Below are 72,089 nucleotides of genomic sequence, written 5' to 3'. Positions count from 1 at the left end.
CTACAAAATTTCACACACCTATTACCCAGTTTAAAACATAAATAAGCACTACTCCTTTTAACAACAACATGCAATCAACAATCCAAACAAAGTATTACATTGTAATATGGCTGCCTATTCAGTCACACATTTCTGCAACTGTAAAATTGATTTAAAAAAAGTGGTGTGCCATACTACACTAATATAATTTCTACTGTCACATTATTCATATATCTCATGTATATGTTGTTGCCTGTTTATGGTATTGCATTTACACAATACCATATAAGTAACATTCATACACACTGGCCACCACATTTTCCCAATTTATTTGTAATTAATGGTCACTGAATTTGGTATGTTCACAATGTAACGTTTATTCTTTGTAATATAAATACTTAGAATGTTACCTTGATTCCTTGGGAAAAAATTCATTTTCAAATTAAAGCAATGTACATAATGTAATACAAGAACTTCTTTGGCACTGTGTTACACGAAAATGTAGCTACCTGCTTAGTCACACTTCATTGCAACTATACTTGATTCAAAATTTCAGTGTGCCATATGATGTTTACATAATTGTTAGTGTCATATTAATTTTATCTCACCTCTATGTCGTTTCCTGTATATAGCACAGTATTTACATAATACCATATAAGTAGCATTCACACAAGCTGGTTACTACATCTGTCAGCTTCATCTGTAATATTATATGCTCATAATGTTAGGTTTATCTTTGTGTTTTAATTTTCATTATGTTATGTCTATTCTTTAAAAACAGTCATACTGTGAAATCAAAGCAATCTGTATATTGCAATATCTCTGAGAGAAAACATCACTGGCACTACTGTTTTTGTAAAACTGCAATCTTTGTGACAACTTAACATGTGGCAAATACTTTTTGTTGTGTGTGTGTGTGTGTGTGTTTGGTGGTATGCACAATATGGTGATGTGCAAATCATATATTTTTGAATATTTGAAAAATACAATCCTGCAACCTTGCAAGAAAATTGCGCGGAATTTTCGATGTAAGTACCATAACCACTTACCTCACATATTTGTTTGCTCTGTATTTAAACGTTTTGAGGTTAGTTATGTTCACATAGGGCGCTTCTAACACTGTTTTCTACCGTAGGGCACCAACACACCAAGAATATTTCGCCACAGTGGAAGAATAAAAATGAGAAACTGACGATAATGCAAAGTGCATCTTGTGAATCTTGTGAACAGCCGTTTGATGACGAACTTGTCAGTTCGAAACCGGTTACAATAAATAGCACTATTAATAGTGTCTGGTTGCTATCTTCATCTTTGTAAGAATCAACCTACATTAACTGTACTCAGCCACGGTCTCATCATGTCAGTTTTAGACTTTTTTTGTTTTTGTTTTGCCGGTTAGTTTCTTTACAATCGTTTGAGAAAGTCTGCAGGGTGTGCGCCTCGATTCTGTGAGCAGAGCGTGCAGCCAACCGGTGCACCAGAAGTGGACAAAGAATGTCTCGCTCATTCTGGCTCGCCGCGCCTGTCGGCGCCGCTACCCGGCTGCCTCATTACATAACAGGGGGACCTCTTGTGTGCTGGGTCGCGCCCCCCTGCACCCCCCTGCTTCCAACCTCAGCCTAAGCTGCCGCAGCGTCGCTGTGTCTTGCCCGCACACGCACCTGCACGTGGCCCTCTGAGGTGAGTGGGTGGCCGTCGAGCAGCCACGACACGGAGGGCAGTGGGGAGCCCGACGCCTCGCATTGGCGCCGTCCAGGCGTCGCCGGGGCGCACCACGGCGCTGCGGAACGTCGACAACAGGACGGGCGCCGCGTCTGCAACACAGCTTAGGCCCACCTCACGAACTAAACCTCCCCGACTTTTCTTTCTGCTTACAGCATTTGAAGGTCACTACCTGCACATAAGTTCAATTTCCTAAAGCAGTACAACTATGATGTATCATGCAGCGTAACTTGCTGTGACAGTGCGAGAGAGAGTGAGAGAGAGAGAGACAAATATATTGTTTATTACTCTGTGGCGGTCAGCGCTCACATAATTATTCTTAGGATATAGAGCTTTTGTTCTTCTTAAGAGTAAATTTTACCAGAGGAGAGCCATTCTTGTGATGTAACAATCGAAGCCATTGCGAGTTTTTGATTCACATTGTAAAATATATGTATATATGGAAGGAAATCAGTTGATAGAACAATAAAATATTGTTCATTTCAAGAAGGTACGTGTTATTATACACCCAGCATATACTTCTATTGTGATTTAATAATAAATACTAGCTTGAGAACAGTTCCGACGGGAGCGTTCAGTTCTAGTGAAATAGTTCGATGTTTTCTTCGGAAAAGAAGTCACTTCAGGGATCATTCAAATCCACAACAGTACCTGGACATTTCTCAGAACTGAAAGCAAACTGATTGCTATGCAACAGAAACCCGAAGAATATTTCTCCGTACTTTGGTTACCACTTTCAGCTCAACACGGTACCTGCAGCATCTGGAGCAGATTTCTACAACAGCGGAAGCGTGTAATCGCTATCAGTTTCACACATCGCCCTGTGTACGTTGTATGTATTTACCCACAACAGTGAACATACAGTTACTCACACACATAGAAAGACAATAAAAGGTGGTGTGGGAAACATTTCAGTATAAAGCTCCTGTAGCGCTAAACAGTAATTGCCTAGTAGTAGTAGTGGTAAACAAAAAAAATTTCTTTTTTTTCAAAGGAGCCTTGATACAACACAATTCTTAAAATAAAAAAATCAAAGGATTGCCAGTAGTTGAGTCTATAGCATTTGATTCTTGTATTTGAAGGTCTTTGACCACAGTAGCAATTAATTTCTACTTTTATTTATTAATATAGGTTATATGCAACCCACAACCCGTCCAAAATCCACCTAGGAGATTTTCATATTCTCACATTCCATATGGGCAAAACTTTTAGCCCTACAGCAAAAATGAACAGCACTTTTTTCTAGAAATTTTAATGTAGCTAAATTTTGTACTGTGCTGTGTTTTCACTGGGGTCACAATTTTCGATTTATTTCAGAAAAACACGTTTGAATGTCACCTTTGTACGTTTTTTTTTTTTGAATAATTCGAAAACTATGACCTCTAGCGAAAACGTATACGTGCACAAAATTTAACTACATTATATTTCCTACAAAAATGATCTGTTCAGCTTTTCTATAGGACTAACAGTTTGTATGTAGTGACTGAATGAATATGAAAGTCTTGCGCGTGGTATTTGAAGGCGTTGTAAGTGCCATAAAACTCTTGGCTATGGGCAGCTCAGTCACCCTGTATACGTATTATCAAATGGGAATGTTAAATGACAAATATTATATCGTGTAGTGGAGATGCTGAGTTGCAGATAGGCACGATGAAAAGACTGTCAGTAGGTAAGCTTTTGGCCGAAACCGCCTTCACCGTACACACACACCGACAAACACACAGACACACACACACACACACACACACACACACACACGCACACACACTTGTGCAAACGCAATTCACACACACATAGCCGCAGTTCAAAAAAATGGTTCAAATGGTTCTGAGCAATATGGGACTTAACATCTGAGGCCATCAGTCCCCTAGAACTTAGAACTACTTAAACCTAACTGACCTAAGGACATCACAAACATCCACGCTCGAGTCAGGATTCGAACCTGCGACCGTAGCAGCAGCACGGTTCCGGACTGAAGCGCCTAGAACCGCTCGGCCACTCAGGACGGCCCATGGTCGTAGTCTCTGGCTGCTGAGGCCAGCTGGCCTTGGTAGACCAGAGACTGTGTCCAAGTGTGTGTGAGTTCCGATTGCGTGAGTGAGTGTGTGTACGTTGTCTAATTCAAATGAAGGCCTTCGTTGCTGAAAGCGTACCTACTAGAAATCTTTTGTTCTGCCTATCTGTCACGCAGCATCTCCGCTAAATGGTGAGTAGCAATTATCCTTTTCATAATATGTTATTATTCCATCCTGGATTTTCCATTGCATAAATATTAAATCGTAACTTTTTAATAGAAATTTAATCTTTCTAACTTAAACTACTAATTACAGCAAAGAATGAGTAATAAAAGAAAATAAAAATTTGGTACAAAAATGTGAAACAGCGAAAGGAAAATAACTTTTTTCTAGAGATTGAACAATATTATTTATTTACATAATTCAACGATTTAATAATCGCTAATTAATTTATCACAGAGTGATAAAATAGTTACACACTGACTGAAGGAGGCCATGGAGGAGTTGAAACACAACAACTGTGAATAGGAACTTATGGTCTTTGAAGTAATCGTGAGGCAGCGAAGGCTTTGGAATGTCAGCATCAAGGATAATCAATGTAAACGCTACTTTCATTTCATCAAAGATAGTGTACTGTTCAGTCAAAATTGTTGTACATTGCAGAGGGTGTTCAAGATGACGACCTCCATGGCATAACATCTTTGTAGAAAATTCTATTGCATTCCACCAAGTACATGAGATATGGGGCGAACCTCGTCAGATGCTGCTTGTCTCTGGCCAACAAACGCTTCTGCTGTCACATACATGGGAAGTTTGACATGCTCTCACACACACAAAAAAAAGCGTCAAATGAAGGGAGTGAAGTTGCCCATGCATTTGGACCTCCTCTCCGATCGATCACCTGGGATATTTGGCACTGAGTATGTTATGTACTCGAACAGAAAATAATCCATCTGCTCCATCCACATCTGACGACACATGTCAAGCGCCACGCCCATTCCCAGATCAGTTCACAACACTTGCAGCGCCTGATGATGCTCGTGCAATGCCTTGTGTACTTGTTAAAGTGCATCCGAATTTTCTATCAAGATATTATGCCTGTATTAAATGTGGTGGTCGTCATTTTGAACACCTTCTGCATTGCACAACATTGCTGAATAAACAGTATACTACCTTTCCTGACTCAGACCATGTGTGCATTCGTAGTTCTTGTTGTTGTTGTTGACAACGCAAAGCTTTCACTTCCAAGACAATAAATTCCTGTTCCAAAGTTGTACTTCGACTACTTATCAGCTGCTTCAATTAGTGTGGAATCTTATGGATCGCCTGGTGAAATCATAATTAACAGTTATTAAACCGTGATTTTAGTAAAAATAACATATTTTCACTTTTAATCACTAATAGCGAGGAAATAAATAGCAATTTCAAATAGATATACGAAAGGCCTTACTCTTAAGTCAAAAAATCATGTTTATCAACAATATTGTTCAGTCAATAGAGAAATATTTTATTTTGTATTAAATGTTTCGCATCTCTACACCAAATTTTTATTTATTTTAAATATTCATGCTTTCATCTAATCAGTAATTAAAATTAAAAAGATTAAATTTCTGTTAAAATATGACTCAGTTATAATAAATTTATGATCGCTAAATAGATGTAGAAAAACAATCTGACAGAGAGAATCGAAACTAAGACATCCAAACACAAGACTGACATGCTACACATGCAGCTACCAGCTTTGGTTTTAATATTTTGCAAATGTTTTCACTCAATACTCTCAGAGAGCTAATTTTTAAAAATAATTTTTTCAACTTGTTTGAGAATTTACGTATTGCCTTAGCAAACTGATCTCTAGGCATTAACACCGACATCCTTTACGTAAGACAAAGATTGAAGAGGGCATAGCAGTCCATAGCGTATCATTGTAGGTTGATAAATTGTGAACTGTGATATGGTGCACGTTTGTATTGTTTTCATATACCTATTATACTGTGTCTAACATACACATTTAATAATTAAAACAAATTCATGAAAAATTACATGCAGCAATTTCACAAAACGCAAACAGGAACTTTCTTGAGTAGTGAACAAAGCAATGTTTGCAAGTGCTCAACAACAAGTACAGAGCATTATGGAATGTATCACAAGTAGTGTACTGTATTCCCACGACGCAGCCATATCTAACAGAGGAGAAACGCGAGTATTCCATATAACTCGACTATTCCATACTATACAAATCTCCTCTACGTTTAACTCATATAGTTTCGATGTATTAGCATGTAATCTTCGTGATAAGAGTTGGTCTTGTGTCGAGATGAACTATCGATAATGGGGAGCTGGTGTTCGGTGCACATGCGTGGCCGTAGCATAGTGTGCCTGGCCATGGGTTTATGTGTGGCGCGATCCTGACGAGATGTGAAGAACTTGAGTGAATTGAACTAATGCGTACAATGGGTTGACGCCGACCCATAGTAAACTGTGAATGTACCGCGACATTTAAAGAGATGAGCATTTTTGGCCAGTGCTATAGACACGAAATGATTACTTGCAGTTGAAAAATGCAAGCGCGATATTAACACGAGTATTTTCAATACCCGGTACTGTGCTGTGCTGGACAAGTAATCTAACATTTTCATTTTGTATGACTTGTTCAACATGAACACAGATACCCATTTATATACAGTAAGCCAATACACTTGTATGTGAGACATATTTGGTGCACACATGTTGAACAAGTCATCCACTATGCTGTCGGTACACGCACTCACGGACTCAAGCACATATACATATAGTTGGGTAATAGAGCGGCAGCCACCGAGCCGAGGGCACGCGCAGCAGAGCAGCAGCAGCACTTGTGTGATAAACTGTAAATTAATTTAGCTTTTGTTTTTTGTTCATGTGCTTCTGCAATGAAGTGAACTGTACGTGTGTATTTTACTGCTGGAGTTTTCCAAGTCCACGGAGCGCACAATGGACATGAATGGAAGCAAGTGATCAGACTGGATGCGTACGTACGTGTCACCTGTCAGAGTCGTATCTAGATGTATCAGGGTCCCATATCACTCAAGCTGCACACGCCCCACGGCATTACAGGGCCTCCACCAGCTTGAACAGTCCCCTGGTGACATGCAGGGTCCATGGATTCATGAGGTTGTCTCCATACCCGCACACGTCCATCCGATCGATACAATTTGAAACGAGACTCGTCCGACCAGCCAACATGTTTCCAGTCAGGCGAGGCGTAAAGCTTTGTTTTATGCAGCCATATCGATGATGTTTCGTTGAATGGTTCACTCGCTGACACTTGTTGATGACCCAGCATTGAAATCTGCAGCAATTTGTAGAAGGATTGCTACTCTGTCATGCTGAATGATTCTCTACAGTTATCGTTGCTCCCGTTCTTGCAGGATCTTTTTCCGGCCACAGCGTCGCATATTCGATGTTTTACCTGATTCCTGATTTCTCGTGAAATGGTTGTACATGAAAATCCCCACTTCATCGTTGCCTCGGAGATGCTGTCTCCCATCGTTCGTGCGCCAACTATAACACGACGTTCAAACTCACTTAAATCTTGATAACCTGCCATTGTAGCAGCTGCAACCGATCTAACAACTCCGTCAGACACTTGTTGTCTGCCATAGGCGTTGCCGACCGCAGTGCCGTATTCTGCCTGTTTACATATATCTGTGTTGGAATACGCGTGCCTATACCAGTTTCTTTGACGGTTCAGTGTAGTATAAACTGTATAGATAGAGTGTTGTAGTGTACATGGCCCTATTTTTATAGCTCTTGTGACTTCAACGGCTTGTTCAGGAATTTTATGATTAGAAATGGTTCAAATGGCTCTAAGCACTATGGGACTTAACATCTGAGGTCATCAGTCCCCTAGACTTAGAACTATTTAATCCTAACTAATCTATAGACATCACACACATCCACGCCCGAGGCAGGATTCGCCTGCGACCGCAACAGCAGTGCGGTTCCAGACTCAAGCACCTAGAACCTCTCGGCGATTCGCGGCCGGCTTATGATTAGAATGATTGACTATATTATATAGCAAGTTTATTTTTATTGTATCTCATAGCGAGTTGCAGGATTACGCTATTTATTTCTGTGGCCTTTTGGTACGTATTTTTCACACCAAGACTTCGAAAATCTTTTAATACCTAAAGATCGAGCTACATGATGATCGCGAAAATATTGTGAGTTGTATAAAGCGAACTAAGTGATTTCATTGTATGGTTGCTGTACTTGCAATGACATGTTAGTGGTAGTTATAGGTGGAACACCTGATGTTCTGTTCGTAGTTCCTTCATGTGTAGTTACTTATAGCATGGTATCAAACAACTGTGTATGGTTGTTGAGGCTTTTTGCTGCCTGCATATTGTAACATGCATATTTTTATTGTATTTGTTTTTATAATACGAATATGCCATATGACTGGCTTCACTGCTTGTGTATTAAACGATATATTCAAGGTAAAGTGTTTCGTGTTACATTTTTTAAGGTGGCTTTAAATTTTATATAAATTAATTTAAAATTATTATAACGAAATAAGTGTAATGTATTCTGATTTGGATTATTTATTGTATGTCTACACTGTAACATCTTTGAATCGTTGGCTTGTCTTTATGCTTTATATGAGACGGCGTATTTTTGTTTGCAACTGTTACAACAGTGCAACCTGTAGGCTGGTTGTAACATGTATGATGTTAACTTGGGAATCTCAGTCTTCTTTCTGCTAATGTACGAACATGAGCTTGTACAATCAAAGCAGTATGTACGTTGTTTTGTATAATAGTTATTTTATGTTTGAATTGCCGATATACTACCGTCCTCTTGTTCACGAAGCATCGTTCCAAGATATGGCATGGTATAATATGCATTTGATGAAGATTGAGTAAAATGTATGTTATATTCGATGCTATATTTCACGTTTATGTAAAATTGTATTACGACCCTTTACATCTGATCACAGTGTGCTTGAATATGTTGATCCATGCTTTGCAGATCTGATGATGGCAAAGATTTTTACTGAAATCGGTCATCAAAATAAATGCTGCACAAAAGCGATCTTGGCTGTTTGGAGTTGTACTTCTGTTTTTTCATTCTATTCAGAACTATGTAATTTGGAGCATTATGTCTATCGAAAACTGGACGCACTTTACGGATCGTAGGAACCAAACTTGGATTATTTTGATAGTAATGTTTAACAAAACGGACGTGTTGTATCGTGGAACGCTCCGTGTTACTAACTCCTTTGCCCCATCGACCTGTCAAAATTATCGACTTACCTAATCGTGATAGCCAGAATGACGCGCAGCTCAGACCTCAACTGCACGGGTCTGCTGCCGACGGACACTCACCGCCCAGACTGACCTCGGCGGTGCCCTGGGCCGTCTCCTCGTTGTTGGACACGACGCACTGGTACATGCGCAGGTCCGACCGCTCCACCTGCTCTATGCGCAGCGTCTGCAACAAGCACAGCGTCAAAAGTTCACAGGCACCAAAAAAGGTCTTCGTACTACTGAATTTCTATCGTAAGTCACTAATATTTTCTATTACATGATTTAACTTTGCATAAATACGAAGGCAAGAAGCTTATGTGCTAAGTCGAAAGCTTACTCTACATGTCACCGATAAAGACAATGTGGTGGACAATTAGTTAGTTTTCCCCTGCCCGGATGACCAGACTAATGGCTGAACGAGAAGACGATGTGTAAAGATCTGCATACAAACTTCAAAAATTCTCACCAACTGCAATATGAAAATTTCAGGAACTAAAACGAAGGCAGAAACTAGAAAAATTGTGGTATCGATAGCTACGATGCCACAATGTAGGTCCGCTGTGCTAGGTTGGCACTATGAGACACCGACGACAGCACCCTCTAGCCGGCGCTGTCGAGGTCTACGAGCTCCGCAACTGCTTCAGCCCATTTCATCAGGTGCAGACAGCCAGGGCATTTCGCTTCAGCTTCGCACCACATTGCAAGTTATGTAATATGTCTGCATATGTTATCCGCTAGTAAAGGTGCCATAATTGTATCTGCAGTACCGAGAGATTAGTACCTTTCCCTGTACCTGTTCCTTACCCACGCGCCGCTTCCCAGGCGGGATACAAAAAATAAATAAATAAATCTTTATAACTGAAACTTTCAAACAGTAATAAAATAACGGGACAGGTAAAAAATTTTATGTACATTGCCTGACAAAAGCACCTAGAATTTCGGGGGGAAACGAAATGAAATCTAACTGGTTTTGGGAGAATTCCACTTTATTTCTGTAACTACAATATCGAGTCAAATTTGGTAAGAACTTAGCAGTGTGAATTTAGTTATCAGTATGACGTTGGACCCCTCTCTGGACAGGATGGACAGCTGAGGCACGCTCTCGAACACCTGTTGAAACTGGTCCTAGATATCCTGGGTGCTAGCACCGACGTGTAGATGACGTCCGAGCTGGTCCCACACGTGGTCCACCGGGGACCGGTCCGGGGATCTTCCTGGCCACAGGACTACCTCAGAGTCTCACAGACAGAACAAAGAGGAGCGCGCCATGTCTGGACGAGCACGGTCCTGTTGAAAAATGGAACCACAATACTGTCGCATGAGAGTTAACACACGAGGACGCAGCATGTCGGTGACGCACCGTTGTGCGTACAGAGCTCCTAGCAGTTGTGGCCGTAAGTCACAGCTGACTGCTCCCCACACCGTGACACACAGCTGCCCTTACTAAAACTTTGGGATAATGGGATCTCCCTCCAGGCTGCCGCAAGATCATCCGCGGTAGTGCAAAGCCGCTGAACATGATGCAACGACCTTCATCAGCTGTCCACGCTCCCGTGCCACGTCACAACTGCACACGCAGCCGTCCCTGTTGTGGTTTTAACGGAAACCTACGCATGGGACGGTAATTCGCTTGTCCAGCTGCTGCTAGTCTCTGAGCAGCGGTGCAGCATGACACAGAATGTTGATGAAACTCCGTCAGGTGTTCTCGGATGGCAGCCGCAGATGTGAATGGATTTACGATTTGCCCGGTGCAAATACCACGACGATCCCCCATTTTTGGTGGTCAAGTGTGGTCCACTGAAACATTGACAACGAACATGAGTTATTTACATTCATGCTCATAAATTAAGGATAATGCTGATACATGGTGAAACAACGATGTGGTGGATGGTTTGCGGGTTTAAATCACTTGTGGGTACGACCATGCGGTGCATTTGACCTGCGGTCGTACCACGGTGGCGCTGACAGCAGTCCACATACATAGAAGTGTGTTGGTGCATGTCAAGAGTACGGTGCAGCGAGTAAGTGTGCAGACGTTTTCAGACGTGCTAATGGTTACTGTCTGTTGAAAATGGCTCAAGGAACATATATTGATGACGTTATGAGGAGTAGAATACTAGGGCGACTGGAGGCTGCTCAAACACAGCAGGTCGTAGCACGGGTAACCCGTGTGCCACAAAGTGTGATCTCAAGATTATGACAACGATTCCAGCAGATGTGTCCAGGCGCTACAATACGGGACGTCCACAGTGTACAACACCACAAGAAGACCGATATTTCACCATCAGTGCCTGCAGACAGCCACGGAGTACTGCAGGTAGCCTTGCACGGAATCTCACCGCAGCCACTGAAACAGTTGTCTCCAGGCACACACATTCTACACACGACTGAACAGACATGGTTTATTCGCCCGGGAATCTGCAAGGTGCATTCCACTGACCCTGGTCACAGGAGAGCCAGTAAAGCCTGGTGTCAGGAACACAGTATATGGTCATTGGAACAGTGGTCCCAGGATATGTTCACGGACGACTCCAGGTATATTAATTTTAATATTAACAATCAACAGCCTCAGTTGCACCGTTTACCTAGAATTTACCTAGATTTCAGTCGGGATTACCCAACATTCTTCAGAATAGCAGTAACTACTGTTATTCTGAAGGAGGTTGGGTTATCCCGACTGAAACACAGATAAATTCTAGGTAAACGGTGCAGCTGAGGCTGCTGATTACTAAAATTAATATTTATGCAGTTGGTGACGGGGCCGCGAAATGTTGAAGATATTTGAGTCCAGGTATAATCTGAACAACTCCTTAATGTCCTTGAAACGGACCTGTATAGAGGTCGTGGTTTGATGGAGTGGGGTTGTATTGTGATTGGTGCACGTACACCTCTGCATGTCTTTGAGAGAGGAACTGTAACAGGTCAGGTGTATCGGGACGTCATTTTGCACCAGTATGTCCGCCTTTTCAGGGGTGCAGTGGGTACCACCTTTCTCCTGATGGATGATAACGCACGGCACCATCGAGCTGCCATCGAGGAGAAGTACCTTTAAACAGAAGATGTCAGGCGAATGGAGTGGCCTCCCTGTTCTCCAGACCTAAACCCCATCGAGCCCGTCTGGGATGCTCTCGGTCGGCATATCGCTGCACGTCTTCAAACCCCTAGGACACTTCAGGGCCTCCGACAGGCACTGGTGCAAGTATGGGAGGCTATACCACAGCAGCTGCTCGACCACCTTATCCAGAGTATGCCAACCTGTTGTGCGGCCTGTGTACGTGTGCATGGAGATCATATCCCGTATTGATGTCAGGGTACATGCGCAGGAAACAGTAGCGTTTTGTAGCACATGTGTTTCGGGACGGTTTTCTCAACTTATCACCAATACCGTGGACTTACAGATCTGTGTCCTGTGTGTTACCTCTGTGCCTATGCTATTAGTGCCAGTTTTGTGTAGTGCCAAGTTGTGTGGCGCCACATTCTGCAATTGTCCTTAATTTATGAGCATGAGTGTACATCAGGCCTATGTCGCATCCGAGTGCTCTGTAAATCTATTTGACTGACGAACCAAACGGAGACCAACACTGAATCCCCTTTCAAACAATCAGGTGCTGATAACACTGTCTCACACGATTATGCTGCATCTCCGTTTCCTTCATAGTGATCACTCAAAATCTGACGCTGTTCACGCCCCTTATATACACTACTACAATATAAAATACGTCCACAGATTGCGAATACATTTTACTAGAGACAAATGAAAATTTGTGCTGGACCAGGAGTCTAACCCGGATTTCGTGTTTATCGTTAGCGACCGCCTTAACCGCTTCGGCTATCCGAGCATGCTTCCGTGCCTATAGTGATGGCACATTACGCGATTCCCTCAACAGGGAGAGACAATGTTTTGCTCGTCAGTTTGCCTTGCTGTAGCATGAAACACCGCTATTGTAGTGTCTGTATTGTTCGATGCAAATGTCCTCGACATGCTGAAGGACACTTGGATCGAACTATACAGACAGTGTAAAATACAGACATTGCAACAACTACACTCTGGTCGCCATTCTGTCTGCCACGGAGAATTGCAACTCCTACCATTTACACATCCGCCAATGATGTTTGCGTGAATGAAGGCACATTGACATTCGAAAATCTCTTCCAGATAATTTCCTTGTTTTGTTAGAGAGTGTAGATGGTTGTTGAGCTGATGTTGTAAACCAGTGAAACGTTTCCCACAAGGCATTGTTATAAAATTACGAAAGATGGCAGATGTGGAGAAATTTGGAATCTATCGTACTATTAGTCGCGCTTGAACACTGTTGTCCAGACTAATAGAAAAGGAAATAGAAGGCGTATCAGTTCCTGGTCGTGGCCGTCAGCTAGTGGTGGTAGCTATTGTGCACTCTGGCGTCTGTTTCCTGGTTTCTGGAGGATCAAGACTGTTCTCCAGCCTGGAGATCGATCGGGCGTAACTTAACCACAGAAGAAAGAGTATACAGAATGGAAACTCGGCTGCAGCCCATGCGCCAAATTTTAGTGCGCATACACGAAGTCTGCCATATTGACACCGAGTAAACAGCTGTTTCTAACGCCAAAAGCGAACGGATGCATTTTGTTAACTTTATCAATTGCCCGTTTTAGCTGCTGAAGTTACCTGTAAACGTTTGTTTCATGTACCGTTAAAGTTAGAAGTATATAATGAACAGTAGTAAGAGAAAAGACCACACTAGGAAGTAACGAGCAGTTATCACAAAGCAGCTGATAGCAAGAAAACAACGAATTTTCCGATTTTCTTGGTGGAATCAATAAAACCTCGTAGAACTGTAAAAATGCTGCATGTAAATGAAGCAAAACTAGATCAAATATTGGAGTTAGTTTTTATGTAGAAGTTCTCTTTTTCCTTTAAAACGTTAAAAACGACTTGCTTCGAATCTGCGCTGTTTCTCACTACTGTATGTAATACCTCGGATCCCATTGTGAGGAAATTGATTGCCGTAGAAAATTGAGCCCTTTCGTGTCATATAGTTTCATATCACAGCTCGATGACGAAGTATTTATTCTTTCGGTATTGATCATAGTTACTGTGCGTAAAATTTGATAGGTTTGTGGTGAAAAATGTGCTCACTGGCTACTTTACATTTGGTTCATTTTAAGTGATATGTTGCTGTGTACTAAAAGTAGTCAAAATATCGATTTTTTAATTTTTTTTAGTTTGATGAAAGCCACATTTCACAACAGTATGAAGAAAATAGAAGTTCGAGTATTTTATTTGAGCGCACTACCCATGGCCCCAGGTGAAATTAGCCTGCAGCTCAGTGGTACATAATTCCTGGAAGTAAATGCACATTTCTCAAATTAATGATCGTAGTTTATTTTCTGCTTACTGCTGGAAGAAAATGATGAAGGAGACACTCCACAGCAACACTTCATGATGGAACGGCTGAAACACATCCCATATTTAGGACAAAGCTTGACAAAAGTTACTTTGTAACACTCATCAGTCATAATTTATTATTCATATTGAGAAGCACCCACATGCCTTGCTCATACTGTGGCATCAAGCAATCAGGCCTGCAAGATGAGTGGTCTGCCAAACGAGTGGATTCATTCTTATTTGCCGAGTAACATGAACTCTCGTACTCACAATTAAGTTACAAATTATCCTCCTACATGAATAATACACAACGGAAACGCAAACCGACTATCAGTAATTTGTAGAACTCTGACTGTTCACTATGCACTGGCAATACCACATTTTCTTTTTTTTTTTTATTTAACGGCTTTTATCAACACGTGGCCATCGCACTGAATATGAGTGGCGCACACATTATGAATTCTGGATATCATGACAACATACAATTCGAAGGAAAAGGCCACCAATCTTTTCCTTTTCACTATCTTATTTATTTCGATAAATTCTATAACCTATACACACAAATTCTATAACCTACAACAATAACACATGAGAAATTCCGCCCAGTGGGCATGGCTTTACATTGGTGATCCTCTATTTTATGGTCTCGTAATTATTTAACGCTACCGTACACTTTCTGAATAGGATGGTGGATCTTTTTTTTATATCTCACACTTCTACTCTCACAATCATCATCACGAAACTTTCCTCCAGACCGAGCGGTACAGAAGGAACAAGCATAACCCACTACCTCTGAAACTACCTTGCTACTCTCCCATGCAAACCATACATACTTAAATTACATGACATACACCACACTACAACATACAACACAAGGAATAGTCACAACATTATAACTTTCAGCTTTCCCACTTCAACTAGTTTTTATCCCAGTTTTACACGACACTGCCCCACTTCGTAATTCTTCTTTCCTACTATGAACACTGGAGATATATGCACGTCTTCCTGTGCAATGCAAGCCAAGTGGCGTTGCTGGATAGACTGCTGACTCTCCATGCTTCTCCCTCAGAGTATTGTAGTTTGAATGAAGCGACACACAGAAACATAACATGCAAAGTAATATTAAGAACATATTCATCACACAAGCGAGTCCTCAACTGATACCATGGACGAGTACTTCTCTTTATCCTTTGTCTCATACACCGATTGAGACTCACACAGTACTCACCACGTGGAAGAACTCGGCTCTAATTTCAAGTCCTGCACACGCCATCTCTTAAATATTTCGACTCATAGTACACATGCTAGTAATTCAGCTTAACTTAAGCACACGGAAGTATTTCAACTTATTGCTACACATGGTGTCACTGTGACCGTTGGTCACTTCCGAAGATTACTACGATCCCATTAGTATTACCTGCCTGACATTTAATTCTCCCCACAAAAGTTCCTGAAATAGAGAAATTATTATTTCAAACTACTCTTAAATATTCCACATGCATACCATGTCTCCACTCTTTTGTCTTAACGGAACACACCTAAGACAGGTCTTAACATCACAAGATCCAGCGGCAGAGTGCTGAAACATGGCCGTTCTTCAGGTTCTCTCGCACCTCTGCCGAAGTGGGGGAGCACCGTGCTACCGTATTGGTCAGCCACATTTCAGGCGCTCAAATCTCAGGTAAATTTCATCTCTTTGGTCCCACCAAAGGTGGCCAAAGGATCGTCTCAAAGATGATCATATATTCACATTCACTATCTGTGGTTAGCAAACGACCATACATTCATTCATTTCACAGATCTCACTAAACTGGATGTAGGGATTTATTTTGTGGGAGTGCACATGTGATCAATTAAATAAGTAAATTGTCATTCTTTCCCACACTGGTATCCGGCTTCGCTGTATTAATTGAAATTGAGTTATTTTACAAAAAAAAAAGTGTTGTTCTGACAAAAATAATGAAGTACGTTGTACCTATTTTCAATGTCGGGCGGTACTGTACCCTTGCACCACCGGCTATCCATGCACAAAAAAATGGCAAGGTACTATCCTTGCAATGTGAGGGTAGTTCCGAACATTTTTTTCAAGAAAGCTGTATTAGAACAAACGTAGCAAGTCATCAAAATAACCAGGAGGAGACCTTAGCCCCTGGTGACCTCAAATAGACGACCAAATGCTGTTACTTTACCAAATTATTGACACAGTTGTTGTATTATTGTACTCTCCACAATCCGGAGTAACATACACATACAAATTTACAACAATCCACATGGCATATAAAACATTACATCATACAAATAAAAAATAATGTGGAGATATAAATTTGCTTAGTTACTGGGATCTTTGTTATTTTTATGAGTAATCCAAACTTCACTAATTCTATGACAAATAAAAAAAATACTAATTGTACTCATGAAATTTTAAATAGCTCACCGTCCAAACACAGAACAAGTAATCTGACATTCATAAATTGCGTTGTAATTATCTTTACACAGCAAAGTCTAAATACAAAACAAAATCAACAAAATAAAAAATTGCATACACTAGTTACATGTAGAATATCAGGCTCCATACCATTGCTCTAAAATGTACATCAAACCTACAGAGAAATAAAACTGAGAAGAAAAACAATGAAATACACCACAAGTTACATACTGGTTACGTAATATAGTTCATCTAAGACATCATGTCATACCTCATTAACTATCATCACTTGAGCAATAGCCACCACTACTCCACCGTGACTTTAACCTTATCCTTGTCCACCAGTACAAATACCTGCTGCTCAGCTAGTCAGTCCATCAACTTTGATCAATATACGCAGTAAATAGGTAGCAAGAAGTGCTTGAATCCACCAGTAGCTCTCGTATCTCACTCTACTGCTCATTTCTCTATTGTTACACATTTAGATGACAAGAACTTGCATTTCGACTAGCCTTCATTACACTTTAATGTGAAATATCACCACTGTGATAATGCAAATAAGTGGCTTCAGTCAACACACCAACAAGATCATTACTGTTCACGACATCAAAATGCATGTTAATTCCGATATTTGTTGTGCAATGCAAACTCTTCTCCCCTGTGACAACCTTACTTACAATGCAACAAGAGCTGCTACGTTAGTATTACGCCACTGGCTAATAATTAAAGCATCATAGTACCAAATATTCTAATAAACATGCTACGTGAACTGGTAACCCAGAACAAACAAAAAAAAACACTAACTATTCTAAACACAAATGTTAATAAAATACAATTACACTTGCTGTCCCTTCAGGAATGAAACATATAAAAAAAAATTTACACAATTACAAGTACAAATACATTATTACCTATCTTGTGAGTCACACGGAATCATTTCATTCTGTGATTTTCTTGGGATCAAAAAAGTTTCTGACAGGTTCCCTAGAAAAACTGTCTCGGTGCCAAAGCTCTCCCATGGTTACTCGGACGAAAGTTTTTAAGTCACTCAAATCGGCATTTTGAACATGCACTGAACAGTAAACTGTATCTCACATTAAACACGAATGTCATAGTCACTCTCAGAGTACCATCCACGCGAATCTGGTCGTCCAGAAATGGCCCTACAATTACTATTACCCACGGTTCTGTCCTTTCAGTTCATGGTGTAATTAAAAGTCGTAAGTTCCAACAAACAGCACTTATTCCCACACCAATTAAAGAAATGTCTCCTACTACAAACGCAAATGTCAATGTCCCACTTTAGTTTCTTGCGTTCGTTCAATAATTAGTCACCAACCGACAACTGTCCTCTTTAAGTATACCAAGCGTCCCACATGTAATTCACAAAGCACACTTAACAAGTCACTGCCAAAAGTTTATGGATCCCACCGTTCAGTGGTCAAGACAAAACAAAACAATCGTCCTGTCTGCTAAAGACAAAATCTTTTTCACCACTCACAACGTGGGAACACCAGTCCTTCACTTTCCACCTTATGGAGACATACGAGCAGTCATCTTGTTTCACAGCTCCACAGTCCAGTACTAGTTAATAGTTGCTGGTAAAAAATGCCCGCCGGACTCTGCCGCGCGTCGTTCATTCTGCCGTGGCGCCGCTGTTGAGCAGAAGAAACCACCCGCTGTTGCCTCCGTCGGATACTTTTCCCAGTCGTAAGGGTGGCGGACCTTATGAATGGCCAGTGGTAGGTGCGTGTCGCCCCAGGCCGTTGACCTGCTGCAGCGGGCGCGTGGAGTGTACCTCGACCGGCAGTGGAGGGGGGAGTGCCGTGGCTCTGTCGCCTTTCCCATGGCGACGTCAGCTTGGCCCCGCTAGTGGTATGGGCGCGTTCTGCGTAGTACCTCAGCGCTACGACACCCAATCAGTCAGACCCTTCCGTGCATCTCGCAACATTACAGACAAAAGGATATTCTTACATTATTTAAATACTCATTGATTACATGTATGATCTATTAGATACATTGGTAATAGCAGAATCTTTGTTCTAAAAGACATAAAATTATACACCCTAGATTTCTACACATACAACATCAACACTAATCCCTTTTCTATATACAGTCCCCACTAGTGCTATTGATTGTACCTGTCGTCCCTCACACAAAACATGAAAGTGTAATAAAAAAAAAAGGAATAAGAAGCAATCTATACAGCTCATAATTACAATATTAAATAGTAGATTACTCTAACATCCTATCACAGTGAAAATATTAGGAACTGTTGATCCTAGAACTGCAATATACAATGAACCTTTGTGCTTGTGACAAACTGAAATTAATACCCCTTGAAAGTGTTTTAACAAAAAATAAGAAATAATCTACACAGCTCACAATTACCCACCACATGTCGTTAAATAGTAAACTACTTTAACATCCTAACACAATAAACATTTTAGAAACTGATGACTCTAAATCTGCAACGTACAATGCACCTTTGTGCTTGTGACAGACTGAAATTAGTATCTTTTTATATATTTTACCTTTTTATTATGTATAACAACATTTCTAGGACATGTATGAACCATCCACATGATGTCAGATCGTGACCTGCCATCGAGGTTCATCCAAATCAAACAATAACACAACAATGTTTTAGTTATGGATTGGTAGCATCCCCTTTACAGGAGTGTGCTCATTGATCACACTACTCTACGACTCTCACTCACCAGACATCACATTTTCCTTCTCATTCAATCCATCAATACACTAACAGAATAGGTCTAGAAGTCAGCTAACCTTAACACCACCACAGTCACGCTAACATACCATACCTTTGCTCCCTTATACTCAACCACATAACACATGAAGCTGTTTCAGAGATAGCATTCCAGTCTCCGAATTCGTCCTTTCACTCTGGCACCTCTCTCCATCGGCTTACCTCTGCATTCACTTTACCGATTATTCATCCTGCTAAATATCAACTGAGAATTGCGACATTTCATCTAAGAACAAAAAATACACAAATTTTTCATCCTGCAAAATAACTGTACACATTCTTGGTACCGTTTTGATTAGTTATACTGGTACCAGGCTTCAACAACAACAACACAAATTATTTTTTCTCATATTGAAAATGTTATGGTAAGAATTAGATTTACACTTATATTACATCTTACGTCAGTATTCCACAACGTTCACCATCTGCATCTCATACTCCCTTCATGTCCCTTCACGTTGTGCAGTTGTCCTCATCTCGTCATTCGTATTTCGGCTCTCCGTCCGTCCACTACTTCATCATTTCCTGGTCTTCCTTCGCCATTGGCATCAATCTCTATTGCAGCATACACAGGTCTCTCTGTAACATACATCTAAGACATCTCCACATTATTAATTCTACTCACCTTTATGAACCACTGTTTCATCACATCGAATCTCTCTTTATTAATCACACTGCTTCACGTCGCTTCTCTCCTTAAATATCACCTTTCTCAACTACTATTTATCACGTCGCTTCTCTCACTATCTACCATATTTATCCTCTCATTACTCATCACGTCATTTCTGCTTGATCCTTATTCATATGACAAAAAATACATACATACCCCACTCTGTCGACTCCTGTTCATGACTCCTTCGACCAGTCTATTCCGTCATACTTCCTGACATCCCGCCTGAAAATTCTTATGTTCGATTTGACCCTGCACAACGTTACACACCACAAATAAATACACTAACTATCTACCATAACTTGCCTACTTTCGATCTACCCTTACCTTTTCCATAATTTGATGTTAGAAATGTCACGAAGCCCACACGATTGTTTTCCCTTGATCGTCTCAATCAGTACAGCATTTTCCTGGACAATCCGCCTCACTCTGAATGGTCCACTATACACAGTAAAGAATTTGCTAGTTAGGAATCTGAGCTTACATGAAAATTAAATGTGTGCAGAGAGTATACAAGCTGGGAGAGATGGGACAGCCCAAGTGTTAGAAACTTTGGTGCTAGTGGTCTCTTTCCCTAACACCAGATTCCGAACAACCATACGCAGCACCTCATTATAACTGTCACTATGACAATGACTTACTATAGATCAGATGGCATCTAATTTAAAAACTTCGATCACAATGTTGACTTTTTACATTACGTGTTAAGTACCTACAATAGTCAAATCACACTAATTAAACTGGACTCATTGGCACTATTACATAACTTTTTTTTTTTTTTTAGCAACTGGTTTGTTTTGAGGAAACAGTCCTTTTACTTTAGTGTTCGAAATAAAAATTTGCAAATTTTGCTCTGAGAGACCAGCCTAACAGATGCCATTACTGGTGTTTTACTCTCTGATCAGAAGTATGGTATTTGCATTCCTACATATCAGTTGAGTATGTCTCCTACATAGACAATTTTCAGTGCCAGCGGCAAGTGTTTTAAGGCAACATGCTAAAGGCTGATATGTTGGATTAGTTTCTCCTATCCTTCAATCTATTACGAAAAGAAAGAAATGCCAGGATTCCATGCTCTCCTGTCATTCTGATAGTTTCTGCTGTTCCTATCCTCGACTCTGTCTGACCTATGAGTCGTATCTCCGTTTACGATGTTGCTCTCATTACCAAGTTCCTGTAACAAGTGCTGAAATGACGAAGAATCGTCTAAGCCTCTGCCTGCTATCACTATATCTCTGCGCAATCTCACTGGTAACTTCGTTATACAAATCCTAATGAGCTCCCCAGTTTCGTATGGCACATCCAAATACCTATTTCGTCTCAGCATTTCCTGATAGCACGCCACTGGATCTCTCATACCACCTTCGTTACAATTTGGCATCTTCAGTATGCTTTGCGTAACCTGGTCCTGCTTACTTTTCGACCAGAATTCATTTAAATAGCTACTACAGTCTTTAATAACTTCCTGCATTTTCGCTTTAGCCTCGTCCCTCAAATGGTTACACTCAATCTTCATTTTGAGGAGCAGTCCCCACGATGAAGGTAATGAATTTTGAAGTTGAGACAGCCTTGGACTATACCCAGTTGGGTTTGCCACCTGTTCTATCCGACACAACCGTTCTTCCAACTCTCTGAGTTCGTCTTCCTCTTCCTGCCTCTTTTCGTTTTTTGAATTTATCTCACTCTCCCTCTGCAATCTACCTGGTGGTGTGTCACCTTCGCTACTGCACGCTAATTGCAACTGTGCTAGTTCTTCCCTATGTTTCCTACTTATTTCTAATTGCGCCACTTTAAGCTGTAATAATGATTGTATCTCCCCCTGGTTGGCATAAACCTCTCGCTGCGTACTGTCAGAGCCTGTCTCGCCTCTTTTACTGATCTTTTCTACATCTGCACTAATCGTATTCATTCTGACCACTACCTCTTTGATTCGCTCATCCGGCATCTGTAGTATCACTCTCTACTGCAATTATTCGCACCTCCAAAATGAAGCAAAACTAGATCAAATATTGGAGTTAGTTTTTATGTAGAAGTTCTCTTTTTCCTTTAAAACGTTAAAAACGACTTGCTTCGAATCTGCGCTGGTTCTCACTACTGTATGTAATACCTCGGATCCCATTGTGAGGAAATTGATTGCCGTAGAAAATTGAGCCCTTTCGTGTCATATAGTTTCATATCACACCTCGATGACGAAGTATTTATTCTTTCGGTATTGATCATAGTTACTGTGCGTAAAATTTGATAGGTTTGTGGTGAAAAATGTGCTCACTGGCTACTTTACATTTGGTTCATTTTAAGTGATATGTTGCTGTGTACTAAATGTAGCCAAAATATCGATTTTTTAAATTTTTCTCTAAGTTTGATGAAAGCCACATTTCACAATAGTATGAAGAAAATAGAAGTTCGAGTATTTTATTTGAGCGCACTACCCATGGCCCCAGGTGAAATTAGCCTGCAGCTCAGTGGTACATAATTCCTGGAAGTAAATGCACATTTCTCAAATTAATGATCGTAGTTTATTTTCTGCTTACTGCTGGAAGAAAATGATGAAGGAGACACTCCACAGCAACACTTCATGATGGAACAGCTGAAACACATCCCATATTTAGGACAAAGCTTGACAAAAGTTGCTTTGTAACACTAATCAGTCATCATTTATTATACATATTGAGAGGCACCCACATGCCTTGCTCATACTGTGGCATCAAGCAATCAGGCCTGCAAGATGAGTGGTCTGCCAAGCGAGTGGATTCATTCTTATTTGTCGAGTAACATGAACTCTCGTACTCACAATTAAGTTACAAATTATCCTCCTATATGAATAATACGCAACGGAAACGCACTTCTGACTATCAGTAATTTATAGAACTCTGACTGTTCACTACGCACTGGCAATACCACATTTTCTTTTTTTTTTTTTTTATTTGACGGCCTTTATCAACACGTGGCCATCGCGCTGAATATGAGTGGCGCACGCATTATAAATTCTGGATATCATGACAACATACAATTCGAAGGAAAAGGCCACCAATCTTTTCCTTTTCACTATCTTATTTATTCCGATAAATTCTATAACCTATACACACAAATTCTATAACCTACAACAATAACACATGAGAAATTCCGCCCAGTGGGCATGGCTTTACATTGGTGATCCTCTATTTTATGGTCTCGTAATTATTTAACGCTACCGTGCACTTTCTGGATAGGATGGTGGATCTTTTTTTTATATCTCACACTTCTACTCTCACAATCATCATCACGAAACTTCCCTCCAGACCGAGCGGTACAGAAGGAACAAGCATAACCCACTACCTCTGCAACTACCTTGCTACTCTCCCATGCAAACCACACATACTTAAATTACATGACATACACCACACTACAACATACAACACAAGGAATAGTCAGAACATTATCACTTTCAGCTTTCCCACTTCAATTAGTATTCATCCCAGTTTTACATGACACTGCCCCACTTCGTAATTCTTCTATCCTACTATGAACACTGGAGATATATGCACGTCTTCCTGTGCAATGCAAGCCAAGTGGCGTTGCTGGATAGACGGCTGACACACCTTGCTTCTCCCTCAGACTATTATAGTTTGAATGAAGCGTCACACGGAAACATAACACGCAGAGTAATATTAAGAACATATTCATCACACACGCGAGTCCTCAACTGATACCATGGACGAGTACTTCTCTTTATCCTTTGTCTCATACAAAGATTGAGACTCACACAGTACTCACCACGTGAAAGTACTCGTCTCTAATTTCAAGTCCTGCACACGCCATCTCTTAAATATTTCAACTTATGGTACACACGCTAGTAATTCAGATCAATTTAAGCACACAGAAGTATTTCAACTTATTGCTACACGTGGTTTCATTGTGACCGTTGGTCACTTCCGAAGATTACTACGATCCCATTAGTATTACCTGCCTGACATTTAATTCTCCCCACAAAAGTTCCTGAAATAGAGAAATTATTATTTCAAACTACTCTTAAATATTCCACATGCATACCATGTCTCCACTCTTTTGTCTTTATGGAACACACCTAAGACAGGTCTTAACAGCACAAGATCCAGCGGCAGGGTGCTGAAACATGGCCATTCTTCAGGTTCTCTCGCACCTCTGCCAAAGAGGGGGAGCACCGTGCTACCGTATTGGTCAGCCACATTTCAGGCGCTCAAAGCTCAGGTAAATTTCGTCTCTTTGGTCCCACCAAAGGTGGTCAAAGGATCGTCTCAAAGATGATCATATATTCACATTCACTATCTGCGGTTAGCAGACGACCATACATTCATTCATTTCACAGATCTCACTAAACTGAATGTAGGGATTTATTTTGTGGGAGTGCACATGTGATTAATTAAATAAATAAATTGCCATTCTTTCCGGCTTCGCTGTATTAATTGAAATTGAGTTATTTTACAATAAAATGTGTTGTCCTGACAAAAATAATGAAGTACGTTGTACCTATTTTCAATGTCGGGCGGTACTGTACCGTTTCAATATATGGTTGATATTACACAATAAGTTCGAGGTCTGGGCCTAATTCAAACCATTCGTACAAATCAAATTTTAATGCCGCATGCTGTCTTCATTAAAGTAATAGCGACGTTAATTTGAAATAAATTCGCTGACTGCGAATGCCATCAGCTGTGTTAGCCACAGATATGCTACCTATTAGTGACGTACGAAAATTTGTTCCAGTCCGGGACCCGAACACGGATTTCCCGCTTATTGCGAGCAGTCGCCTTAACCACCTCTGCTACCCGTGAACGCCAATTTATTTCGAATAAATTTCGGACTTCTGTCAATCGTCATTAATGACTATTCATCCGGAAATGCTAATAAATGACATCTATGTTCCTCTTTCAGGTTGAAAACATGAATGAAAATTCCGGCACTGATTCAAACACTGAAACGCTTCAAGAGCGTCCCATTACAGTCGGTTGAGTTGGAAGTGAAGTTGATTTATCAGCTCAAAGTCCCAGAAAAGGAGTGTTAAGAAGCAAACTAAAATTTCTGGAAGGAAAAAAACGATATTTAAGGAGAAAAGTAGTTACACTGTCGTCTGAAGCTAAAAGCAGTGACAGCTCACAGCTTACCAATACGAATAGTAATGAATTGGTAACCTTATGTGACAAGTTCTTAACTAAAGATTTATTGCAGCTTGTTTTAAGAGCGCTTCATTTCGTAAAAGTTTTCGTTTCTTCGGTTAACTACTTCCGTTTCGTAAGTGTGCCCATTTCGAGCCGTAGTAATAAGAAACTATCATTTCTCCTTTACTCCGTTCAATATGTCGTTGAGCGCAACGCTTGACTTCATAAAAATCAAAGGAGCCGCCTTTACTTTCCTTTCTTTAAACTGTCTGTTCTGTGGCTTAATCCTGATAAATTGTGGTGGTCTAGACCGACCCTGCAAGATGGCGTGTATCTGGTAATGTCCTTTGGAAAAGAAACTTCTCAGAGGGGTGGCAGAAAGCAACGCCTTACAGCAAGTACTACGTGCGTTACCACAAAATGGCCAATTGAAATACCGAAATTCTGTTCTGAAGGCTGATTTGCTGAAAATCTGCCGGCAGTTCTGGACTGGGTGGGGCGGGAGTCGTGCGCACTGTGGGGCGGAACTCGGGTGTTTATAAAGTCGACGGTGTTTGAGTCTCGGTTGTGAGAAGGGGAGCGAACCTGTGCCAAGTCGGCTGATGTCTCATATTAGAAAGTGGGATATGAGGTAACGTTTGAAGGCAACGAGGCGGATTTGGTGAGAACTTATGGAAGACAATAAATTCCATCTGTTCCTCTGGAAACCTGTGCTGTTTTTGTGTGTGTCCTTCTCGCTTTTTTACTTTACGTTCTTCTCCAGTTTTGCTCGTAGAGGAGATATAACAAATTAGTGGAGACGGTGTAGTGAGTGTATATTGTGCCCGTTTACCAGTCCAGTGGTCGGGTCTGAGAGCTTCTCGAAGGTAGGTGGATTGCTACAGGCCAGTGATTAGTGGTATGGAAGAAGTGGGTATCTGAACCCTGTCTTGCGGGTTAGGGCGACACTGGCGACCATGTTTAGCACGATAGTATACGTGCAGCAGTGCTGCGATTTAAGGAGGGTGAGCCAGCGAACGTTACGGAGCAAGTCTGCCGGGCGATGCACCGCGCCGTTTCACCTCGCGCTCTGCACGCCGCTAGGGTCCCTTTCACACGAGCGACTTCCTTGCTTAGTTGACTGCCCGTGGCTAAGTGCAATGTGAGTCAACAGCAGCACTCCTGGCTATTTGTTCCTTCACTGAGTCTTGCCTATCACGAGCACTCGTCAGCGTCATAACTGGATGTGTTAGGAGAGCTGCCTGTTGTGCGCCTTGGCATTGGAACTGTGAGAGTGACGTTCTCAGACAACATCCGTTTCACTAAAATGCCGAAATATAGTAACAGAATGCAGGAACAAGCAATGTTAATAGCGTTTATTAATGAAACAGGAAAAATTCATAGCGAATGTTCTTGACAGTGGTCGTATAGCAAATTCTTCACACTCTTGGAAACTGAAAGAATAAGAACTGTCGTCCAAAGGTTTCAAAGCATCTAGATTTAATCGCTCGAGGAAGTATATACTTACGAGAGGCTGCAGAAAATGACGCCTTCGAATTCTTTATGTGAACGCTCTTAAAATTTTCGTATAAAACAAACTTTATTAACGTTCTACATCTCTATTCTTTATGTCTACATATTTGAGGCGTGCGTGACTCGTGTTCGTGATATACGAGTATCTCATTTGACATCCTGTTTTTCCTTTACTACCACCTCGTTATGTTAATTTCCCTTACTGGTGTAACTGAGTTGCCGCCTTGCCTGCCCGTGAGCGGTAGCAGCTGCGCTTATCGATATAAGCACTGGCGTATTATCTTTGCTGGCTGCCATTACTTCCCGGTTGTCGTGTGTTTGGGGTGAGTTCAGATCTGCCAGCGAGTTGGGAGGCGCTGGCAGTGCAGTTCGGATCTGACAGTGTTTGGCTTAGGATACGGCGAAGTTCAGTCGGGGCGCGGCTGCAGGAAGGTCCGAACAGTCACGACTCGCCCGACCGTTGCCGATACATGTCACTTGAGTGCGGACCACCTTGGTTGGTCATCGGTCAGTCGTCTTGTCTGACGACGTGTATGTCGGCCGGCGATCGCTTATGGGTTGCCTGCGTGCGCCGAATCGTGATTCGTCCTTGTTATTGGACAGTCGCTGCCTGCTGTCTCTGTGCTGATGTGTGGCAGTCGGTCGGTTGGCGTGGAACAGCGAGGAAATCTCTGTGGGGCGTAGTTTGGCCAGGCCCACTGGCGGTCTCTATGCAGTGTCGAATTGTGTTGGGCTGTTCTCATTGCTACAATGTCCGTGGCTCACCGAGCCTGGACACGAAAGTTGTGTTTGGATTTAATTTACCACCAAGTCAAGAGTGTTCACATTGTGCCGTTTGGTTCTTGTTGTTGGCTGTTGGGACATTCCCGCGAGCAACAACAAGTGTGTTCGAGTTGGCGAAGGTTTAGCCACTGTCCGGTGGAGTCTAACTGTATTTGGATACTTGCAATTGAAGTACACCAGCGGAATTTTCTGCCTTGTGGCCGTTAACGTTCCGGTTACCTGCCCTGGCCGTTGACGTAAATTTAGGCAGTGTCCTTTCCTCACCGCGTTGTCGCTGTCCAGCACGGTGTGTAGTTCGACAGCTTAATGGATGCTTGGTTGAGGGCGTCCATGCCTTTTACGTTTGCATTGAACTCCCAGGTGTGTGCTGGTCGAGTGGAGTGCAAGTTACCTTGTCGGTGGGCCCGTTGACTGTCTGTTGGTTGGGTTGTCGTCGGATCGAGAATGGTAGGGCCGAATGCCTGTTTCAAAGTGTGCGTCAGTATTTGAAGTGCTGGCCGACCCCCGAAACTTCTGAGCGCTGTCAACAGCACTGCCTTTTCTTATTTTTTGTTGTGTGCATTTGTATGGCTCATAGCCAATGGTTTTGAATTAAAATTGAATTTTTTTTAGTGGTGTGTTAAGTTATGGCCCTTCAGCAGCTTTAAAATTAAAATTCCTTGCCTGTCAAGTGTTAGGTTGTTTGGCCCGTCAGCCTGATTAAAATATTGTTTGTAGATAAAGCACTGGGCCTTCTACCTACTAATAATAATTTTAGTTATGTTTTGACTCATGGGCTTTCAGCTGTTTTAAAATTAAAGTTCCTTGCTTGTCAAGTGTTAGGTTGTTTGGGTCTTCAGCCTGATTAATATATTGTTTATAGATAAAGCCTTGGGACTTCTGCCAACTAAAAATTATTTTAGTAGTGTTTTAAGTCATGGGTCTTCAGCTGTTTTAAAATTAAAGTTCCTTGCTTGCCAAGTATTAGATTGCCTTCAGCCTAATTTAAGATAAGGCTTTGTTGTTTAAATTTATTTTACCTTTAGTTTAAATCATGGGGCCTTCAGCAGTTTTTAAATTAAAGATCTTTGTCTTTCGACCATCATACTGTTTGGGGCCTTCAGCCTAATTGAAGAAAAGGCCTTCTGCCTTGTGTTTTTTTAAATTTAATTTTACCTTGAGTCTTAAATCATGGGCCTTCAGCCAACTGTAAATTAAAGTTGTTGCCTTTCAAGTTTTAGATTTTGGGCCTTCAGCCAAATTGTAGAACTTACTGAACGTGAGTCCTTCTGCCCTCTAAATATTCTCTTTGGCGTCTGAATTTTGAGTTAATGGCTTTTAGCCGCTTTTTTTTTTAAATTAAAGTGGTTGTGGCTTAAGGCATGAGATAGTGTGGCATATTCAGCTGATAACTAAGTTCAAGAATTTGTACCGTAATGTTTGGTCAAGTAAATAAAGTTATATGTGTTCGAGTGTAACTGACAGCTGCTCATTTTGGCCGTTTTCCACAATTTCAACAACCTGTCCTGTCCTGTCCTGCGGGTTTCAATATTTATTTCTCAACATAGTTATCGCAAACCACAACCACATTTCTCCCAACGAGAGACCAAATCCACATTTCTCCCAACGAGAGACCAATTTGATGATACCGTCGCTGTAGAATGTTTCACTTTGTTGACAGAGTTACAACGTCACCTCTGCTTTCACCGCTTTATCACTATCAAGGCGAAGTTGTCGAATTTGTTCCGTAAGTTTCGGAAACAGTTAAGGGTGGGATGCGGCCAAGTTGGGTCTGTACAGGGGATGTTCGATGAGGTCAATCGAGGACGTCGGATGTCGCAGCGCTCGCGTGTGGTCTGGCATTGTGATGCTCAAGAAGAGGTTGCTCCGTTAGAAGCTCGATTGCAGCTCGCTGTTTCACACGCACCAACATAATCACCTTACACACCGCCAAGTTATACGCTGAAATTCGGAACCTTCCTGCGAGACACGGTTGCAACTTCTGTCAGCGAAGCGGGAAAGTTGATCGAGTAATATGCATGACGTGTAATACCTTAACCGATATTGAGACCATAATAAAATTTCGGAGGCATTATTTTTGTTCACGCCCTCGTGCAAACACATGAAACAATACGCAGAAGACAGAAAATATCACGAAATTTAACTTTACGCTTGTTTTATTTTCTTTGAAAGCATCAAATAACGTTGAGAATTATATTCGCATTTGAATACAATTGACTGTTTCACTTTGTTGGAGCAATTTTCGATAAAAACTTTTATCCATTTACGTTCTAATTATTGCATAGTCTAGGCTTTTTCTTTGCCCAAGTATTACAAAACGCAGTACCTTTTTGGTTTCAAACATTTCGTGCTTTTTGTGAGACAACACTCCTAGCAAAAATAGGGGCCATCGTGCAACCTCGTACCACGAAAACAGTGAAAAATAGCAAGATAAAGACTAAGAAGACGCAACACCCATTACTGTAATAGAAGTGGTCTAGGTGAGACCAGGTTAATTTCCAATGTTAGCAGTGCCCCGTTTCGTTGCACGTGCAGCACGTAGCATGATCAGGATTTAATGTCTTCACACTCCGCACGGCCACCTGATCTACCTGCCACGTGGTCAGTGGCTGATTCGCACGAGGCACGCACGCACAGTGAGTAATATTACTCGTATTCGCAGGAAATAACTGGGAATAATCTGCTGGGAGTATTATGCCATAGGTGTTAATGGTTTCTTTTATAGTTCACGGGAATGTAAAGTAACTGTGAATCGAACTATCCCATTAGCTGTTCGGAAAGTGGTTATCTATTTGGGAAAAGCACGAATACCAGTGCAAAAGTTTATCGATACTTACAGTAAAGACATTAAGTACATGAAACCATTTGTAGGAGGAACTGCTGTTTGTGATATTCGTATTTTCCTTGCCTGTGTGGCAAAGCGTGTTTCTGTGTGCTTTCTGTAGACAAAGTAACTCACGGACTTTCCTCTGACGTATACGAGCCGTGGAGAAGTCACACCTGCAGCCCTGTCGAGTCTCCTGACAAAGGAAGAGTTGTTGATTAAACTGCATCGCTAATTAAATTACATTTCCGATCGCAGATCCGGATTGCTTGTACAATTACGAATCAAATGACACTAATGAGCGATCGATTGAATTATTAATTCGATGGTCAACGAAATTAATGAATGAATACATTATACTGAATCAATTTTCCCTGCAATCTGAGACCACTGGTGGCCAACCCGAATAAAGAACTTTCGACTGGCGGGGCCGGAGAAATTTTCAGAGCCGTAGGTTAATTATTATTATTTACGGACAAGACGGAGAAATTTTGTGGTTTCAGGGCCATAGATTAAGTATTGTTAATTGCGGACAGGATGGAGAAATTCTGTAGAGTTTCCGAGCTGTTACATTGAATTTCAACCTACAGCAACCTTGCTCCATGTGGAAGGATACAATTCCTGCCCTTTTTTGAAGAACTGGTGCCACTTCAGTCCTCCCAACAGCTGAACTGGCCTGAGCAGACTGCAAGCCTCACGCACCGCTAGGTTGGCTGCGTTGGCTGGGGGAAGTTCCATCAGCACTGACAAGCCGGCCGCGGTGGCCGTGCGGTTCTAGGCCCCGCAGTCCGGAACCGCGGGACTGCTACGGTCGCTGGTTCGAATCCTGCCTCGGGCATGGATGTGTGCGATATCCTTAGGTTAGTTAGGTTTAAGTAGTTCTAAGTTCAGGGGACTGATGACCTAAGATGTTAAGTCCCATAGTGCTCAGAGCCATTTGAATCATTTTTGAAGCAGTGACAACAATGCGCAGAGCCGCTCTCAGGATCCAACTTCCAGGTTGAAATTATTTCGTGATAGCAGTAGAGCGCGTGAAACCACCCCTTTCGGTATACATGACCTTGATTCTGTTACGTGGAGGCCTTGAACTTAGCAGTTCGCCTTAGTAACGCAGTTTCTGAATAATACGCTCGCGGTAATTTCGGTGCCGATATTACAAACGATGTAACCATTTGCATCTCAGTCGAGACCATGGCGACTTTTTCGATGCCGACGGGTTGAGCTTTGGGTCAGCTGGATGTTGATGTTTGGAGGCTCATTGACCAGTTCCAGGTCGATTAATGAATGGAACGCAAGTGGCGGGGCAACAGGGGCATAAGGGCTGTTTGTCAGTTTGTGCGGGGCAAGTATGCACTCAGGGACAAACGTATTGTTCCCTTTTGATTGACAGGTTATGACCCCCTGGGGACAATCCTTCCTTTTGATTGACTGGTCCTTAACCTATTGTTCGCCACCCCTCCCCCCTCCTCCTCCTCATCCTCCCAAACCCACAGGAAATCTCCAACTCTTCCCCATCAACCACCCCCCATCCTGCCGCCCCCTCCCCCCCCCCACACACACTGATACAGGTACACTTTCGGTCATTAGTTATTCGAATAGCCACCTCCCACGCTATCAATTTGAGTGACTACTTAATTAAATTGATCAATTAATTAACTCCTCCCCCTCTGGAAACCACCCGTTCTGCCTCTGTACCCCACCCTTCGCTACCTGCAAATTGACAGCTCTGTGCTGGAGAGGAAAGACCTCATGAGAGGAAATTCAACTACATAGCGAAGGCTATACTGTTTGTTTATAAAAAATTCAGTTTGCAGGGATTGGATTTCTCTTGCTCAACATTCTCTGCTGTTTGGGAAGTTACAGGTCTTGTAAAGAAGTAATTAAATAGATCGCTTTATTTTATTTCGATTGCGCAAGTAATACCGTCATGAAACACCCATTAGACGTAATTAGACTGTTAAAAACCGTTGGATCGCGAAGCATGTGCCGTCCACTGGACGGGAGTACATCAGTGAGAACCTGAGAAGTGCCCACATCACACGCAAGTGTCTGTGCCGGCCCCGAGACTGACAGACCGAATGAGGCACTAATCCTCGATAAAAAGCATCTGAGAAATTCCTGTCTATCTCTGTTCCTCCTCGTGTCCTGCCGTGTCGGCACGCGCTGTCGGTCATGGTCGCAACGACCTGCAAACAAAACAGCGTTTACCCCATAAACGCCTGTGGAATACCGACGCACGCAAGAGCTCCGTCCTTACAAGGCAAATGCCTGTTTGAGAGTCGATCCACCATGGAACCTAAACTGCCCCAGCCCTTCTGGCGCACTTTCTTGCGTTGCATTTCACAAACTGCTTTGGGAGTTATTACATCTGGTGTTGCGGAATATCGCCACATACATAACCTGAAGATATCACGGGAATTAAATGTACTACTGCACATATTTAAATAATTCCGAAGAATACCTCCACCGGGACACTTGAACACATACTCTTTGAAAGATCGCGATACACTTGCGAAACTGCCCCTGAGACGGCTTCACTCTCTTTTGTGGGAAACGCCCTTGTCTTTGAGCACAAGATGCTTCTAGAGCTACTAAATACAATTCAATATGGCTCTAAACGCACTTTCAAAAAGATCGCGGCACACTTATGAAACCTCTCTGTCTTCCTCTACTATTCCGAAACATTTGCGTGCTTAAACAAATAAGGGAAATTATTTAATGCGTCAATTCATTTGCAAATGTTGCTTTAAACAATTTGTTTCAAATACACTTGCACACAAAAGACTGCACTCTCTTCCCAGGTGCACATGGAGTGGAAATACATTACGGCAAAAAGGAAATACATCGCTAAAATAAAATAGCGCAAAGACACTGCGTCGAAATTCTAAAGATGATACTGCAAAATACTGTTAAATACACTATCACGATAGTTTGCTACACGAGACATCGTTGTAACTGAAAAGTGGCGGCAGGTCCGCCCCCAGCCGCAGCCCACCACAGAGTGTTGAGCGAACCGGAAGCAGGGTTTTCCCGACCGAATCCAAGAGCGGGCGAAAACCGCAACCAGACCAGCACCAACTTGTCATGCGAGCTGAGACCAGCACTCATTTGCAGGTGGGGTAGAATGTTGCACTCCTATTGGCTCTGTGGGTAAAACGGCGGGTGGAGGAGATGGAGGTTATACACTGAAGAGCCAAAGAAACTGGTACAACTGCCTAATATCAGGTAGGGCCATTGCGAGCACGTAGAAGTGCCACAACACGAAGCGCTATGGGATCGACTAACGTCTGAAGTAGTGCTGGAAGGAACTGACACCATGAATCCTAAAAGGCTGGCCATAAATCCGTAAGAGGGTGTGGAGGTCTCTTCCGAACACACGGTGCAGGGCATCCCAGATATGCTCAATAATGTTCATGTCTGGGGAGTCTGGTGGCCACCGGAAGTGTTTAAACTCAGAAGAGTGTTCCTGGAGCCACTCTGTAGCAATTCTGGACTTTTGGAGTGTCGCATTGACCTGCTAGAATTGCCCATGTCTGTCGGAATGCACAATGGACATGAACGGACCAGGTGATGAGATAGGATGCTTACGCACGTGTGATCTGTCAGAGTCGTATCTAGACAGGCCAAGGGTCCCATGTCACTCCAACTGCACACACTCCACATCATCACAGAACCTCCACCAGCTTGAACAGTCCCCTGCTGAAATGCAGGGTCCATTGATTCATGAGGTTGTCTCCATACCCATATACATCCATCCGCTCCATAGAATTTGAATCGAGACTCGTCCAACCAGACAACATGTTTCGCGTCATCAACAGTCCAATGTCGGTGTTGACGGGCCAAGGCGAGGCGTAAAGCTTTGTGACGTGCAGTCATTAAGGGTACACGAGTGTACCTTGGGCTGCGAAAGCCCAAATCGAAGATGTTTCGTTGAATGGTTCACACGCTGACACTTGTTGATGACCCAACATTGAAATCAGCAGCAGTTTGCGGTAGTGTTACACTTCTGTCACGTTGAACGATTCTCTTCAGTTGTCATTGGTCCCTTTCTTGCAGGATCTTTTTTGGGTCGCAGCGATATCGGAGGCTTGATGTTTTACCAGGTTGCTCATATTGACGTTACACTCGTGAAATGGTCGTACGGGAAAATTCGCACTTCATTGCTACCTAGGAGATGCTCTGCCCCATCGCTCGTGCGTCGACTGAAACACCAAGTTCAGACTCACTTAAATCTTGATAACCCGCCGTTGTAGCGGCAGTAACCAATCTAACTGCGTCAACCACTTGTTGTCTATATAGGCGTTGCCGACCGCAGCGCCGTATTCTCCCTGTTTATATATCTCTGTATTTGAATACTCATGCCTATACTAGTTTGTTTGACGCTTCAGTGTATAAGCCCTCATCATGGTGCACTCGTCCGCGGCAGGATCAGCTCGACTGTGTTGTTCTCGCTCGTGTGTGTGTGTGTGTGTGTGTGTGTGTGTGTGTGTGTGTGTGTGTGTGTACGCGCACACCATGCAGCAATCACAGCCAATTGGTGATTCTCGATGGGTGCCTGAAGACGAACACAAGGGATTTCGTGGAAAAATCATGGGGTGTATGGCAGCGGATTTCGATGTAAAGTATGTAGTAGAGGCAGAACTCACATACCCTATTAGTGCGCATGACGCGCACGCCGATTTGCCATTGTGTCCAGAGCAACTAGTTCCGTGAGGAGGCTCCACCCCAAAACTGATGACAATTCTGGAGAATCATATACGTTATTCATTATCGTAATCTTCAGCAGCGTCTCAGCTTAAGGATGGAGCTGGTTAGAGTGACCTGAGATATCTCCTTCTAGTAGTCCCTCTGTCTGAAGGAGTATATTGATTTGAATATGAGACAGAGAGCTTCCAGATGTGTGACTTTGAGAAGGATTTTTACAAACTAATGAATAATTCAATTTTCGGTAAAAACAATGGAGAATTTGAGAGAACGACGTGAAATTTTGATTAGAACCGACTGGGATGGGCGTTATGGCGTAAGAAAACGCATTGCCAGACATAATTGATTCGGGTGGCCATATTCAATAAGAACTTAGTTGCTGTACAGATGGTGAAGACTGCAGCAGAGTTTACAAAACCCATTTATTTATATGGGGATGTGCATACCAGACCTATCCAAACTCCACATGTAACGCTTTCATTATGACTTTGCGAAAACTCATTTCGCAGATCGTAAATTACTTTATATGGATACGGACAGCGTCATCTATTGGGTGAATAATTGCAATCCATATGAAGTAATGAGGCATCATGGTAATGAATTCGACATGTTCTCATACACGGCCGATCATCCTTATGGTATTGTTCCACAGAACAAGAAGGTTATCGACCTTATGAAGGACGAGGCGAACAGATTGTCGATTGTGGGGTTCGTAGATCTATAATCAAAAATGTATGCGTATTGCAGACCGGAAGGTGTGGCGAAGGATGTGCGTCGTATTGCATCGAGAGCCCTCTCTGTCTTATCTGTCTTAGACTATGTGTGGTGCCTGTTAGCTGTGTTCGCGGTGCTGCACTGCAGCCACCGCATATGGCATGGCAGACTAGTATTTGATTCGGACGCGAGGTGTACACACTGCTGCAGTCTATAATCGGCCTGTCACCTAATGGCAATAAACGGGTCATTTGAGATGATGGGATTGAAAAGCTCCCATACCCACATTACAAGTGAGAGAAGTGGTGGGGGACTCTGACTGAGTGAGAGGGAGAGAATGCGTGTGTCTGCAGAGTAGTAGTATGATTCTTTCATCATAGTGTAAGTAATTTTGTGTATGTGTGTGTGTGTGTGTGTGTGTGTGTGTGTGTGTGTGTGTGCGTGTGTGCGTGTGTGCATCTGTCGTGTAAATATTTATGTGTCCTATGTACATTGTATATACATACATAGACCATGTGTGAAAAAGAGATAAAGAAAAGGAAAAAAATGTTTATATGTAAATGCACACCTTGTGCGTGAAAGAAAAATGTTTTAAAAAAGTTAAACAGCATAAACTAAAAAATTTAACATAGCATAAAACGGAAAAAAAGATACTTGTATGTTTATTTATTCACACGTAATGTACGTGCAGCCTGTAAATATATATCTATGCACAATGTGCATCTTGTAAATAGAGTAGTTTTTAAGTTATTCACCTGTCCCTAGTCACTGAAGTCAGATTAGTTTTTAAGTGTATACAGTCCGTCAGAATTATTATTATTGTAAAAACCTTTGTTCTGGGGCCCTTGAAATTAGATTCTAAGTGTACACAGTCTATCAGAATTATTGTAAAAGGTATGTACTAGGACAGTGGAATTTAATTGTAGTAAATAAAGTATCTCCACATTAGTTTTTAGTGGATAGTTGTGAAAAGAAAATCCAGTGCTACTGGAAAAAAAAACTGAAAAAGTATTCTCGACCAGTGTTACTGTTGTTGTATATAAGTTAAAATTATCTCTATATTGGAATAGCAGAGTCAAATTGTACCTCAAGAATACTATATTGTAATCTCAAGAACTGAATTGTATTTATGTGGACTGAATAAACGATAAAATTCTTTACCATATGTCTTTGTTTTTATTATTTACCAAAATATATATAAAGACTGTGCAGATCACAAATGACACTAGTTTTCCTGAAGATGTGTGCTGTTATGGAGATGACGTTTAAGATGGAAGATATCGAAACATATAGAATGGTTGCATGGAATTACGTCTACTGTGCAGCACCAATTGGGTTATGGGAGCAGGACGCATGTGACTGCGCCCGCTTCCAAAGACACACCGCAGACATACCTAAAATTATATCTCCTGCGCTTGAAGAAAGCCATAGTCATAGTATCTGTGTAAAACAGTACACTGTCCAAGTGGGAACAGGGTTGAAAAAAGATCACAGCAGTTGTGAGGTACAAATTCATTTCTTTCTCATCCGACTTAAAAGCAATTTTACATTTTCATACGTCAACACAGCAACACTATTTTCACGTCTTATTCTTCCTGAGTCGACGGAGAGCAGGTCACCCGTAGAATTCCGTCTTGAATAACAGCAAACTTGAAGAATCGACGCATCCAGAGATCTTCTCCTTCCACTTCACGTGGATGATGATATCTGTGTGGAAGAATAATCGAAGCGAAGTCACCGTATCGCTATAGGGTATGCCAGAATCATCCCAGTGAATTCCATGGAAGAAATGGGTTAACTACTTTGAACTATTCTGTGTTTCAGCGCACTTTACATCTTTGAAAGACGTCAGTGACACAATGTTTGCTGACAATGTCTCTAATATTCCGGCATCTCCTATTACACTACGAATGCAACATCTTTAAATATGAACATGAAATTATGTTCACGCCATGAGATGCCATTGTTGAATGCTCTAGGTATGGCGCAGCATCTGTTCATTTATACAGCTCGTTGGACAACACTGGTGAGCGGGCAGTAGTTGATCATACAGTCATGTAGAACTAGAGCATAAGCTGCAGTGTGTTCCAGGAAAATTGTCGAACATTAAAATTCAATTCGTACATCTATAGGTCCATAATTAATTATCTCGTTCTGTTTCTAACAGTCTATTACAATTACAGGCGATAGCTTCTTGAATTTCCATGGACTGAGTAGACACCCTCCTCCTTCTTCTTCAGCATTTTGATAGTAAGAAGCAAGAAACCTCGCATACATGTCATATGCTAGACTGTATGCATTTTCATCCCACTACAGGTGTAAATTGTCATATGGGTAGAATTCTGAATTCGGGTAGACTCTGGCATTAGTTAACTTGCAGTTGTCGAGTACAGTGGAATCATTTGCTATAGTCACCCTTCTATCAGTCTGAAACGTAAGTATGATGAAATCTAGGCGTCTCCAGAAGCGAAGAGGTTTTATTAGCCCATGTTTGTCTGCTTGCAGTCGGTAACACTGGGTACTCGAACACCTCCAAAGAGCGAAATGTTAGTGATAGATACGTACCAGAATTCAGAACTTTTAAAAGATTTAAACGCTCCTTGTCTGATACACTGATGTGAGGCATTACCAGTATTATCTTGCTGACTGAGATCGTATTCTCCTCTTGAGCTCCTTGAATGTATGATTTATTATTCGTCGCAATCCGTACCAAAACGAGTTCCTGTTTAGCATTCATAATAATCTGCCTCATGCCCTCAAAGTACCTCATCAGCATTTTTAGAGGTGTGCATGCAGTAAATCGTTTGTACTCTGGTACTGTTCTATCCGTTGGATCGTCTATGAACTATCCCGCATGTTCCAAATCATGTAAATCCGTGGGTGATCCAGAGACGTATGTTTTAAGAGTTGATTTCATAGCGTATCTCTTGAAACAGGAATACTACAGTGATACGTGGAAGCTTGGATCCCACTGTGGCGCTGCTGTCGGTTTTACTGAATGAACCCTCTAAATTATACAACTCTTGCTTGGAAGCTGTGCAAATTTTTTTAGTACTAATAATAAAAATTCCGAAATAAGGAAGTTAATTGTTTTTGTAACCAGAAGTCAATTATTTTGTTTTACAATTAATGGCCAAATTCTGTAACTTTATATCTTCTCTTCTTTGAGTCCGTATTAAGTTGAACTTACTTCTACGTTGTCGATATCTACACACTTCTGTTAGGTGCTTCTTCTTCCGACACCGCAACACTTCTTATTCTTGACCGTGTAGGTAATGTAATTTTCACTTATCGGACTTCTTCCTCATATTCAGGCAGCAGGTGTGACATGACCTCTTCATGGCACATGGCGCATGGCTTCATATATTTGCACTGAGAAAAATTATTATTCAGATACCGTGAAAGCTACTACACGCATCTCATATCTAAACACGTCCTCTCTCCACGAAAACTCAAGACATAAGGTGACAAAAAATTGAATAAGGTCTTTATCATTTGTTCTCGCCCTCCGGCGTAGCAAAATACGTATTTTGCGGGCGCTTACAGCGATTATCCTTGGCTTTTCCTACATACCAATACAAAGCGTCAACGCATCTTGTTGCCAGATGACAATCCTAATTTCATCATTCTTGTTAAATGCGGTTGAAGCATCAGGCTTATGCGAGAAGTATTCCTGACATATAATTCGCTCATCATATGCTACTTGACTGGTTATATTAGGTGAGGAAGACATTGCGAGGTTTCAAACCAACTTTATACAATTATTAACTAACAATGAAAATGAAGTTGATAATTATGGTCCACAATACGCAACTCCAAGTAGTCCCATGTCTACAATGTCACCGGAAGGTATATTTCATTGGTGGGAATCTCAACAACTTTACACCCTCTTGCAACTGAGAGGAAAAGTCCGTAAAGCATATGAATCAGACTGTCGCTGGGATAGGACTTCGTTGCAACGTTATACTCGACTCGGACTGTGCTGACGGGCAAACGTATGTCCACAGTCTGATCTGACTTGTAAAATTTACTACGATCCTTCTACAAAACCTGTCCTTTTCTGAAAACAGTAGGTGCCCTATTGAACCTTTCTGGTTAAAGTCACTCGTTGCATTCACAGTCCTTATTTCAAATGTAAGTATATTCATATTTGCAAGTAGCTCAATACCTTTTCCAGACTGTTTTAAGGCTTCGTTTAAATTGTCGATTGTATGCACCAGATTCTATTTCCACAATGTATTTTTCACCACTAATAAGCAGATGCAGTTTGTTTTTAGTCTCACTGATATTTGGTATGCTGTTGTACGTCTCCAGTCCGATCAATGCACTACTACATTTACCAATGTCTAAATCAATTGGTAGGAAGTAATTTGCACGTAATACAGATGATCGTTCTTTTAAAGCCAAAGTGTACAACATTGCATCTGAACGTCAACTGATGAAGGAATGTTTAAAGCTCTTCCTCATGTATCCTCCTTCTGTGTAAACGTTAAGAGAAACATGACACATAGACGTCCGTAGAGGTAGTCTTAAAGTCCTGGCTTCAAAAGTTGTAGAACGCACGTCTCCTGCGGGTGAAGTATCGTACAAATTCTTTGGTGCTTACAGGCCACCAAATGAGTCGAAATAGTATACGTTATCTGTATTTTTCACCACACATGAACCCAGTCGGTGCCGGGATCTCCAGCAACATCTAAATTCACAATACCACGTTCACCATTTTTCCACATAGTCTTCGATAAGGTATCCCGCATAAACACACCATGCAATCTTGGAATGCTGAATTTTTTTCTAACAAACTTAAGAAGATCAGTGTTTGTGAGTGGTCAATCTGGTAGGACTGCTAATGGGTATTTTTTTTAAATTATGTATACACCAAGCCCTTTCTGTATAGTTTCAAGTATAGTCCTTTTCCGGTAGCTGCTGCTTCCATCGTGTGGTTATGACTTCTTGCTTCTTCTAACTGCTCTTAGGAGTTTTGCGCGTTCTTGACTGTTCGAGCAACAGCCGCAGCACCAAAAGCGAGGGACTCCAACGCCGACAGAGCAGAGAGGGCTGGGATGGGGAATGGAAGGAAACCACCTGATGTTCAAATGGTTCAAATGACTCTGAGCACTATGGGACTTAACATCTATGGTCATCAGTCCCCTAGAACTTAGAACTACTTAAACCTAACTAACCTAAGGACATCACACAACACCCAATCATCACGAGGCAGAGAAAACCCCTGACCCCGCCGGGAATCGAACCCGGGAACCCGGGCGTGGGAAGCCACCTGATGTCTTGGGTACTGGTAGAACTCGAGGTGCTTTAACTGATCGTCTTCTTCGTCTTCCAGTACCTTTCTACTTCAGAGCACTTTTAGCTGCATACACCGCTGTCAGGATACATTACTTTAAACACCCCTTCTTTTTCTTCATCGTTGTCTTCTTCTTCTTCAGTGCGCGACCTGCAACGTTAATAACTCGCTTGAGATTCATCACTCCTAATCCCAACTTAATTTTCACATGCATGCTTTTATCAATTGTAAATGCTGCGATTGACCTATATCAATGTCCTTTCTTTTGCGTATCGCCGTAGCTTTATCAGCTAAAATCTTATCTGCAATATGAAGACTTGGAAGATCTTTATTTGCAGCGTATGGAATGTCGTGTTCCATACACGCTTCGTCGAGCAGATTAATCCCCTTACCACCCAGCGCAAAGTTTTTCTGAAGCTTTGTTCCAGATCCAGATTAGTTATATCCCAGAATGTGAGTTTGTTCCCGTAGTGTGTAATTCCACTGGCAGTTTGTCTAGAATACCACTACTTCCTCTAACGTGTCTCCTAGCACGCATGTTATGTTACTGTGGCGCTCGTGCCCTATGTACCCTATCACATAGCAAATCATCAGCGTCAATCTAGCTGTTTTGTGGTGCAGGAAAACCAAGCTCTGGGGCTGTATTGGCTGGGAGGCAGATGGGAGGACTCTCTCTATGAGAAACACATCCGGTTCAGAGCCCTTCTGCATTTCGTTGGTGAGAAGCGATCTGCAATTCCTTCACCTTTCCTATCATACAAGACGTAAGTTCTAGGATTTGTTCTTTGCACTTTAGAAACTGTAAATATCTCTGTTGACTGGTTCGGTAAGTATGATTTCACTAATGCTTTCTTATGTTTTCAGATACGTACCAAATCTCCTACATTAAATTTCTGTTTACGCGGATCCAGCATTTTAATGCGATAGTACACCCTATCTAAGAACCCATTATCGCGGACATCGATTGTTCTCATTTTTATTGTGCTATGTTTGGTTCGATTATACTGAGAAGTTATTTCTGGGAGGATATCTGTCCATTTGTATGAGCCGTGAAGATTAAAATGCATCCACATTTGAGCTTTTATTGTTGTATTCAAACGTCCCACGATACTCGCCTTCAGGTGGGTGAATTTTGAGAAGTGATGTATTCCATACCGCTGCATCACGGTCTTCGAATACGTACTGTAAAACCCTCCACCGTGATCAGTTTGGAGGTTGCTCGGGCATCGATTCGTTCCTGTCTGCAGCAAACGCTAAAACACATCGGGACATTTCTCCCCGTTTTTGCTTTAAGACGTAACACTTAGGCAGATTTAGAGTATGTATCAATAACTATTAAAATATATTTGAATCCATTATTCTCATGTGAATATTCCCTCATATCTACAAGATCAGTCTGCCATAAGTTATCCAAACATTTAATCGTAACATGCCTACGAGGGTATGTTTAGCATGGTGGTTTGTGCAGTTCTCGAACTAGTGTCTCCATATTCGATGATACCTCCCCCTCCCTAAGGTCAGAGTTTACTGGAACAACTCCATTCAAATGAGCTGTATTACCTACAGCAGCTGATGCCGTGAGAAGTAGTCGATCTATTAGCTCGTTGCGTTCGTCATAATATATATACTGTGGGATTCGATTGTTCACTGCTTTATGCTCAATGTCAATACCATCGCACTGCTGCTGTTGTTTTCACCTTAAAGTATTTGTTTCCTACTGGTTCTGTATTTCTTGCTGCTCAGTCTTTTTGCGATCTTATGTACATCAGTCAAATACAGTATTTCACGGTACACTTCTCCATCATTAACTGAGTAATTTTTTTTTTCGTGGGTCTTAGGAAGACAAGATTTATTAAGCTATATGTTCTCTCAAACCGCCTATCAGCAATCTGTATTCAGTTACGTTTATACGCTGCTTACCCAAGATGTACAGTCTTCCTCTGCTTGTACCGTACGTCCTATCTATCTGTCCAGGGGCGTTACGGATAATGAATTCGTCAATCGTTATCGTGTGGTTTTGTTTCTGCTGAGAGCTGCCTGAGAGATTCAGTAACCGGCTTAAGGGTCTCTCTCTCAGTGTTTGCTGTCTATTCATATGCCATAAACGCGGCAACAGTAATTTCTCTCGAACAGTTTTCGGCGCCTCAATGGCTTTCTGCTTCGTCGGCTCCTCAGTGTACACTAACCAGACGTCTCTGCAGCGTGATGCTTTATATGTCCGCTGTTCCTCCTCTTATTATGTGCCTGGTCCCCCTTCTCAAGAATAAGGGCCTCTACATCTATTTTCCCCTCAATAGACTCGACCTTCTCAGTTAACTCGGTTACTCTCTTTCCGATTTCATTAGCTAGTTCATTTAATGGATTGATCATTCTCAGTAAAGTCCGGTAATACGTCTCTAGCTCCCTGCCAATACCTCCAACTTTATGCACGACAACCTGATCTTTCACAACCATGTACAAGTGAACGTTCTGTCTATGTACATCCATTCTCTTGGTTTAAGAGCTAGACATGAGCGCGAATTTGTCCATGGTGCAGCGTATACTGATGTATTCACCTCTCTTACCGGACTATATATCCAGAAACTCTTGGAAGTTTCACCTGTACCCACCATCATTCAGATTTCTTGTTTTATTAATACTTTGAATGATTCCAGCAATCGGCACATATCATTGAACGACATGTCAGTTCCTAAATGTGCTTGGTACATAGGTTCTAAAATCAGATTCTCCTGTTTGAAGGCTATAATGAGGTTTGCACTATCCCTTATCAACTGTTTCGGGATTCTGGAATATGTGTGGCATAGATAAAATACATCAGCACCAATATGACAACCGAAACTGAAATATTTTCGAATTTGGTCTTGATTTTCCATATCAACATTGTCAAATACGAATACAGTGTTTGGATTCACTTTTTGGGTGGGGGGATATCACCGCTTTCAGTGAATGTCGTGTATGTAATGCCTTTTACACCATGAAATATCTCCTGTAATAGCTGATACTTGGGCTGAATCAGTGGTTTTGAAAATACACAAACACGTTCACATCGGACTCCATCTACGTGTGTTAGCAACGTCATAAGGACATTCATTTTGTCACGATTGGATGGACCTATAATAATTGTTCGTATATTATCAAGTAGGAATATCTCATTCTTCTTCTTCTTCAGGTCTTCTTTTGCAACTTCACACAACTAGTCACCGACAAAAAAGTCCTTATGCTTCACCTACCTGGCCATCATACCGACTACATCATATTTTGGTGTGCAATGGGCTTTTATAGAAAAAATGAACACTTGTAATAATAATGATAACAATGATAATATGTGTACCCACTGCAGCGCAGTCATCTTACCGAATGAGCTACATTGGCTACATCATACATTATATAATGACGGGGTAGTTAAATAAGAAAAATAGCAAACATTTGCGATTATATCTATTGTATTTACATTTCAGCAGTGATAAATATGCTGAATTATATCAAGAATAACAACAAAAACAGCTGATTCATTTTTTACAGTATTTCCCGAATAACTGTTTCTTTCTTGCATGCAGTAAATTCAGCATGTATTTCACTTAAAGTGATGGGAGTTTCTTTAGCTTTTTCTTTTGACACCGTATTGATGTATCATTCTATATCATCTGCATGCATACTATACGTACAGAGACAAATCACAATGTCTTTATACACCGTTTGAGCACAAGGCGCCCCATGGTTCAGTCTCAAGGATAGTGCTATCCGTTGACCAAACGAGTTTGTAACAGTGGAGTGTTGCAGATAAATAGATCGATCTCCAGATCTCACCACGAGTTTGCGCTGTCATACACTGATGTTACAGAAAGTGTTAAACCGGCACAGTAAATGTATGGAGATGGAGAATACTCAGATGTCATCTGTTCGTTGATGTGATGCTATGCACGACACAGTTCATCCCATTCCAGCTCCATAAACCGCACTTTAACACTGCTCGATGCATTTTCAGTCTATAACATAACATGCCTGTCAACGTCCACTGGTGCTTCTATACCAATATTTACGCACTTTGAACCACTAGCTGTTGATTTATAAGTTGAAGTAAAAGCTGGAGAGCACTGGGAGAAATCGGTAGCTTCTCATCCACTACATCAACACTCTGTCCTTGCAGCAACACCGGAATGTTCAAGAATGGTGCACACGTCAGAGACCACGTGGTGTAGGGCCTCTGCCAGAGTTCTGCTGAGCATCAGGGACTTGCTGAGTGCCTAAATTAATGAGTGGGATGGACAATAGAAGCTCGTCGTCTTGCTGCAGCAAGTGGGCTATTTGAGCTAGTGGTCGCCACAATGCTGTTACTGCTCCTAATCCACACAGGCCAGAGTTCGCTGCAAGTCCTGACGAGGCGAAGGTGGCTGCTGCTGATTCAGACACCCTAGAGGTCGCTGAACAAAGAAAAAGAAGAAGAAGAAAAAGAGAAAAAATAAGAATCCACACACAATGACAGAGTTGAACAAAGAAAGAGTACTGCTACATGCGGTAATAGTAGCAACGACATGCAATGAGTACTTACATTTACTCTTCTTCTGCAATGAAGAGGCAGATAAGGATCTCGACTGCTAGCGATGCTTCATGGTTTTTCTTCTTCCAGATACTGGCTGGGACTGGAAGCAGTGAGCTATTGCGCTCGCAGTATATCCCCAACATCACTTTGACGTCATCAGAAATTAATTATTTATTGACTTAAGCAGGCGTTTACCTGGTAAATTCTGCTTTCTTTGTGGTTCGGTCCGACTGCGACCGAAGGCGTGTGCAGGCACGGAAGGACACAAACAGAGGAATAGCACATGTTTCGACAGGAATCTCTCCCATGCTTTTGTTCGAGGATTAATGTGACATCTGGTCTGTCAGATGCGGGGCCCAAGCAGACACCTGCATTTGGCGGCCGCGTCTCAGGCTCTCGTTGGTGTACCCCGATTCCGGGAGGCCTGCACTGGTAGCATTCCGTGCAATGCAGTGGACGGCGCATGTTTCACGAGCGGACAGTTTTTAAACAGCATAATTACGTGTGGTGGGTATTTCATGACATTATTCCTTGCACAATCGGAATAAAAGAAAACGATTGACTTAATTACTTCTTTACAAGACCTGCATCTTTTAAAACAGAAGAAAATGATAAGCAAGAGAAATACAACTCCTGCAAACAGAATTTTTTATAAATAAACAATATACCCTCTGCTATGTAATTGGATTTCCTGTCATGAGATCCCTCTTCTCCACCACACAGCCCACAATGTCCAGGTAGAGGTGACGGGAGGAGTGTTGGGTGGTTCACCAGAGGGAGAGGGGTTAATTAATTGATCACTTTAATTAAGTAGTCAATCAAACTGATACTGTGAGAGCAGGCTATTCGAATAACTCAGGCCTGAAAGTGTACCTGTATAACCGAAGGGTAGGCGTGAGGGTTGGAGGTTTCTTGATGGGATGGGAAGAAGAGAGGGAAGAAAGAGGTGGGGGAACAATAGGTTAAGGATCTGTCAATCAAAAGGATGGATTATCCCCAAGGCGTCTTTATCCTATTAGCAAAACAATATGTTAAGGACCTGTCAATCAGAAGGGAAAAATGGGTTTGCCACTGAGTGCACACTTGCTCATAATGAAGGCAACATGCACTAACAAAACGCCATGATGCCCCTGTTGCGCCATTATTAACGCAGTCAAAAATAGGAAAATAGAAGACAAACATACACTACGAAATCAAAAGTATCAGGACACCCATATGTAGCTCGGAATTGATGACTGTGTGTTACGAGTGATGGATCCGCCAATATAAACAGGGCTGGGAAGTACTATTTTATCAGTAGAGAAGCGATAACAGCAGAAGGACCTCTAACATCCTCTAGTCACTGTCCATCAGAGAAATTTCAACCGTTCTATAGGTGCCCACGTTGAATGCTGGTGATCTGACTGTGAATTGGGAATGAGAAGCACCAATCACAGCTAAACCAAAATCAAGCAGACATCATGTACTGAGGGTTGGCGGACAACGAGCATTGCGGTGGGTGGTTGAAAAAATCACTTGTGATCAGCAGATGGAATCTCTCGTGAATTTCAAAGTACCACCTGCAGTTCAGCTAGAACCACGACTGTGTGTAGAAAGTTGAAAAGTATGGGGTGCAATGGTTGAGCAGCTTCTCATAAGCCACACATTTCTGTAGGCAACGTTAACTTACACTTGGAGTGGGCGCTAGACATCGATCATTGGAAACGAGTGATGTAGAATGATGAATCACACTGTACCCTGCCACATTCCAATGCAAGGGTTTGATTTCGGTGAATGCCTCGGGAATGTTAGCTGTCCTCATGTGTAGTGCCAATACTGAAGTATGGGGGAGGTGTTATTATGGTATGGCGGTGTTTTTTGTGGTTATGATGTGGTGTGCTTAGGAAAACTGTAAATGGGGAAGGATACGAACACATTTTACAACACATATAAAAGAATTATAGTTCTGAGACGATGATTGTTTGTATCAGTATCGCAGTGAATCCTGGCATAAAGCAGCATCTGTGAGACAACTCTTGTGGACATTAACATTCCTGAAATGGACTGGCCTGCCCAGAGTCCCGACCTAAACCTAATGGAACACCTTTGGCGCCAGTTAGAAAGGGGAGTTCACTCCACACCCTAGCGTCCACCGTTATTATATTCTCTTCACGAGAAACGGATTGCCATTTCTCTACAGACATTCAGACGCTTCATTGAAAGTGTTTCCAGCAGAATTCAAGCCACCATAAAGATGGTGGGTGGCGTCTGTTAGGTGTCCAGATACTTTTGATAAGATAGTCTAAGTGAGGAGCTAATGCGTGTGGTTGGTGTTGAGTATCTGTCATACTGCATTCTTAGGGTTTAGGTATTGCAGCAGGATGTGGTTGAGCTTGTGATGGAGATATGATGCAGGAGGACTGGATATAAGAACCACATGAAAGCAACTTGCAGAGTGGAGGTATTGGCTGGGAGGCAGGAAGGAGGGTTGTGACACAGGTCCACTCGTCCTTACCTGTGGGGTGACCAGCTTGATCATGCCATAAGTGTGTAGTGGCTGGCCATCCTTCAGCCAAGAGATGGCCAGCTGAGGGTGACCCTCAGTGGAGCAGTTGAGCTGTGCTGTCCGGCCTACATCCACCGTCTGCTGCTGTGGCACCATGTATGCTGACAGCGGCACTGCCACAACAGAGAAAGCACATATGTTACATCCCCCCCCCCTACATCCCAAACAGCCTATCAGAATTAGATAGCAGCCATTTCTGCAGCTATATATGAAACAAAATTTTCTCATGTAGCAGTAAACAAAAACACCTGACGAGGCTCACTTTCAACAGGGACCGAACGTCGGTAGTTTTACATATATTGACAATGCGGTCATAAACCCAGAAAATTTTTATCGAATGTGACAATGGCCGCGGGAGCCTACGTTTACATTGGGCCATGTATCTTGTTTAGTGATGGAGCCGAATTTACCAATCGTGACCAAGTAAACGCCCGCCGGGGTGGTCGAGCGGTTCTACGCGCTACAGTCTGGAACCGTGCTATCGCTACGGTCGCAGGTTCGAATCCTGCCTCGGGCATGGGTGTGTGTGATGTCCTTAGTTAGGTTTAAGTAGCCCTAAGTTCTAGGGGACTGATGACCTCAGATGTTAGGTCCCATAGTGCTCAGAGCCTTTCGAACCATTTTTTGAACCAAGTAAACCGCTGAAACACTCCCTTTTGGCTTGTTGACAATCCCTGTTGGCTTTGTCAGGTGGATCATCAGCGTCCATGGAATGTGAATGTGTGGTGTGGGATAGTGGACCATCAGCTCACAGGGCCATTTTTCATAGATGGAACACTGAATGCTCACAAGTATCGCAGCCTCCTAACATATCAGCTCCCACAGATGCTAGAAGACGTTCCTTTGCAGATAAGGAAGAACCTGTGGTACCAACATACGGCTGTCCAGTCCATAGCACGAAGTAGAATGGCATATCTTCACGAATTGTTTCCAAATGGCTGGACTGGACGCAGAAGACCTGTACCTTGGATTTGACGCCTGTAAATATTTTCTGAGGAGAGAGCTGAAATACGTTGTCTACAAGGACACACCAACTATACCCGACGATAAGCAACAACATGTTACTGCAGCCTGCTTAAACATCTCTGTTAAAATGCTAGAATGTCTGTAGCAGTTGTACCATACCAGACTGGAAGCGTATATTGCTGCAGCCTGTGGTAATTTTGTACACAGCTTATGATGGTCAGTTGTCTTGTTTCTCATAAGATTCCACATAACTAGAGTATGCAGTTGTGCCGTTATTTAATGTGTGGTACAACAGATATTGAACAAGTATTGCTGTGGGAATCTTTCAAAATGAGATATCTCCCAATATGAGTTTGCAGCAAATACCACTGTCATTCTAATTTACCATACATTTAGTTTGTAAATGCCATTAAACATTGTTTCATTTGAAAAAGTGTATGTATGCATTAACATACACTTTCTAAGTATTAATACAATCTGTTTATTCGGTAACAATACAAACCACTGACCACCAACTCATTCTATGAAACCCACACATCAATTGCACTTTCCATTTTCGCAAAATTTGAAATGAGAGTTTTAGGTGATTCACCCTGTAAACACTGATGAGCCAAAGCATTATGGCCACAGCCTGCCGCACTCTTGAATGTCGTCTGGTGGAACTGTCGGTAAAAGAGGGGGTGAGGAAACTATACTGGACGAGCAGAGGCAATTGGGACATCACTCCAGCGGACGTATGGACAAATCACCTTACACAACTGAATTTCCAAGGACAGATTGATACAACTGCTATTGCCTAGTGTCTGGTCGGCTGTTCATGTGCTACTATCATGAGCACCTATGGAAAGTGGCTGCTGAATGGTGAATCCACCAGCAGTTGAGAAAGTTCTGGACATCGACCCCTTATAGTACAACAGTCAGTTTGTAGGCTTGCCTGCTCTGTAAAGCAAGATAGCATACAATAGCATAGAATACAATGCTGGTGCAGGAACAAGCATTTCTGAGCACACCATTCAGCACTCATAATTGAACATGGTTCTCCACAACAGATGACACCTATATGTGTCATGTTGACCCAACGAAATCATCAGTTACGATTACACTGGACAGAACGATCACCTGCTCAGATTAACCACATATTTTATTACCGTGTCCAGATATGGTCTCATCCAGGCAAATATCTACTTGAATCAGGCACCATGCCACAGACGACATTCAGTTGGGCTACCAATGGTCCTATCATTGTTATTAAAGGAACTGTGACAGTTGTGAATAGTATATCTATGCCAATTCTGGACTAAAGAGCATTTTTTTTTTCAAAATTCCGTAATATAAACCAAAATTTTAGCTTTGCTGCATCTCCCAACCAAAACTTATGTATACCCACAAATGAAAATCTCAATTTTTAAAAACCTAATAATTTTTTCTCTTTATAAATAAGATCCACCGAACCTCATCTATCTATAAACACAAACGAAAGTTTCATATATTTAAAAAATAAACAATCTAAAAAAATTTTTATAAATAAGTTTTCCGACATAGCCTTTATCTATAATGTTGACCCAAATTTTATTTATTAAAAAATTAAAATCTAATAAACTTTTCTCTTTATAAATAAACCCCGTCAAACCTCAGCTATCTATATCATCGATTGAAATGCAAATTAAAAACTTAAAGACACATTGAATTTTTTTAAACCTACATTTTTCTACATAAATAAAAGCAAAACAAAACGTACTCCACAGCTGAGCTACTTCAAAGCTTAGAAAATTATTGTACAGAAAAACATGATGTATGTTATAATGATTTAGAAAATTATTGGAAAGAAAATGATTATTCAAATTTAACTAGGCAAGAATTATTGGAATTTATTGATTATTTTAATATAAAACAAATTAAGAAGTCAGAATTTATATATGAAACTATAAGAGAACTTCGATCAATTTGTAAAATAAAAAATTCAAACAACTACTCCAAAGTAAGTAAAGAACAGTTCATCGATCTCATTCTAAATACTATTGTCAATAATAATAACAACATCAACGATGGTGAATTGAATGAAATAGCCTTAAAAGAACTTCATGATATCTTTTAAATGAAGAAATTAAATAATAATTCTGATCTTATTAAAAGACAATTAGTAGCTCTTATGAAAAAAACTGAAGATAAAATTAATAACAGCTATAACAATTTCAGTAAAAAATCTTCAAATGGTATTTGTAAAAGCAGCAAAACAAAATATTTAAAATATTTTTCAAATCTTACAAACCAACAGTTAATCGATCTTATGCACATTATCGATAATGAGAATTATTTTAAAAAGCTTCTAGAAGGCAAATATGAAGAAATTAAACAAAAAAACTATTTGAAAAGTTTTTCTGGGTACACTTTATTAGATGAAGACGACTTTTTTATTTCACCTAAAGGATTTTATATAAAATCTCCTGCTTCTAAATCAAGAATAATAACTTATGGAATTAATAATAATGATAATAATGTTGAGCAACAAGATTTTTCATTCAAATTAAGAAATAAGTAATCACCACATTAAAGAATATACAAGGAAGAGGGATTAAAGCTAACATGAAATTTTGTTTATATTAAAAAAGAGAAGATGGAATATAATTTTAAAAGAAATAATATTCTTGAGAACAACTGATTTTGAATACTATTATGGAAGATTGGTGAATAAACTATTAATTGAAATGGAATAAAGGTAAAGGAAAAATCTGGATGGTCTTTATTTTATATAAATAGTTTACAAAGAAGTGTTAACAGACACAAACAAATTACTGATTCTTCTTATATCGATTTACCAAAAGGAATTAAAAATAAAAAGCTGTAATTAATGTAAAAACCAGAAATCAAAAATATTTTTTTAATAAAAACAGCTTTACATCCAGCAAATAATCTACTATTCTTCTACCTTTAAAATGAATATATGCTTTAGTTGCTTTAAAAATGTTACATGATTACTTTTAAATTGTTCAATTAAACTTTCTATTTTTGGAGCAACTTCTGCTTCTGACTCATTTTTTATTTTGCCATTGAAATAAAGTAAAATAGCGGGAAAATATTCGTGAAGGCAGTAAAGTAAAGAGAATAGAGAAACAGCTATAGAAGGAAAGTGATTTAGACTCAAAACCATATGGCAATTGTTTTTTGATAAAAACAGTAATGCATTAATACAGAATTTTTCATGAGGTTGAGCTGAAATGTCAAGAGGTGGACTTATGATTGTAAGTAATGCCTGTAGACTGTTTTCAAGTGGTCCTCAGACCATCATTGCGAGGTTGTAAGCAAGAACTGACGAATGGGAATTCAAGGGAATGAATAGAGAGCATAAAGTTAACACCACAAAACCAGAAGTACAACATAACGTTCTGCCCTAGTTCTCCTTTCATTACCGTTGCCATCCCACAGTGCGTCAAGAACAGACATTTTAGCCTGCCATTCATACAGTTTTAAATAAGCAAATGGATGTTTAGGAGCCTCCTCAATCTCAGTTTTTGACAGGACTTCGTAAGTTACAGCTTTAGTAGAGTAACTGTCTAATTTCTTCTTGTAATATTCCTGAAGTAATGCCAAAAGCTCACCAGATGTACACTGTTGAGCCAAAACATTATGGCCACCTGCTTAACAGCTTGTTTGTCCGTCTTTGGAACAAAATGCATCACTGATTCTGCTCATCACGGATGCGATAGTTTGTTGGTAGGTTTCTGAAGGCGTATAGGATTAGATGTCTACGCGTAGGTCATGCAATTTGCGTAAATAAGGGGCCGCCGATTTCCTTACGCGGTGATGGCGCCCAATAGCGATCCAGATGGGTTCCATAGGATTTACATCAGGCGAATTTGGTTTCCGAGACATCAACGTGAGTTCAATATAGTGCTCCTCAAACCACTGTAGTACGGTTCTGTAGCCGAGACACGGACAGCTAGGCTGCTGAAAAATGACTTCGTCGTCAAGTTAAGCATGAAAGGAAGCAGTTGATTCGCAGCTGTCAGCGTATTTTCGATTGCTACTACAGGTCCTACGCAAGGGCAGGAGAACGTCTCCCATAGCATAATACTATTCCAGCTAGCCTGCGTCCGTGGCGCGCTGCACGTTTCGAGACGCTGTTCACGTCGATGACGGCATTTGTGGAGACGACCATCGAGCTAATGCAACAATAATTAGATTCATCCGAAGAGCTGACACGTTGACATTGACTGACGATCGAATCCCGATGGTCCCGTGGCCACTGCTGTCATAACTGACGACTTCGTTGGGCCAACGTGTGAACACATAGGAGTGGTCTGCTGTGGAGCTTCATGTTCAACAATGTTCGATGCACGGTGTACCCGAGACGTTCGTGCACTAGCATTGTGCTCTTTCCGCAGAGCTGCCACAGATCGCCATCTATCCGATTTTACAGAGCAGACAAGCCTCCGAACCCCACGTTCTGTGAAGAGTCGTGGACGTCCAACCATTTAGCTCCCAGTGGTAGTTTCACGGTCCATCTACCTCTTTCCGTAGATGCCCATGACACGTGAACATTCTACCAGCTTCGCCATTTCCGAGATACTCGTTCACAGGCTTTGTGTAATAATAATCTGTTCTTTGACGAAGTCACTTATCTGAGTGGATTTCCCCATTTGTAGCCCATATCTTCGCTAGGGTGATCCCCCATCCGCTTCTGCTGGAGTTACATACTTTTCATAGCGCGTCACGTGTCTGAAACGTCACAAAGCTGCATCCAACCTCGGGGTGGGAATTGGTCATAGTGTTTTGGCTTATCTGTGTACAACTTTCGTTTTGCTATATTCTGATTACCTGGAACGTTGACTGAATTAAAAGTAGTGCATATTATTTTCTGCCCAGTTCGTGATCTTGGAGGTAAGATCGCGAATTGGACAGAAAATAATATGTCAATCACCGAATTATCCTTCAGCCTTCCCGAAAAATTGTTAGCCAGGAAAATGCAAAGAAACACCAGTGGTGCGATGATTTTTTCATGTTTTACGTCAAGAAATACATAGCCCACGAACATACGTGCCAGTGCTGGAATACCTGGAAAATGTGAACGAAGAACAATTTCAGATGTAAACGGAAGTCACACAAAAATTATACCACTGACAGTCAAATGAAGTAAGCGAAACGCGTGTTGTAAAACAAATACATATTATTTAACCGTTAGATACATGGACTTAGATACCTTTAACAACATTATGTTAATAATTTTCACGTCAAATCTGTCTATATAATATTGCGCAAATCGAAAATTTTTCGTAGCATTCGCGTTTCGCTTTAATATTTTGAAAGGCATCATCAGTGACGTTAAATACATTAAAAATAAAACCAAGTGTAACGAAGAAATGATTCTAACGCAACAGAAATCAGTAGGTACGATGTGCATGCACAGAAAAACAAATGATTGCAATTTAAGAAAAATTAGACGATTAATTCAAGAGAAAAAACTTCACAAATTGAGGAAGTCAATAACGCGTTGGTCCACCTCTGCACCTTATTCAAGCAGTTATTCGTGTTTGACAGATTGATAGAGTTGTTGGATGTCCTCCTGACGGATATTGTGCCAAATTCTGTCCAACTGACCCAGTCAAAATCCGGAGATCGTTAAAGGACCTTGTCCATTATGCTCCAAGCGTTCTCATTTGGGGAGAGATCCAGGAACCTTGTTGGTAAAGGTAGGATTTGTCCAGCACGAAGACAAGCACTGGTAGCTGTCAGCCCCCTGGGCTGGTATTGTCTTGCTGAAATGTCCACGATGGCTTGCCATGAAGGTAAGAAAAACGGGGCATAGAATATCGTCGACGTACCGCTGTGCTGTAAGGGTGCCTCGGATGATAACCCAAGGGCTCCTGCTGTGAAAGGAAACGGCACCCCAACCATCACTCCTGACTGTAAGGCCGTATGACGGGTGACAGGTTGGCATCTCACAACTGTCTGGGGTGTCTCCAGACACGTCCTCGCTCGTTATCAGGGCTCAGCTCGAAGCGTAGCTCATCACTGATGACTATACTACTCGAGTGAATAAGATTTCAGGCTGAAGACATTTTCGGAGACGCCATGGACAGCAATTGGATACCAACTTGACTATCGCCCGTCGTACGGTCTTCAACCAAGAGTGATGCTCTGGGGTGCCATTTCCTTTCATAGCAGGACTCCTTTGGTTATCATCCGCACCTCCCTTACAGCACAGTGGTACGTCGACAATACTCCACTCCCTTGGCCTTCATGGCAAACTATCATTGGTTTACATTTCAACAAGGTAATGGCCGTCCTCACGCTGCCAGAGTTTCTACTGTTTGTGTTCATGCTTCCAAACCCTACCTTGACCAGCAAGGTCATCGTATCTCTCCCTAATTGCGTACGTCTGTAGGGAAATGGGCAGGTACGATAATAGTTGGTGGTGACTTTAATTTACCCTCAATATGTTGGCGAAAATACATGTTCAATTCCGGAGGTACGCATAAAATATCATCCGAAATTGTGCTAAACGCATTCTCTGAGAATTATTTCGAGCAGTTAGTTCATGAGCCCACGTGAGTAGTAAACGGCTGTGAAAACTCTCTTGGCCTCTTAGCAACAAATAATCCTGAGTTAAAAACGAGCATCAGAATCGATTCAGGGATTAGTGAACACAGAGTTGTCGTAGCGAGGTTGAATATTGTAATCCCCAAATCCTTGAAAAATAAGCGAAAAATATGCCTATTCAAAAAAGCAGATAAAACTTTTCTTGACGCTTTTCCACTCGTTCCAAATTAATAATATAAGTGTAGACCAGATGTGGCTTGCGAGACATTTATACCGCATGAATTAACAAACGACGGAGCTGATCCTCCTTGGTACACAAAACAGGTTAGAACACTGTTGCAGAAACAAACATGATAAATTTAAACAGACGCAAAATACCCAAGATTGGCGATCTTTTACAGAAGCTCGAAATTTAGCGCGGACTTCAATGCGAGATGCTTATAACAGTTTCCACAACGAAACATTTTCTCGAAACCTTGCAGAAAATCCAGAGATTTCGGTCGTATGTGAAGTATGTAAGCAGCAAGAAACAACCAATGCGTTCTCTGCGCGATAGCAATGGAGATACTTTCGAAGACAGTGCTGCCAAAGCAGAGTTACTAAATACAGCCTTCCGAAATGCCTTCACAAAAGAAGACGAAGTAAATATTCCAGCTTTCGAATCGTGAACAGCTGGCAACATGAGTAACGTAGAAGTAAATATCCTCGGAGTAATGACGTAACTTAACCACTTCATAAAAGCAAGTCTTCTGGTCCAGACTGTATACCAATTAGGTTCCTTTCGGAGTATACTGATCTATTAACTCCATACTGAACGATCATATAAAACCATTCGCTCGACGAAAGATCCGTTCTCAAAGACTGGAAAGCTGCACAGGTCACACCAATATTCAAGAAAGGTAGTAGGAGTAATCCACTAAATTACAGGCCATATCGTTAACATCGATATGCAGCAGGATTTTAGAACATATATTGTGTTCGAACATTATGAATTACTTCGAAGAAAACGGTCTATTGACACACAGTCAACATGGGTTTAGAAAACATCGTTCCTGTGAAACACAACTAGCTCTTTATTCACATGAACTGTTGAGTGCTTTTGACAAGGGGTTTCAGATCGATTCTGTATTTCTGGATGGCTTTTGATACTGTACCACACAAGCGGCTCGTAGTGAAATTGCGTGCTTATGGAATATCGACTCAGTTATGTGACTGGGTTTGTGATTTCCTGTCAGAGAGGTCACAGTTCGTAATAACTGACGGAAAGTCGTCGAGTAAAACAGAAGTGATTTCTGGCGTTCCCCAAGGTAGTGTTATAGGCCCTTTGCTGGTCTTTTTCTATATGAACGATTTGGGAGACAATCTGAGTAGCCGTCTTCAGTTGTTTGAAGACGACGCTGTCGTTTACGACTAATAAAGTCATCATAAGATCAAAACATACTGCAAAACGATTTAGAAAAAAATATCTGAATGGTGTGAAAGGTGGTAGTTGACCCTAAATAACGAAAAGTGTGAGGTCATCCACATGAGTGCTAAAAGGAACTCTTTAAACTTCGATTACACGGTAAATCAGTCTAATCTTAAAGCCGTAAATTCAACTAAGTTACGAACAACTTAAATTGGAAAGAACACACAGAAAATGTTGTGGGGAAGGCTAACCAAAGGCTGCGTTTTATTGGCAGGACACTTAGAAAATGTAACAAACCTACTAAGGAGACTGCCTACACTACGCTTATCCGTCCTCTTTTAGAATACTGCTGCGCGGTGTGGGATCCTTACCAGATAGGACTGACGGAGTACATCGAAAAAGTTCAAAGAAAGGCAGCACGTTTTGTACTATCGAGAAATATGGGAGAGAGTGTCACACAAATGACATAGGATTTGGGCTGGAAATCATTAAAAGAAAGACGTTTTTCGCAGCGAAGGGATCTTCTCACGGAATTCCAATCAAAAATTTTCTCCTCCGAATGCGAAAATATTTTGTTGACACCGACCTACATAGGGAGGAACGGTCACCACGATAAAATAACGGAAATCAGAACTCGTACGGAAAGATATAGGTGTCCATTATTTCCGGCCGCTATACGAGATTGGAATAATAGAGAACTGTGAAGGTGGTTCGATGAACCCTCTGCCAGGCATTTAAATGTGATTTCCAGAGTATCCAAGTAGATGTAGACGAAGGTCTCTCCAACGAGATCGAGATTTTGACGATATAACGCGCCTATTGGATAGAATTTGGCATATAATCTCGATTTTCTCCCATTCAGATAATCCTTTCGTGGTGCGTGTTTTTTTTTTGTGTAGAGTGTACATACATGTTTGGGTTCACGCTAGTTACCTTTCGATATTAGACCCTGTACATTGAGATTATAAACAGTTATGGCACATTCTTGATTTTATATAACATAACAATAATTCAAATTTCTACTGACAAATTCTGTTTATGCTGCTCTAAATGCGTTCTTGTTCGTTATTTTGGCTTTAGATCTGTTTTTCTGCTTTCTGCAATCTGATTTTATTACTGCGCTAAGAATATGAACACTTGTTTACTTCATGTTATGTTTAAAATGTTGTTTACAATTACGGAACAGTATTGCCTATTGTGAAATGTGTGTGCAATACCTCTCTCTCTCTCTCTCTCTCCTTGTGTGTGTTTATGTGTGTGAGTGCGTGCGTGTGTGTGAGCGAGAGAGAGAGAGAGAGAGAGAGAGAGAGAGAGAGAGAGAGAGGCAGAGAGAGAGAGAGAGAGAGCTCTCCTGGTTATCATACGCATATATCAGAACGATCAGACAAGAAACATCGGACTCTGTCTTCGCATTTGTCAGTTAAGTATAGTGAATCAAAACGTGGCCACGCATCAAATATCCTTGCAGGCAACAAGACTGACATAGTCGCCATTCAAGAGACTCGTGTGAACAGCGATCTCAAACTGAAGTCAAGAGGGAGAATACCGGGATATGAACTACTAGGAGCCACACTTCATCATGTTTATGGACGTGTAACACACTATTTGCAGTGACATACAAGACGTCTGTTTAGTGAATACCTGTACCGAAATCGAACCCATAGTATCACCATAAACGTTGAAAGGCTGTCAATAACAGTCATGTGGGTAAACCTTCTTAAGTGGTCAGAAGAAGTCCTAACAATACAGTGATCAAAACGGAGATGTATAATGGGCTGAAGAGATAAATCTAAACCTTATATCTGATGCAAGAAACAAGAGCACTTTCAGAAAATGCGGAAAAATTGGAGCACAACCCCGACTTGTGTTTTGTATCACAAAATACACTAAATCAACATTTGCACAAGTCTAGAAAGATGCTCGGAGGCTTCCCACGTGGTCAACACCTGTATGAAACAGGAATACGAATGGTAATAGTTAAGTCCATTCAAAGACTGAGGTGATGTTTCTGGAAAGCAAGGACTAACATCTGTAAGTGTACTTTAATTTTATGGGCAGTACGCTACACACTGTGATGTGACTGAATCCTGTGTGACATGGCGGGAAAATCAAATTTCAGCCATCGCTACTTTTTGTGCTAAGTGTACATTCTGTTACGACTTACTTTATTTTGGAGGGGTGGGGGGTTAATTTCTTGTAGAATATGTACCTGTAGGCAAAAAATTAAACCCACATACAGCCTTGCAAAAAATATTTTATTTTCCAAACTCGGAAAAGAAGTCAAAGAGTAAAAACGTATATCTAACGTCCGCTGCACTTGCATGGAGTAAACGAAGCACGCACCACTCGCTACTCCCATGTTCCCACATACCTTTCAATGAACGCCGCAAGGTATTCAGTAGAGTAAAAACTAGATACTGATCCTCCGATTCGGTGTCACTCAATATGCAACAGTAACCACAGGAATTTTTGTATTTAGTGCCACAGATGAATGACCAGTCCACTCCAACGACGTGTACTGCCGCCAAACCGTTGTGAATGTTACATATTGCACTACTTCCGTGAAGGCTTTGATGGAAGAATCTATCGAAAAGTCCCAATAAACAGAGCTAAATCTCCGGTGGCATATTTAGCGACGAAATATCTCTCCTTCCAGAGACTATTGAAGCGTTTAACAGCTACGGACTACAAAAATTTCAATTGACGTACCCAGCGTGCCGCAAAATCTTCTTCGGGAAATTATCTGGATTTCAGAGCTGTGGTAACAAAAGCCAGTTCTGTTCCGACGGAAATAAAACAAAAATGACATCCCATTTAGAGAGCAATAAAAGCCATATTGAAAACAATTGCGTTGATATTGCAAATAGAGTAGTCGAAGCGACATCTCTCTCTCGGTTTGGCTGTCTAAATTGTTTTGTCGAATGCGCTGCGCGTTACTTTTGTTTTTCCGCGGTGACGTCAACAAGGAGCCAAATGAAAAGTCGATCATTCCGACCAACGAGTTGTATATGGTACTTTTAAACCGGAACGCGCAGCGAAATTACTGTTTTCATTTGATATTTGCTTCTCGTTTTTCCCACTGGAAATTGATACGTCGCGTATTTTGCTCGCTTTAGTGAGGAAAATAACGCGTTACGATTGCGAGGGCGTCTGTAGTGCCACAGCAGTGAACTCTCCCACTGGCTTTGTGGTATGGTCAGTGGACAGCAGTCACATGAAACGAGCGCTAGGAAGACATGGAAACAGGCGTCGAAACTTCGAGACAATGCGGCAGCACTGTTTGCAGAAAATACTTGTGACGAAAGCTGCTACGCCTTCCGATCACAAGGGTCCCACACCTATTACTGAATTTGTGTCCACTCTTCGTCTTTATCAAAACTGAAGCTGAGCTGGGCACACTTCCTGTGACACATCTGAATGTCTGTGGAGGAAAGGCGGCCCATTCTTCCTCAAGAGCTGAAACCAGAGATGGTACTGATGCAAGACGCTGGGGTCTGGAGCGAAGTCGGCTTTCTAACTCATCTCAAAGGTGTTACGCCACGGCTCTAGTTAACCCACACCATTTCAACAACGTTACTGTGGTGTGCGCACTGGAAGACCTTCGGTACACACACCATCGGATTATTTGACTTGTCGCTCTAAGGAAGTAGGCGAGTGTCAGCAATGTGTCTCGTGGTCTTATCGTGGCGTGTTTATCTTCTGCCATTAGGTCAGACGATTGAAATGCCACTTACACGCTAAGAGTAGCAGATTGACGGTGACCATCTTTAAACGGAACTTGATTAATTTTCACACATATTTATTAAAATAATAACAAGCATAAACATTAGATAACTTGATTCTGGATGCTATTTACAATTGACAGTCTGAAGTTCCTTTGGTCTTGGTATGTTAATCTTATTCTCACATATCTCTGATACCTGACAAAGTGTCTATACACTTATCTTCATGGCTATGTACAGGAATATCATTAGGCGCAGACTGAAACTTGGCTATAGACTGGTACAGACTAATGCAGACTGGTACAGACTGGTGCAGACAAATGCAGACTGACTAATCGGAGGTCTGTACACTCGTTATAATACCTCATGCGTTCAGGTATCACTGCACGGATCGGCAGCAGCAGAATTTGGTCTGTCTCTAAGGCAGCGCCATCTCGTAGTGCGGAGACAGACTAGCGCTGCGCCTGCGCTGTTGTGCTTAGCGGGGCGCGCTCTAGTGGGCAAGTTGTGTACGCGCTGACTATGCAGAACTATGTACACAACAGTTATCTTACAGAAACCATTGATGCAAAGATGCTGCTTTATGAATTGCTTACACGACGATACAATCATCATCTCCAGTCTATTCGTCTACTGTAAGCAGTACAAAATGCTGTAAAACATATTCAAATCATACCGATTTTAACGTTGTCTTAAGTGCAATAAGGGGACCCAATACGGTAACATCAGCTCCTACGTATCTCGCTGGTGGCACTACACACGATGGGAGTTAACGTTGTGCAGCCATTTGCCAAACCCAAAATCTTCCATCGGACTGCCGCAGGTTATAGCCTGATTCGTCACTCCAAACCACTCCACTCCTCCAATGTCCATTGACGTTGCCTTTTACACCAACTCAAGGGTCGCTTAGTACTGACTAGAGAAATGTATGGCTCTTGAGGAGATGCTAGATCATTGCACATCATTCTTCTCAACGTCCAATGCACAGTCATTGCTCCAGCTGGACTTCTGGTAGCACTTCGGAACTAAAAAGCGATTCCTTCCACTGCTTTTAAGCGTTTCTAGCAACCACTCTCCGAAATACTCGTCGGTCTCTGACTATCAGGTCATGTGGTCTGTCTGGTTTTCGCTTACACATGACTTTCCCGTCATATTTCCCCTTCACAATCACATTACTAACAGTGGAGTGGCTCAGCTGCAGAAGGGTTAAAGTGTGTGTGATGGAATTGTTATTCAAGTGACATCCAGTGACCAGTCCGTGTTCGAAGTCATTGAGCTCTCCATCTGCAGCTCGTGGTCTTTTGGCTAGCGTTGCTATCTCTGGATTACAGGGTCCAAGGTTCGATTTCCCGCCGAGCTGGGAATTGCCTCTGCCCAGGGACTGGACGTTTGTGTTGTCCTCATCATTTCATCATCATCCTCCTCATTCGTGACAGTGGCTCGACTGGACTGTGAAAACAATTGGACTGTGAGAAAACGGGCGCTAACGATCGCGCAGTTGGGCGCCCCACAAACCAAACATGACTGAGCGCTCTTGACCGAGGCAGTTTGGTCTTACCACTTCTCTACTGACCTCCTAATACCCCCCTCCTTTTATGCCACTAGATCCGCCGCTCATGACATCTAGTGATGTAGTCTGCATTATACGAGGTCTCTCTGTGATGATGCTAAAACTTTGAGGGATGATGATGAACATGAGGTCCTATACTCATTGACAGAGCGTAGGGGACGATGCAGGAGACCCGCACCGCCGTACTAGGCAAGGTCCTAGCGGAGGTGGTTTGGCATTCCCTTCCACCGACCGTAATGGGGATGAATGATGATGATGAGGAGGAGGAGGAGGGCGACAGAACAACACCCAGTCATTTCGAGGCAGGAGAAAATCCCAGATCCCGCCGGGAATCGAACCCGGAACCCCGTGATCTGGAAGCGAGAGATGTCGCTATCGCGAGACCACGAGCTGCGGACAGGGGGATGATGGGGAAGAGCAAACGGATCAATTTAGGGTAAGTGACCCTGGTCCGGAAACGACCGAGTCGAAAGTTGAGTTACAAGCAAAGATTGTTCTGACAGTGGACCTATTGTACTGCAAGGTCTTTGCTCTCCATATTTTGGGAGAAGGTAGTTCGTGCCTAAACAAGCAGAAATTGTATAATAAGTAGGGGATCTAAGATGTAAATCTTAACCTAGGGGTGGCCAAGAACTCATCTAGAGAGACGTGCCATAGCACTCCGTCTAACTGCATACTTCCCCCGCTGCCACGCCGAGCTGTTTGAGCCGGAGGAGGGGGAAGAGAGCTAAACGGCGAACGGACCGTATTTAGATGACAATGCTGCCGCACTGAAGATGACTTGCTTTCATTTCTCAAATGAGAAACGAAACAAAATTTCAGTATTATTTATTTTTGGCGCGCTGAAGACGTAAGTATTATAATTATGTCTGGTACAAATTGTCTGAATACGGACAGACGGCGACAGTATAACAAATATTTACTCTCAGGTTACCACGTAATCGTAACTCATTTGGTTCCATAATCGAAAAACGTCTCTCACACACCTACGTTGATCGAAATAGTTTATCATGTTTGCAGACTCACTATGGAGACGTGGAAACTCTACCTCAGGAAAATAATGTCCTGCACAGTTTTAACGAAACAAGGTTCGTCTGTAAGGCGGGGATTACATACCAGATCAGTCAATTCCATTTGCACATTAAAAGCACCGCTCTCAGCTGAAACGGCGAACGATCTCGAAAATGGTCCGAAAACAGATGTAAGTAATGTTAATAAAGCTGTTCTTTCCGGCCACAATGAATTCTTCAAAACGTTGAGTTTTCTTTAACGGCAGTGAGATTAGGGCAATGGACTGTGTTTGTCAGAATGTGCCCCTTCAGATAAAGGGATTTTATTTTTAAACTTATCTTCATCAAGTCAGAATGAAGTTGTTTCTCGCCTTGCAATGTCTTACAGTGGGCAATGCGCAGTCAAGTGTACTTAAAAACGACATCTGAAACCCATTCCGGGTCCTCTAATTTTCGTTTCTGCACTCTTTTTCCTTCATAAATTCAGCAACAACTGGCTTTAAATCGAAAAATTGTTTCAGGCATCCCCCTTGACGTAACCAACGTACTTTGCACTAATATGTAAAGTCTTATTATTCTTCGTTTAGGTCCGTCGAAAGCTGTTGCAACAGACAGTGGAATAGTGTGTGCGACTTCAAAAATCCAGTTTAATTTCTTTACGTCCTCCATGGCTGCAAATTAGCGCAAAGTTGTTCTTGATGTACAGAGGAATGAACGCCGCCAATTGGTCGTTGTAATTCGTTGCTCTTACATTGTCAAATAAGTGTTTAAATTCTTTCTGAATGGCTTTGTAATGTTGTTTCACAGCAAAGTTGCAGTGCGCGTCCATCATTCAACTACATAATAGATATTGAGAATTCTTATCCCTTTCTTCTGTCATTCGCATTCATTTTTAAAGACATGTGTACGTAGATCACTAGACCGCCTCTCTTTGTGCAGACAGCCACTGGGCCAGTGAACGTCCGTCATATCACGGGGAAATAGCGAAGGGACAGCAGCATTCTGCCGGTCTGAAGACAGTAGTGCCGGCCGAAAAATGCTACTCCGGATTACTAAATAAAATGTCGCGCTGTAGCGGGTACTTTCGAGAAGGACTGAGCAAAGTTGAGACAGTCCGAAGGTCGGCCCGCACGCGGTTCGCACTGAGCCGTGCGTGGCTCGTGTTCCCGCCATCATGTAATTAACGCCCAGTTTTTAACGTACTTCCACCTCACTACGGTAATTTAAATTACTACTGTCACTGAGTTGCTGCTTTGCCTGACCGTGATCGGCGTTAGCAGCGCGTATCGATACATCCCCTCTCGTAGTATCTTTGCTCGACTGCTATTACTTCCCGGTCGTTGTCTGTGGTAAGCGAGTTCGGCTCGGGAGTTCGGACTGCCAGTCAGTTGGAACGCGTCTGGAGCGCAGTCCAGATCTGCCACTCGGTGAGTTGCAATGCGGCCCTAGTACAGTCGGGTTGGAGCAGTGAGGTTTGCGTCGACATGGCTCGCCCGACCATTGCCGCCACGCATCACTTTAGCCAAGCCACGGTCTTGGTGGACCGTCGGTCGGTCGTCCTACCGGACGACGCGTTTTTGCAAGTCGATTGTTCATGGGTCGGCTGTGTGTGTGCATCGACTCCCGTTTTGCATTCGTGTGTGCTTAGTTACTGTTGGGTATGGTTCAGGTCTTCGTGCAAGTGTTTGTCAGGTTGTGCGTGTAGTTGGCGTTATTTGCACTGGCGACTATTTTAGATGTTGTCGGCATTCTGAGAGGAGTCGGTCGGTTGATGCGGACCAGGGAAGTTATCTCCGCACGGTGCAGTCGGCTGGGTCCACTGGCGGTCCCTGCACAGTGTTGAAGCGTGTGTGGAGCGGTCCGATCGCTACGAGCTTCGTGGTTCACCGACGCAGGACGTCCAAGTTGAGTAATGTTTTAAGTACCCAAGCCACGTCCATAAATGTTGTGTGGTTCGTTTCGGTGGTTCGCTGTTAGGGAGGTTTTCCTGTGAGCAACACCGAATGTTTGTATTGCTGAAATTTAGCCTCCATGCGGTGCAATTAACTATATTGGTTGACTACAATTCAAGTGCACCAGCGGAATTTTCTGCCTTGTGGCCGTTAGTGTTCCGATTACCTGCGCTGGCCACTAACATACTTTCAGGCCATATCCTTTACTCACCTGTTATCACTGTCCAAGACGGTGTGTAGTTTTGACAGCTTAATACGCATACATATTTGATTGTGGATAATTACGTCCGTAACATTTTGTGTTTGAGTTCTCATGTAGCGATTGGTGGCAAGCAAGTCGTTTTGTCGGTCGGCCCGTGGCTGACCCTTGGTTGGATTCCGACGGATCGAGTGCAGTTGGGCTCACCACCTGTCTCACGTAAGTGAACGAGGGCAGACCGACCCCCTGGAGGCTTCTGAGTGCTGCTGTCTTTACTGTCTTTCTCACCGGTGTTTAACTGTCTATTCATAATCTATCACAACCAACGATAAAAAAATTCTTGATTTTACTGTGTTTTATGTAAGTAAGTTTGAATTCCAGCAAGTGGATATTTGCTGAAAGGATATTGCCGTTGTGTTGTCTTTTCTTTTAGCCCGATTTCAGCTACTTAAAACATAAGGCTTATGGTTATATTTTTTTTTTTAAATTGAGGAAAATTAATTGTGGGCCTTCCGCCGTTTGTATTGCATCTTGTTTACGTTTGTCTATCCACCCTTGCCTTGAGGCTTTGAGCCTAGCTGTGATATATATATATACACTCCTGGAAATTGAAATAAGAACACCGTGAATTCATTGTCCCAGGAAGGGGAAACTTTATTGACACATTTCTGGGGACAGATACATCACATGATCACACTGACAGAATCACAGGCACATAGACACAGGCAACAGAGCATGCACAATGTCGGCACTAGTACAGTGTATATCCACCTTTCGCAGCAATGCAGGCTGCTATTCTCCCATGGAGACGATCGTAGAGATGCTGGATGTAGTCCTGTGGAACGGCTTGCCATGCCATTTCCACCTGGCGCCTCAGTTGGACCAGCGTTCGTGCTGGACGTGCAGACCGCGTGAGACGACGCTTCATCCAGTCCCAAACATGCTCAATGGGGGACAGATCCGGAGATCTCGCTGGCCAGGGTAGTTGACTTACACCTTCTAGAGCACGTTGGGTGGCACAGGATACAGACGGACGTGTATTGTCCTGTTGGAACAGCAAGTTCCCTTGCCGGTCTAGGAATGGTAGAACGATGGGTTCGATGACAGTTTGGATGTACCGTGCACTATTCAGTGTCCCCTCGACGATCACCAGTGGTGTACGGCCAGTGTAGGAGATCGCTCCCCACACCATCATGCCGGGTGTTGGCCCTGTGTGCCTCGGTCGTATGCAGTCCTGATTGTGGCGCTCACCTGCACGGCGCCAAACACGCATACGACCATCATTGGCACCAAGGCAGAAGCGACTCTCATCGCTGAAGACGACACGTCTCCATTCGTCCCTCCATTCACGCCTGTCGCGACACCACTGGAGGCGGGCTGCATGATGTTGGGGCGTGAGCGGAAGACGGCCTAACGGTGTGCGGAACCGTAGCCCAGCTTCATGGAGACGGTTGCGAATGGTCCTCGCCGATACCCCAGGAGCAACAGTGTCCCTAATTTGCTGGGAAGTGGCGGTGCGGTCTCCTACGGCACTGCGTAGGATCCTACGGTCTTGGCGTGCATCCGTGCGTCGCTGCGGTCCGGTCCCAGGTCGACGGGCACGTGCACCTTCCGCCGACCACTGGCGACAACATCGATATACTGTGGAGACCTTGCGCCCCACGTGTTGAGCAATTCGGCGGTACGTCCACCCGGCCTCCCGCATGCCCACTATACGCCCGCGCTCAAAGTCCGTCAGCTGCACATACGGTTCACGTCCACGCTGTCGCGGCATGCTACCAGTGTTAAAGACTGCGATGGAGCTCCGTATGCCACGGCAAACTGGCTGACACTGACGGCGGCGGTGCACAAATGCTGCGCAGCTAGCGCCATTCGACGGCCAACACCGCGTTCCTGGTGTGTCCGCTGTGCCGTGCGTGTGATCATTGCTTGTACAGCCCTCTCGCAGTGTCCGGAGCAAGTATGGTGGGTCTGACACACCGGTGTCAATGTGTTCTTTTTTCCATTTCCAGGAGTGTATATATATGTATATATATATTAATTATTTTATTTGTAATTGTAACTGCGTGTTTTCAGTCACTTGAAATTTCCCTTGTTGATTTTTAAGATTTCTTGCTTGGAGTCCTTCAGTTGTGAAAGATTTGGAGTTTGAAACTCGTAATAGTTGGTTGTAAATGTGTTATTAAATTGCAATAAATTCCAGTTTTAAGGTGAAACTTTGGGCCTTTCCACAATCCTAATCACCTGTTCTGCCCAGCGGGTTTAGCGGGCTTTTCACGCACATTGTGGCCCGGCGTGGCCGGCCCGCCTCAACCGCTATAATGACTGCAATAGTGAAATACATTTCCTTTACTGAACAAAAGATGAAGACGTGTTCATAAGCTCTCACGGTAAGCAATTTAGTGCCTATGTTTAGTAGATAAACGTAGGTCCATACTAACACTTCTCCAAGTATGGAATGCAAACAACTTGCGTTAGAAGAGGTCCACTGACAGAGGTGTCAAAACATTTTTGCTTGTAACTTCTGACCCGGTCGTTTCCGGAGCAGGGTTCCTTACCTTAAACTGACACCTTTAACCCTCGCCATCATCTCTGATAGTTTGTAACGTCATCAGGTTCGTATCGGACAAATGTCACGGCGCACACTCTCTGATGAACGGGGAGGTGTGTCGGCGAGCAGAGCGAGGGTACGTCTGTCTCTAGGCGACAGCAGCGGGGCGGGCATCTGCCCACAAGGTACTTGTTGTGCACTGGCAAGACAGCCAATCCACAGTGACGGGTAACCGAAAGGCACGCGCTTAAACTCACGCAGGCTGGCGTGAGGTCTGAAACAGGATACGTAATGAACGCTATAAAGAAAAGTACGTAGCTGCTGGAATACTTAACTTTAATCCACAATTGGTGAACATTGGTCTTGTTACTGTACATTCTTCATTAGATACATAGCAAAGGATAAATGGCGCCTTGCTAGGTCGTAGCAATTGACTTAGCTGAAGGCTATGCTAACTATCGTCTCGGCAAATGAGAGCGTAATTGTCAGTGAACCTTTCCTAGCAATGTCGTCTGTACAACTGGGGCGAGTGCCAGTACGTCTCTATAGACCTGCCGTGTGGCGGCGCTCGGTCTGGATTCACTGATAGTGGCGACACGCGGGTCCGTCGTATACTAGCGGACCGCGGCCGATTTAAAAGTCTACCACCTAGCAAGTGTGGTGTGTGGCGGTGACACCACAGTACTGTTTCGAGCACCGCCTCCATACTCAATGGCAGTTATTATCGAACACCACGTGGTAGATTTAGGGAAGTGCGACGCAGGAAAATCGAATGAAGAGGGAGAAGGAAATGAGGATGCCCAACTTAATCATTGTTATAACATCGACGTGCGCTCCAACTCCATTAACTTGCTTAAGAGCAAGGGAAACGAAACGCTGACGAGGCAGAGCATTCTGGCCACCGCCCAACGCGACACTGAGCGACTGCTGGTAGGGTTGCGGGTTTGCGACGTAGGGAGACAATACAGTGAAGTGACAGAAGTCAATGGATACCGCCTAACATTGTGTCGGGCCCTCCTTTTGCCCGGTGTCGTGCAGCAGCTCGAGGTGGCATGGACTCAACAAGTAGTTGGAGGTCCTCTGCAGAAATAGTGAGCCATGCCTCGACTACAGCCTTCGAAAGTGGTGCCGGTCCAGGATTTTGTGCACGAGATGACCTCTCGATTATGTCCGATAAATGTTCGGTGGGATTCGTTTCGGGCGATCTGAGTAGCCAAATCATTCGCTCGAACTGCCAAGCGTTCTTCAAACCATTCACAATCAACTGTGACCCAGTGACACGGGTCACTGTCATCGATAACAATTTCGCCCTTTTCTTGCAACATGATGTCTATGAATGGTTGCAGATGGTTGGTCTTCAAGTAACCGAACACAACCATTTGCTGTCGAAGATCGGTTAAGATGAACTAGAGACTCAATCCGTTCCATGTAAACGCAGACCACACCATTACAGAGCCACCACCACCTCGCAAGGCGTCTCGTTGGCAACTTGGGTCCACGGTTTCGTGGGGTCTGCGCCACACTCGAATCCTACCATCACCTCTTACCAACTGAAATCGGGACTCATCTGACCAGGTCAATGTTTTCCAGTCGTCTGGCATCAAACTGATACGGTCACGAACCAGGAGAGCCGCCGCAGTTGTTGTTATGTTAACAAAGGCACTCGTGTCGGTCGTCTGCAGCCATACTCCGTTAACGCCAAATTTCGGCGCACTATCCGACGGATACATTCACCGTGCGTCCCAGATTGATTTCTACGGCTATTTGACACGGTGTTGCTCGTCTGTTGGCAGTCACGATTCTACGTAAACGCCACTGCCTCGGTCGTTACGTGAAGGCCGCCGGCCACTGCGTTTTACGTAGTGAGAGATATTGGCTGAAATTAGGTATTCTCGGCACACTCTTGACTCGGAATATTGAACTCCTTAACGATTTCCGAAATGGAATATCTATCTCCAATTACCATTCAGGGTTTAATGTGTGGTAACTCCCGTCGTGTGGCCATGATCACGTCGGGAATCTTTTCATATGAATCACCTGATTTCAAAAGACAGCCCCGCCAATGCACTATCCATTTCTACCTCGCGTAGCCGATACTACCGCCATCTGTGTATGTTGTTCCCGTGCTACTGGCGTGAGCATCTAAGGAAAGTCGTTGAAGAACGATGAAACCACGAGTGGTCGACAACCTGTCCGATTCCTACGCTTCATCACAGAGAGTAAAGGTAGGAGACTTACCGCTCTGTGAAGCAGGATAGGCGGCGACCTGCGACAGATATCACAACAGGCCGCAATGGTGGTTCAAGTACAAATGTTTCAGAGCTCACCGTGCAGCACAAAGTGTTCAACAATGGATCTGGGGCAGACGATCTCTACGTGTTCCCACGTTGACCCAACGACAGCATCATCAATTATAAGGGGCAGTAAGATGAAAACCGAACAACCGCTGAGCCGTGCGTGGCTCGTGTTCCCGCCATGATGTATTTTACACCCCGTTTTTAACGTACTTCCATCTCACTACGTTAATTTAAATTACTACTGTCACTGAGCTGCTGCTTTACCAGACCGTGATCGGCGTTAGCAGCGCGTATCGATATATGCCCTCTCGTAGTATCTTTGCTCGACTGCTATTACTTCCCACTGGTTGTCTGTCGTAAGCAGTTCGGATCGGGAGTTCGCGTCGCGAGTTCGGGTCTGCCAGTCAATTGGAACGCGTCCGGAGCGCAGTCCGGACTTACCAGTCGGGGAGTTGCAATGCGGCACTGGTGCAGTCGGGTTGGAACAGCAGTGAGCTCTGCGTCGACAAGGCTCGCCCGACAAGTTCCGCCACGCATCACTTGAGCCGGGCCACGGTCTTGGTGGATCGTCGGTCGGTCGTCCTACAGGACGACGAGTTTTGGCTCGCCGATCGTTCAGGAGTCGGCTGGGTGTGTGTGCATCGACTCCCGACTTGTCTTCGTGTGAGTTTAGTTACTGCTGGATGTCGTTCAGGTCTTCGTGCAGTGTTTTTCGGGTTGTGTGTGTAGTTGGCGTTATTTCCTGGCAACTATTTTAGATGATGTCGGCATTCTGGGGGAGTCGGTCGGTTGCTGCGGAGCAGGCAAACTCAGGTGTACCAGCGGAATTTTCTGCCTTGTGGCCGTTAGTGTTCCGATTACTTGCACTGGCCACTAACGTAATTTCAGGCAGCGTCCTTTCCTCACCTGTTGCCGCTGTTGTGTCGGTCGGTCCGTGGCTGTCCCCTGGTTGGTTTCCGCCGGAGCAAGTATAGTTGGGCTCACCACCTGTCTCATCTAAGTACACCGACCTCTCTGGAGGCTTTCTGAATGCCACCGGTGTTTAATTATCTGTAGTCAACTATTGTAAATTTTAGGCTTATGGTTATTCGTCTGGTTTTCTTAAATTTTTACAAAATTAATTTTCAAGCTTAAACACTGCGGCCTTCTGCCTTTAAAGATTATGGTAATATCTTTTAAGCATTTTGAAGTTTAATTGTGGCCCTCAGCCAATGGTATTGCACCTTGCATATGTTGCTTCTTTAAATTATTTTATTGCTATCTTAATTGGATTTTTATCTTGTTAAGATTTCTTGTTGGAGGCCTTCAGCCGTGAAAGAGCTGCACTCGGTAAAGATCCGGCTACGTGCCGCTTTGGTTGTAAATATTATTAAATTACAATAAATGACAATTCGAAGCAGAAACTGACCTGCGCGCTATATGGCGGATGTTGTAGTGATTCATCAGGTAACTATAACACTAAATGACAGCAGTGAGGACGGATAAAATGAAACGTCATATAACAACGATACAGAGACAGAAAATGAAGTGGACACACACTAAGACATGGTAACCCGTAAGACAAACGTACATACGTAGATATTAGAGAAAGAAATACGTACA

Source organism: Schistocerca serialis, unplaced genomic scaffold (genome assembly GCF_023864345.2).
Source record: "Schistocerca serialis cubense isolate TAMUIC-IGC-003099 unplaced genomic scaffold, iqSchSeri2.2 HiC_scaffold_868, whole genome shotgun sequence".
Taxonomy (NCBI): Eukaryota; Metazoa; Arthropoda; class Insecta; order Orthoptera; family Acrididae; genus Schistocerca; species Schistocerca serialis.
Note: the sequence above shows the minus strand (reverse complement) of the source record.